General features: G+C 32.8%; 2 protein-coding genes across 9 annotated transcripts; one reads left to right on the top strand and one right to left on the bottom strand.

Annotated features, from left to right (window-relative positions):
• Nucleotides 1-22,270: 22,270 nt before the first annotated feature.
• Nucleotides 22,271-61,159, top strand: Msr-110. 8 transcript variants are annotated; one of them, XM_073987224.1, is made up of 8 exons: nucleotides 22,271-22,613; nucleotides 22,867-23,034; nucleotides 33,516-33,545; nucleotides 40,712-40,909; nucleotides 57,405-57,670; nucleotides 57,739-58,426; nucleotides 58,496-59,009; nucleotides 60,604-61,159. In XM_073987224.1, the coding sequence occupies exons 2-8, from the start codon at nucleotides 22,939-22,941 to the stop codon at nucleotides 60,624-60,626; spliced, it is 1,815 nt and encodes a 604-aa protein (XP_073843325.1). In that variant the 5' UTR covers nucleotides 22,271-22,613; nucleotides 22,867-22,938; the 3' UTR covers nucleotides 60,627-61,159. The 8 variants fall into 8 exon arrangements, with proteins under 8 accessions (XP_073843325.1, XP_073843327.1, XP_073843330.1 ...); XM_073987226.1 differs by having other exon boundaries at nucleotides 60,573-61,159; XM_073987225.1 differs by having other exon boundaries at nucleotides 22,282-22,446.
• Nucleotides 61,160-68,632: 7,473 nt separating this feature from the next.
• Nucleotides 68,633-71,857, bottom strand: bc10 (BLCAP apoptosis inducing factor bc10). Its single transcript, XM_073981514.1, has 2 exons — nucleotides 71,135-71,857; nucleotides 68,633-69,265 (listed from the first exon to the last, which is right to left on the bottom strand). The coding sequence occupies exon 1, from the start codon at nucleotides 71,511-71,513 to the stop codon at nucleotides 71,277-71,279; it is 237 nt and encodes a 78-aa protein (XP_073837615.1). The 5' UTR covers nucleotides 71,514-71,857; the 3' UTR covers nucleotides 68,633-69,265; nucleotides 71,135-71,276.
• Between the last annotated feature and the right edge of the window lie 232 nt (nucleotides 71,858-72,089).

The following is a 72,089-nucleotide window of genomic DNA, read 5'->3' as shown; positions in this document are numbered from 1 at the left end:
ATGAAAAAATGATGGACGGACTACAGGAAGACAGCCGACAAATATATGTATGTGTTAGTACATCAGAGTTGCATTTGAAGACAAACTGTCTGGTGTAAACGCCTAGTTACTTTGGAAATTGTTTTGTTTAAACAAATAATTTCATGTTGTTTGTATAAAATTCCCATTTGCATTTTTCAAATAATTTCGATATGTACAATATCAGCAGTTACACATCGAACGCAAACATAATAAAGAAATAAAGACGAAAAAGGTACACAACAGCAACCCCAAAAAATGTTTTTCCCAACTATCAATTAATTCGCTAATAATATTATTAACGATATTCGAAATCGAATGGTTTCCTGCCACAAACTGAGCGACGAATGAATCGTTTTCAATTCATTCGTTCGTTTTCAATTGTGTCTTGAACAAAATATCCTCAAAACTATCGAGAGACATTCGAAAACGATATCGTTTTTGATAGCAGTGGTATGGTGGGATATGCCAAACAATCGAATTCAATGATTATACCCTACACCACTATGTGGAAAGGGTATTATAAGTTTGTTTTGGTAAAAATTCATGTAACACCGCGAAATATTCGTCGGAGACCCCCAATGTGGTATACCAATCTTCATATCTCGGTGAGATAAAGCGATTTTGAGATGTGTGTCCGTCCGTCCGTGTGTCCGTCTGTCCATTATAAATTGTAATCAAACTCCAGGCCGCAATTATGGACCGATCGTCACGAAATTTGGTATGGATGTCGGTTTCACATCAGAATAGATCGCTATTTTAATTGGTGATGATCGTGAAATATTTAGCGGGTGAAATGGACCAAAAACATAATTTTTATCCGATTTTGTAGATGCTCTGTAGGTCGCAATAATAGTCAGATCACCTCGAAATTTTAAGTAAGATAAGAGCATATGACGAAGAAGTAGCTTGCAATTTGAGATGGCGATCAGATAATATTTAGAGGGTTAAATGGACCAAAACTTTTGTGTGAAAATTGTGAAAAATTTTAGTATACAGCTTATATCTTTATTCTTGGAAGAGACATCCCGGGCAAGTAAGCTATACTTGGAAGAGGAACGCTTGACCTTTCTATTGATGTCAATTGTATTGGTGTACATGATAAGATAACAGAGTTACAGCCTAATATACCCTGTTATTTGTTTGTAGTGTAATCATAAACACGCTAGAGGTCGCAATTATAGCCCAATAACCACGAAATTTTGCACGAGGTTGGGAGTTAGGTAGAGGAAGATGCCTATAATTTTGGATGATGATCTGATATTATTTAGTGGGTGAAATGGACCATTACTTTTGTATGAAAAATACAAAAAAAAAATATTTTTAGTCTATATTTTATTTCCTGGAGGGCATAAACCGGCAAATTAGACTACATATGAAAATAGAACTCTGATCTTCCCCCTGATGAAAATTGCAATAAAGCGAAACAATCATGGTATAAGTAAAGAGGTACATTTAAATGAAAAAAAATCTATAGAACCCTTGTTTTTCTTGAATTCCTAAAATTTCAAAATAAAAGCAACAAGTGAGTTTGTTTACAATGCATTTTTTGAACATTTTATAAAAAACGATAAAAATGAATGAAGAGTTATGTTTTCTCCACATAATCGAATTGTGAATATGATCTACTGATTGTTTCATTGCAAATCTCACCAATCTCTTCCATACAAATGGTCTAAAAACAATTTTAAAAATCATTGAATTCGATTGTTTGAAATATTATTCAAACACCACACACACATACACAGTTTGTTTATATTGTTTTGAAGTTTTAGGCATACTCGAATGAAAAAATTTAAATTGACATAAAGCTTTGGCTAACCTTTATTATTAAACCATGGAAACAATTATTATGTTGGAAATTTTGATCTGTGGAAAGCTAATTCTCAAAAGTAAAGGTGTAGGGTATTGCATGGTCGGCTCCGTCCGACTATAGCCTTGGCTTACTTGTTTTTAAAATAGTTTTTAGAACATTTTCTTTACTTTTGTGCCTATGGTACAATAATTTACAGGTAGAATTAAGTGCCAGCTGTTTTGATTCTCCTGTAATACTAGTGTTAGATTCCAAAATATATTTTGTATTCTTATTTCTATTTCCTATGTACATCAAGTATATATCCCTAATGTACATAGGAAATAGAGAGCAAAATAGGATTCAGAATAAAAACTATTTCCCAAGAATATCTCCGAAGATAAAACGGGAAGACCTCCCTGATATCAATGGAAGATTCTTCGAGTTCGAACGAACTGCCTCACATAATATGACACCACATATGGGAACGTTTCTTCAGAACAATTTCGTGAAGGATTTTAGCTAGCCAAAGCGAAGTGGCGCCCAAGACGGACTACACAACAATATACCCAATAACGATCTTCACACTGCGATCTTGCATTTTATGAACATATTTGTGTCTTTTTTTGTTATATGACGACTTAACAACTTTTGTGGACAAACAAACATGTTTTTACAGAACAGGGCTTCTCTCTGTAATTTGTCTGACAATATATCAATCCATAGGTCGCATTCATTGACTGACTTTGCTCTCGAATACATTTACATCGATGTTTGTGTATAATGCATTAATCAACCTAGTGTCAATTTAAGATAATGTTTGCAATATGTGATTCCGTTCAGAACAGACAAAACTTAAATAGGTTCGATGAGAAAACTTTTTCGCGATGGAGAGAGGTGGCACAAAATGTGTGTTATTTTGTACAATTCAAATTCATTTCAAAAATAAAAGTTTGAATCAGCCTTTCACTTTTTATTAAAATTCTAGCGATCCCAAACATTTTTGTAACAAATATTCTTCCTGCTTGCAATTATTCATTTAGAAGATTGGGTTGGAAACATTAGAATTGAACATAAATCGAATTTTCATTCGTGATTTTCAAAATTTATGTAATCAAATCTGCATTAGAGATTTTTGCTGGGTTAACCTTCTTTATGAGAATTTATTTGAGGTTTGAACTATGGAATTGGCATTTAAAACCCAGTGGGTTTATTAAATCGGGCATCCCTACAAGATATTATGGCTGTTAAGAGCTTGCGTGTGTTCATTCCTTTATTCGCTGATGTTTATTTTATTATGCATAACTTTGCAATCATAACAATTTTAATGAAATTATTACAAGTAATGTCAAAGGGCTAATTTGACTATGATTTATGTATATAAGTAAGATTTTTTTTTGAAGAAATAAGATGTTATTTCGTTAATGGATATTTCTTAATGTTTTTCATATTAGTTTGTGTTGAATTAAAACTCATTACGAAACTTTGTATAGAAACATGACCCTTAACAGGTTGCAGTTAATTCAAAATCGCAACCAAGGAATTTCAGATGAGTTTTCATTTGACGTATACACAAAGGAATTGACAGATGAAATCGAGTGGATTTCGTAAATGTAAACATAGTCTTATCTTGTTGTATTTATAGCTGTGTTCCAGAACTAAAAAGCTTTTACAATTTTTACGACTTTTACAAATGTTACTCGAAAAAGCGTTCCCGTACACAAAAAAGTTGTAAAATGTTTACTTCTCTTTAAACAAAAATGGCGCTGAATGACGCTCTCTTTAAAAACTTTTTACACGACAAATTTGGGCGAGTAAAAAATAGTAACATTTTTTCGTTCCCGAACTATTTCTAAAAACTTGTGTGTGAGAACAATTTTTTTGCAGTTCTCTCTTTTACGAGCTTATGTCTTTGCTCATTAATAATATAAATGTTATATTTGTATTTAACTGACAAAGACCACAAGTTTATCATTGGCAAACTCCTAAGATATGTCGCCATATACGATAAAAGGCCTACATAAGCTGCTGGCTTTCTTGCTTAAGGGGTTATGGCCACTTATTTTTTATGAATTTTTTACAAGAAATCTACAAATTTTTTAGAAGATTGTGTTTTCTTCTGATTTAAAGAAATTGTAAACCGTCAAAATCAAAATTTCGATTTTAACAAAATTAATGGATAGTTCTTTCGCCATAAATCTGTAAAGAAATTTTAAAAAAGAAGGCTCCCCTCAGGCATATCAGTGTGGGACGGCTTCGCTATTATCTAATTTTTACTCTTTCAAATGCAGTTTGGTTTTTTTACAGCGCTGAATGTTTTTTCCAGTCATTGTATGGCTTTCATGACAACAAGAAAACAAACTGCATTTGAAAGAGTAAAAGTTAGATGATAGCGAAGCCGTCCCACATCCGATATGTCTGAGGACCCTTCTTTACCAAAGGCGAAACATGTCATGTTGTTTGTTTTTACCCAGCAGACCATTTCCTAAAGTTTTACAAAAGTTCTCCAAATATGCGAAACAAATGTACTATCTACCATTGACTTTTTCAACACGATAAAGCAAAAATAAATTTAATTTATTCGCGATATTTTTGAGCCTTCTTTACCAAAGGCGAAATATGTCATGTCACATAGTGGTGGGTGTGTGGTTTCGAGTCGTCGGCTTTGCTTTTTCAGATGCATTATTGATCATTAAGCTCGATTTCCAACGAGAAATTAATTAAAAATTAATACTAAAAATTATCTTCGCCTAAAAAGGCAACATTTTCAAAGAAAGTTTATAGTTGGATGCTATGTACGAATAAAGAAGAAATGGTTCGTTTCTACGAACACATCCGAAAAGTTAATAAAAGTTTCGTTCCAGAACTAAAAAGTTTTTACACATTTAACACATTTTGAACATTTTTCCCCGAAATGCGTTCCCGTACACCAAAAAAGTTGCAAAATGTTCACTTCTCTTCGAACAAAAATGGCGCTGAATGGCTCTCTCTTTAGAAACTTTTTACACGACAAATTTGAGCGAGCAAAAATGTGCAACATGTTTGCCGCCTTCCGATTGGCTGACACGCCGACTTTGAAATTTGTTCCAGTTTTTTTGACGTTTCTACCATTTTCCCGTTCCCGTACATTTTGAAAAAATGTGTGCTTTGAACTCATTTTTGACGGTTCTCTCTTTTGCACATTTTTCCATTAAAAAAGTACTGGAACGGAGCTAGAATCTTCTCCAACTTCAATGATTATCGACGAGTCCGAATGAAACATAGAACCAATAATAGAGGAGTTTTCATGGCCGAAATACTCGAAAAATGCGGCTCTTATTGGGTATTGCAATTGTGCTATTCTCGCCAGGCATTAAACAACATACCTTCTATACACATCACGGTGACTCCCACCCAAACATTATTTCGATTTAATACCCTAGACAGACGGCAGAGTTAATTTGCATTAAAAATTCCTTAATTTGAATTAATTTTTCATTCCTGCATTTATGAAACAGCTGTTTGTGTTGTTTGTTTGTACCCAGCAGACCATTTCATAAAGTTTTACAAAAGTTCTCCAAAATATGCGAAACAAATGTACTATCTACCATTGACTTTTTCACCACGATAAAGCAAAAATAAATTTAATTTATTCGCGATATTTTTGAGTCTTTTTAATATTATAAAAATACTGCAAAACTTTAAAAAACATTTGAAGAAGATATAATTTTCAATAGAATTGGTATGGTTGGTAATGAAATGTTTGTGAAAAGAAAAATTTTAAAAATAGACTTGATAGAAGGCGCGAAAAACGATTAGCTGCTATGATATTGGGGAAAGACCTCTACTTATTTGGAAGAAACGCGAAAATTGCTGATTTGTTTTCCTTTTTATTTTCATAAACATGGAAATTTGACAAAAGGCCATTGATTTTCAACAGCATTGCCATATTGAAATTACTAAATTCAGTATAAATTCCGTTTGATTTTGTGCATTAAAATTGGGGATAATGTTTAATTAAATTAATTTGAATTAAGGCTGTTGATGCAAATTAAGACAGCGGTCTGCCTAGGCTATAATAATTGTTTTCATACCTTCAAGAGCTGTAAAATATCCAGATTGTCTTCTTAATCTGTGATGGGCAATGCATCGAAACGAATATATCCGTATCTCTATCATCTTAAAGCTAAGAAATGAAGATGCGCTTCACTGAACGTGCAAATCATGTTTGTTATTTTTATAAACAATTCACTTCACTCAAATATACAGATATACATATGTATGTGTGTATGTTTTCCTAGTGCAATATACAAGTATTCCCTATTACCCTGACACCCCCTCCACAAAATACACGTAATTGTTTGTAGCATCACTTGAATTGTCATCACCTAATATCGGAGAGTACCATCGGTACCAGTTTGAACATGGCACAAAATAACGAAATTTATTTGCAAAAAAAAAAATTTAAAAAAATGCAAAAACATGACCAATCGATTTATTGTGGTTGCAGTGGAAATTGGAAAGTGTAATAAATGAATAAAACAACAAAAACCCAGACAAGTCCTACGTCTTCAGTCAGACAATTATGTTGTTTTGAATGCATTGTTAGAAGCTACATTAGCGGATCCAAAAATAACCATTCCGTTCCAGATTTATAATTTTTCGAAATGGATACACATTTGTGCTTCCTCAGAATCCATCAACCCACCTTCCCATATTGCTCAACTATGTCTGTATGAATGCTAGTGAAGTACGTCGAACATGCTTATGTAAATCAAATTTTATTAAAAAGTACCTGTGGCGATAAAGTGGATGGGAACAATTTTTGTAATAACAAAAGTAATATGGCGATATTGGATCATGCAAACGAACAATTTAATATGGAAACAATGCAAATAGGCAGATGCTAAATGCTTAAGTAAATAATTTCATCAACAAATTCTAAGCTATTTGAAGAAGATTGAAATTTTAGCAGTAAAGTGCCAAAAACTTTTATATGCACATATGTATTTTATTTCAAGCGGGTGTTTTTGTTTTTTTGTCTTACTGAGATGAGGTGGACTACAGCAATCAAGTTTAAATGCCACACGCCGACCAAACAAACACCGACCGAAAAAAGGTAACCATTTTGTGAAGGTCATTTTAATTTTGATGTGAACTCAAGGGAATATACGTTTTTCCGTGGTGATGGGTGTTTGTTTGGCAACATCCCAAATGATAATGAGAAGACATCATGCCACAATGCGCTGGCAGCACTTAATATTCGTGATGTACTTGGTTACTTCCTTTTCCAAAGAGTAGTCAGTGTCGCATGCGTGTTGATTGCCATGTTAAGAAATTTTGTCTATCTACGCTGGACGACGAACGGCTTGAGATCCAACAACAGCCCTAATATGTGCAATTACATTGGAGTTACGGAACTGAAATGCACAAAGCAATAATCACCAGCGCCTCAATGTTGCTATTTCTTATACTGCTATGTATACATGTACATGCTACTCGTATAGAAAGACACGCAATGAATGATGTTTGTGTTTTGGCGTTATTAACACCTAAAGTTGGTATACTTTGAAATTTACAAATACTCTATGTGAAATTTAAGGAAGATGCTTAGAGGGGAAAGCCAAATGAAAATTCCAGGGAAAGTGATTCATGTAAGGTTGGAGGATAAAATATATAATAACAAAATAATTCTGAGAGAGAAGATCTAAACGGATGCTTAATTTTTAATAAACGTGTTTTAAACAAGTAAAAAGGTATCAGTCGGCTTTGCCGACAGAGATATACCCTCAGCCTGTGCAAAATGAAACACTTTTTTCACAAAAAACTTATGTATTTAGGAGGTTTCAAAATTTTGGTCGTATGAACCGACAAAAATGTTGATTAGGATTAAAGTTCAAAAAATTTGTGGAAAAGGTACTTAAAGGAATGGTCCGACATAGGGGGTTTTTACACCCTTCGGGCTGTTTTCTCAAGAAGTATGGACTTGCCCCTGAAACAACTTTTACCATTGTAATTGAGGAAGCGAATGTAAGTTGCTTCAACAAAAATCAAAGTGATTCAATAGCAGGTCTTAAAGTGAACTTATCCAAAATTTTGTGTGGGAGGTACGGGATGGAGTGGACAAATATAGTCTAGGAGTTTACCGATTGAGTCCATATTGGAAATTCATCTAAGTCTGGTAGAAATGTCATAATGTGCAAAGCATGGACCAAATCGGTTACTCTCTTCAAGAGTTATCGTACGCACAAATTTTCCGAACATTTTCGAACTTTTGTGGGGGAGGTACCGGAAGGAGTGGACCGATATAATCCATCTTTGAACTTGAACTAAGTTTGGACAAAATATTACGAAAGCCAAATTTTGGACCGAATCGGCATATCCGTTCCAGAGTTATCTTGCGCTCCAACCACTACACACGGTGTCATAGAATTTTTTGTAAATTTCAGGCTATTTTCTCAGGAAGTATGGACATGCCCCTAATGAAACTTATAGCGTCGTCTAGAGGACAGCGAAAACAACTTGCGTAAACAAAAATCAAAGCGATTCGAGACCTGTTCCTAAACTGAACTTTTCCGAAATTTTGTGTGGGAGGTACCCGAAGGAGTGGGCCGTTTGAGTCCATATTGGAACCTCATCTAAGTTTGGTAGAAATTACACGATGTGCAGAGTATTGACCAAATCGGTTATTCCCTACAAGAGTTATCGTGCGCACAAATTTTGCGAGAATTTTTGAACATTTGTGTAGGAGGTACCTGAAGGAGTGGACCTACAGTCAACCAAAAAAGTCTACATACACCCTATAAATCTCGGGTTTTAAGGGTAAGGAAGCATTTTTATGAAAATCCAAGTACATAGTTCTATCTCATATCCCTAATAAACAATATTACATACAACAGAAATATATTCCATAATACGAATAACGGTAAATTCTATAAAAATTAAAAAAATAATAGGGAAAAAGTGTACATACACCCAATGAAATATTAAGATTACCGTAAAATATATGGAATAAGCAATACAAATTTTACATTTTATTGCTTTATCGCATGTTTCTGGTTGTCTATGAGATATTTTAGACAAAATAGGAACATATTTGTGGATTAATTGCCGTTATTCAATGTCAAACTTCGCGTATAGCTCGTTAAGGCGGGCCTTTGCAGATTTCTTTGAGTTTTTCAGGCTAGTAGTTTATGAAACCCCAGTAAATACAGTGGGACTAACAATTTTGGTATCCAAGAGCGCTATGAAGTTTTTCTTGTGGGTAATATATGCTCCTGAGCTTCGAAAATATACTAATTCCTGAGGTTTCTCATAAATTTTATAGTTTTCACAACATTCCAAGGGGCAAATTACATGCAGAAGCCTTCGAATTACCTTGTAATAAGGTCTGGTACAATCCTCGAGCATCCATTGAATAAGCAATGTAAAAGTATCCGACATTTATAGCGCTTCAAGTGACCTAACGATCATAATACGAGAGCATACTAGTTAACAGTGTAAATTTCATACAAATTGCATGCATTCTTTGGTGGTGCTTTTATTTTGATACTTTGGGAACTTTAGGAGCGGGTTTGTATAATAATTTTGTACATTTCTGATTGAGTTAAGGTCCAAAAATGTATTACAAAGTAATTCCAAGGTTCTTGCTTGTAATTTGACCCTTGGAATGCTGTGAAAACTATAAAATTTATGAAAAACTCAGGAATTCGCATATTTAGCGAAGCTCAGGAGCATATATTATCCATAAGAACAACTTCAAAGCGTTCTAGGATCTCAAAATAATTAGTCCCACTGTATTTCCTGGGGTTTCATAAACTACCAGACTGAAAAACTCAAAGATATCTGCAAGGGTCCGCCTTAACGAGCTATACGCGAAGTCTGACCTTAAATAACGTCAATTAAAGCACAAATATGTTCCTATTTTTTCTAAAATATATCATAGACAATCAGAGACATTCGTTAAAGCAATAAAATGTAAAATTTCTATTGCTTATTCCATAAATTTTACGGTAATCTTAATATTTCATTGGGTGTATGTACACTTTTTCCCTATTAATTTTTTAATTTTTATAGAATTTACCGTTATTCGTATGATGGAATATATTTTTGTTGTATGTAATATTGTTTATTAGGGATATGAAATAGAACTATGTACCTGGATTTTCATAAAAATGCTTCCTTACCCTTAAAACTCGAGATTTATAGGGTGTATGTAGACTTTTTTGGTTGACTGTATATGGCCCATCTTCGAACTTAAATCGAATCTGGACAAAATATTTCGATACCCAAAATTTGAACCACATCGATTGATCCGTTCGAGAGTTATCGTGCGCACCAGCCAGCCAGACAGACAGACAGACGGACAGACAGACAGACAGACGGACGGACATTGCTAGATCTACTCAAAATTGTCTGAAACGGATATCGTACAAACATACTTGGGGTCTAAAACCATTATTTCGATGAGGCACATTTTTGGTCGTATCAAAGTGTAAATACCCTCTTTAGCCTAAAGGCTGAGGGTATAAAAATGGAATTATAAATGTGACATGTTTACTTAACTTTAAATAGAGAATAAGGCAGTTAGTTGCAGGAGCAGATTATCGTGTTAGGGACTAGAATAACATTCTCAATGCACCGATTTCTAACGCTCTACCTCACTTAACCTTACCAGTTTACGAAATGGTCTTATCACGGCACTACTATTAGGATATAAGTGTAAATCTGATATTCCTCATCCATACCATATTTAAGCTCGCTCAACAAAGATTGACTTTCACTTATTGTATAAATGGTTCAACATTCACACGCCTACATCACTATACCAAACAAAAAAGCCTTTTAGCTCAGTCAAAGTAGGCATGCGTATAAATTTCCACAAAGCTGAATTTTGGTGGAGAGCTAGGGTTTACCAGATAGATAGTTAGATAGATAGATAGATAGATAGATAGATAGATAGATAGATAGATAGATAGATAGATAGATAGATAGATAGATAGATAGATAGATCGATAGATAGATAGATAGATAGATAGATAGATAGATAGATAGATAGATAGAGGTAATTTTTGGAGGCATTATTCAGGTTTTTTGATTTGTCTCAAAAACGGTAAGACTTAGCAAAAACCGACTATAGTAAAAGTTGTAGATTTAACGATTGTCTACAAGAATGCCCTTTACTAGGCGTTTACACCAGACAGTTTGTCTTCAAATACAACTCTGATTTACTAACACATACATACATTTGTCGTTTGTCTCCCAGCTGTCCATCATTTTTTCACAGACAGTAAGGAAGACACATTTTTGGCATTTTTGTAAAAATAAGTGAGATAGTAATTGAAATGTGCTGAAAACAAAAGAAAATTAACAAAAACAAAATATGTGAACGGAAAACAAAAAGATATCGATGATTTTCATTCAAAATTTTACAACTGTTTTTGCAGTTGTCGGGATGCCTACGTCACACAGGCAAGTTGTGGGATTTTGACAATCAATACATGAAGTCAACTGTCCTGTCATTTGTAAACGCAGGGTTAAGGAATGTGTTAGATATTTTCATCAACTTTCAAACGATATCCACTTTGCAGTAATCGGTTCAGTAGGTACCGTTCTTAAAACTGGCCTTTCGGGTCGAATAACCGACGAACCGGATCCGCAGCCCATGAAAATTATACATTTTCGTAATCATCGAACAAAAATTAAAAAAAATAGATATTTCGTTGGTATTGTTCCCGTTGGGCTTACGATTAAACATGTGGCTTAAATGGGCTAATTCTGCATAAAATTAATCTAACATAGAATAACTCTACTAAAGTCTCTCCGATTTTATTGGGATTTTTTTAAAAGATAGGTATAATTGCGCTCTTCAGGGGAACATATATGTTTTGAGGGGACAGAACCGGTTACCTTAAATTATGTGTTTTTAGAACCGCCATACCTCAAGAATAGCTCTTTCTAGGAGAAAAATATAAAGACAAAACTTATAAATAATTTTTCTTTTTACAATATTTACTCTAGTCACTTTTTAGACCAACCGCTTTCAAAAAATAAATCCGAAAAACTAAAAATCTTTAAAATTTGACCTTTGACCCCAAATAACTTTTTTTGCACACATGTGATCGATGGGACTTTTAGAACGTTGCTCCTAATGGCAAACCCTGGTTCTCCACCAAAATTCAGCTTTGTGGGAATTTTTGCTATTTCAATGTCCATTTTGACTGGGCTATTTTTTATTTGGAATATTTCCAACTCTATACCTATCATTACTGAGGGAGTTTCCACCACTTATCCTTAAATCATACGCTATGGAGTCCACTCGCGGCCAACTTACATATTTGTACAATAAGGTTTTTCGGCGCCTAATGTCAATGCACATAATTTTCGATCCTTAAAGCTTTTTCTAGAAGGATGTTAAATAGACCATGTGATAAACTGTCACATTGTCTGAAACCTTGCTTAGAATTGAAAGGTATGCACAGGGTTTTTAGTATTTTAACTGTGGGACTTGTGTCAGTTGGGTTATCCTGCATTTAATCGTACAAATTTCCCATTTCTCAGTATTTTACATTGAGGGAAGATGTGCTATAGTGAATTTTTGGCTATTATTTTTTGACCATCGATTTTAGTCCTTGACACCAGCTATTAACACTCGGACATGGCTAAGTGTAAGAAATCCCAAGAAGAGGGAATGGTATTTCATTTGTAGAACAAAACTTCAAAATTATTTGAAGTTCTTAAGCCAATTTTTTATGTAAAACTTTATACAAAGACGAAAATTTTGCTGTCAACTTTGCTATACTTAAGATTAAGCTAAGATATTCGATATATTTTGCCTCCATATAAAGATATAATCAGACTTCAAGTATTACTTAGATTTATACTGTTTTTACATTATAACTAGACTGCGGAATCCTATGCAAATGCATATACGGTTAGGATGGTCGTAGAAAAAATCTGATTAGACAGAAACTCGTTTTATTACAAAATAAAACGAATTAGGCCCAGACATTTTTGCATATTTTGCATATTTAGCATATCGTGCATATTTTGACATATTTTGACATATCTGCATAAAATGAGCATATGCAAAACCATATGCAAAAATATATTCAAGGATTTGTGGCCTAAATATCCCACCGAAATGGCTGAAATTTGGTATTTAGTCTTCGTTAGGGGTGTGCAAATTTGCAACTGAAATCTGTCCGCATAGGTCCACGTCTTCATATAGCCCCCATAGAACGGTACCTACCGATATTCGGTATTTTGAAAGTTGTAGCCTCAATACCCCACCGAAATGATTGAAAATTGGTATTTAGTCTTCGCTGTGGGTATAAAACATTCCACCTGAATTTTGTCGGCATAGATCCACGTCTTAATATAGCCCCCATAGGGCGGTACCTCCCGATTTTCGGTATTTTGAAGGTTGTGGCCTCGATATCCCACCGAAAGGACTGTAATTTGGCATTTTGTCTTCTTTGTGGGTGTTAAACTTTCCACCTGAAATTTGTCGGTATAGGTCCACGTCTTCATATAGCCCCCATAGAACGGTAACTCCGGATTTCTGGTATTTTGAAGGTTGTGCCCTCAATATCCCACCGAAATAGCTGAAATTTGGTATTAATTATTCATTGGGGGTACGAAACTTTCCACCTGAAATTTATCGGTATAGGTCCCCGTCTTCATATAGCCCCCATAGAATGGTACCTCCCGATTTCGGTATTTTGAAGGTTGTGGCCTCAATATCTTCGCTGTGGGTATAAAACTTTCCACCTGAAATTTGTCGGTATAAGTCCACGTCTTTATATAGCCCCCATAGAACGGTACCTCCGGATTTCCGGTATTTTGAAGGTTGTTCCCTCAATATACTTCTGAAATGGCTGAAATTTGGTATTAAGTATTCCTTGAGGGTAAAAAACTTTCCACCTAAAATTTGTCGGTTTAGGTTCAGGCCTTCATATAGCCCCCATAGAACGATACCTCCCGATTTTCGGTATTTTGAAGGTTGTGGCTATGGTTATACATTTCTCTATTTTATTTCATGTCTGAAGAGAATTTTAAACAGAAAAATTGTAAACACAAATTTTTTTGTACCTATTATTGAAATATTTGTTGCATAAGAAAATATGTAAAATGCATAAATTTTGCATATGCAAAAATTTATGCATTTTGCATAATTTTGCATATGTCATATGTTTCGATTGCAATGTAATCAGAAGCCAAAAATATGCCAAGTCCCAAAATTTGACATGAATCGGACCAAAAATAGGGGTTGCATAAAATTCCGCTGTCTAATTATAACCAACGGCCTTTGTCCGCTTGGAATATATGTACAAAATTTATTAGACCAGGGGCTGGATTCTTGTTCTATGAAAATTTGAAATGAAAAATATTTCCTTTATAATTTTTTTCATTTGACAGTTTTTCCTTTATAAAAGTTTTCATTTAACATTTTCATAGAAACAGAATTGAGCCCCTGGTTACAAACCCCATAGATAACAAATATGCCTTATGACTTTAGAGTAGGGCGATTTATAAACAGCATAGTTTTGGATTCTTTTTTACGCTGCAGTGAATAAAAAATCATCATCCGAGCGTTGTTTATGCTCGTAGACATGACAGTGCTAAGATGAAATAGAAAATACATTTAGCGAGCGAGAGAAAAGAAAATTTTCGGTTGACGAGGAAATATTTTGTTGCCTTTTCTTTTCTATTTCGTTTCTTTGCAATTCACGTGTGCATTGTGCATGAATGTGAAAAGCGTGTTTTATATACGAAATTAACAGAAAAAAAAGAAAAGTTAATGGTTATTCGTTTCGCTTTGATGCTTTGAAGGTATTTCTGGCGATGTACATAAGTATTACAGTCATTGACCTCAAACTGCAGTCATTTTGTTGGATTGTTAACTAGGTATTCTGCAGTGATGTTAACAATTTTTGTAGGACAATAAAATATCTAAATTACATACATAACAACGGTGTACATATTGTAGTTTTTCAACATATTTATTGGAACACATTTGTTGGTTGTGAATGAGCCTGTTATATTTAGGTTTTGCCACCAACGTATAATTCGCAGTTTTAAATTGACTTTGTGATTTGGGATGGAAATCTATTTGAGTTCGCGTGGTTAAGAACTGTCAATCGCTGACTTTTAGATTGGTCCTCTCCACAGACTACATGATTGTAATATAACATAAATTGTGGGAGGACGAAAAAAACAAAATATATTTTTAAGTATTATCAATTATTTCAACCGAGATGGGTATTACAGCTTCTAAAATTAGTTTTTCCGTCCGTCTGCTTATGTAACCGCAAAAAATTGCATTAAGTGTGGTTTTAAGACGTTTTTATAGCACTAATGACGCCGTTGACCTTATGCCAAAGGCATTTATGGTTTTTTGGAGAGACAATAGCCAAATGTTATTTACTTGGTCATTCATTTCGTAACTTACTTGCAGCTGTGCTATGGAAAAACTCCATAAAGATTAAAATATATTAAGTATTAAATAGTAATTGGAAATTATAAGTAACTAAACAAAATATTTTCAATCTGAACTTCTTATAAAATTGATTATTTTTATGTACTCGTATGTGATCAGTAAATTTGGTTGACTTAACTTGGTATTTAGAACGAGCTTATTTTGCATATTAGGAACATGTACATACTTCGATTTTAGAGTTCAGTAGCTTTTGTGTTTCACCAACAAATCAGTATGTCTTATTCGCAGATCTTCAAAAATTTATTCATACATTTATTGATTAAGTTCTTAATTAGTGTTGTGCATACTCACACTATTGCACATAATTTCATATGTCCTCGAACAGCTGATCACTTCACATACACAATCGGCTGTTTGAACGCATCGGGAATCATTTGCAATCGTGTGAGTATGGTCAATAGAGTTGTTAAATCTAGTGAACTAGTTCAGTACCATAGAACGCTTGCGTATGAGTAATTTCATAAAAACAAAGTTATAATATTACTCGTACGCAGTTCGTTCATACAAAGCACCGGTGTCCACTGAACTATATAGTGAACTAGGTCGTTCAAACGAACTAAATGGTCAATGGTAGAGTTGTGCCAAATGAACTATATGGCACTGTCAAGCACACTACGTAGTTCCAGTGACCCACTTCATTTGTACGAACAAACTGCGCATACGTAATATCACACGTTAGGTTTTGTGACGTTACTCATACGTTTTGGAATTAGAACAGTGAACTAGGAACTAGATAACTCAACTCTAGTCAATGGTCAACACAGATTTAGAATTTGTTCAGCAGGATTTTTTTAGCTTGGCGTATAATTAATATTTTCACTTCTTGAAATCACCCATACGCCATGCTAACAGAACAAAAGTAAGGTTGACAAAACTTTAATACAATGGCGTTCTTTATATTACCGCGGGTTACGAAGTTTTTCGGCAATTCACACACAAATGACACGATTGAAAAGAAAGAGCGCGCAATGTTTTGATTTGTTTTTGTATTGAAGCTCGCGGGCATAAAACTTACTAACAGACTGTCATAAGTTGCCAAAATTTGGAATACATTCAGATTTTTTTCTTTATCGCAACTTGCCAATTTCGAAAAATCAAAAAAATGTATTAGCTTATTTTGAAGTAAAAGTAAATTTGTGTTACTTGTGGTAAAAATATAATTTGCATGGAAACTGTGGCTATATTTACGTTAAAAAATGGGTAAAAATGGGTTGAAGCCAACATGTCTTTTTTTGTTTTCTCTCGATTTGTGAGTAAACCATACTTCTCTCGATTTTCCTGTCAAAGTAAAAGGAGAAGCAAACTAAATAAGGATCATCGCACTAATGTATTACTTTTCAAAATTTGAACTGCTTCTACAATTAAATGATGCAGACATTTTGAAGCCAGATTTACAGTGTTTTTTGAAATTTTATTCTAATTTCATTCCGCAAACAGGTTTTTCAAAAAATTATATATAGAGGTGTAGTACTTGCTATTCTGAGTTATTTGATAGGTATATTGTTAATGTAGTCTGCACAGCTTTAAAGAAATCTGCATCCAAATGCGGAAATTTTGTGCGAACATTTTTCTAAAAATCATATTTTTCGGGTCTAATATTTGCAATTGTCTCTAGAATACCTCGTACTCCATCGCACATTTTAGTTTTTTACGTTCCGGATCCAATAAATCATTCCTCGTAAAAATCCATCTACTAAAACGCGAGTTACGGGAAATTCCAAAGTAGAAAAATGTTTTTGAAAATATCGTGTATTTTATCGCGTTTTCTGCGGGTCGTTTCCACTGCAATGAAAAAACTAGTGCAGCATCTTCGTTTTAGCTGAAACAGAGATTTGAAAACTTCATTGATAAGGAAGCTACATTCATTTAATCCTGAAATTGTATGCACTTTGCGCAAATTGGCGATATTTTATAGGATTTTTAATGCTAAGAAGCAGCCGATGCTACATCTTAGCGTCAAAATTATATTTCGAAAAATATATACAACTTAATAGATATGGTCTTGCAGCACATGAAAACCACATGCGGACAAAATGATGTTGATAATTACGCGATTTACACGTATTTTAAAATGCATATAAATTAAAATGGGTTATTTGACCTGTGTTTCCATTTCAGAAGCTTTGAGATATGTATATCCCCATCAACTCAATTACCTTCCCTAATGGGAAAGCTTTAATATGAATGTCAATAAAGCAAAATTCGTCTATTTTATTGGGAGATTTAAGCAAAATGAAGGAAGTATTCCTATAGATTTTTACAATATTTTTTACTACATAATGCATGTGGAAAAATATTTTTTTCAAACAAAAATTTATTTTTTGACCAAAATATGTGCTTATTTTGGTTGTAACATCGAAACTATAACACCAATCTATATGATTAAAGTCTCATTTGATTCGCCGTGAAGTTTTGATCACAAAATTTTGAAAAAAAAAGTTGACTTACATTCAGTAATTTATCAATTTTATGTACATTCCGCGATTTCTGTGTAACATTTTGCAGGTATTATGCAATCTACTCACTGAGGTCAATTCGAGAGAACTTTTTAGTAACAATTGTGCTCATTAAAATAATTAGCGTTTTTATAATATTTTCTATCTTAAAAAGCGAAATAAAACCGCCATAACTTTTGTCCGCAACAACCAAAAATTGGCTCGCGACCAGATTCGTAATGGGAATTTTTTTCTTAACCTACATATCAAAAATCGTTGATGTAGCGCGAAAAATTTATCTTTTTTTTTGAAATGGAATATGAAATAATTGACAATATTCCTGATATAAAGAAAAGATTGGGCAAATAATAACGAAAAATTTGATTTTTTTTACTAAGGGTATCCCCCTAATGACCAAATAAATTATAGATAGTACATATTTATTTGTTGTATACAAATTGTTTTGTTTGTGAGTTATGTGCAAATTGCTTTTACCAATAATATATTATTAAAATTATTTTGTATATACATATTTATTGGAATTTGATATAACTTTGTAACATGATATTAATTTTGTCGAAGTTTGCAAGTTCATGATCTGTATTAATAATAAATACATTATTGTAATATTACATACTCCCGTAATATTATCCATTTGGAACGAATTTATATGTATCTATATGCCATAATATCTATGCTTATTTTTAATGCTTATGAGAATATAATTTTTCAATCAGGTTTTTTTTTATATCAAAACAATGTTATCGGAGTTATAAAACAATTGATTTAATTTCGATTTAATATCAATTAGTGTATTGACAATTGATGTTCTAATAGCAAAACTCATTGATTTGGAACATTTTACATTAACTGGATTTAGTAAATCCAGTGGATTTCAATTGTAACATCCATTGAGTATATGCCAAATAAATCCTCATAAAGGAGATTAACCCGGCAAAAAAGCTCTAATGTAAACATGGTTTTATTTTTCATTTCATATTGATCCATATGTATATATTTATGTGTTACAATGCAATACCCGGATGAAATATTTGCAAACATTTCTTCTCTCGGTAACAACATACAGACATACATAGATAAATAATCATACAAACATTCAAAATATTAGACTGTCTGCAGCCCGACTCGATGATATTAAATTCAATTTTCCATCCAAATGGATTTTATCATTGCAATCGACGTCGTTGACGGCAGAGGCGATTAGTGAATTTTTCATTGAAAAGCATCAAATGTCATTTTCACCCTTTTATTGCCACGAACAACGACGACGCAGATAATAATGATGATCATGTGTCTTAAATGGCAAAACCCATTGACTTCATACGTAGCATTGGCTCATGGATGGATAGATGGAAACAAATAGCTTTAAAGCTTAATATTTTTATTGTTTGGTCAAAGCTTTAATTTTTATAATGAGTATATATGTATATCTATGTATGTATGTTGCGATGTAGGGTCTGACGTGGAGTTCACGATTTTTACACAATCAATCATTTACACCAAACTCTCTTTTTACGAAAGTGCAAGAGCTACATTAGATTATAATTCTCCCAAACTTAAAAGGTTAAAAATTATATATATTATCACAAGAAAGGCTATTGAAACCAATGAGACACAAAACCCAATATACTCTTTACATCGAATGAGTTTATAATGTTCAACCAGTCCAAACATTTAGTGCCATTTTAGAGCACTATATTTTGTTTTGGGATATTATTCAGAAAGAAGAGTGTATATTTTTTAACTTATTGCTTATTGTGCAATAACGATGATATCAAGAGTAAATTAAAGGCATATATCCTAAGGAGTATCTTCTAAATCATATGGAGTATCCTAATTAGAACCAATCCACCCCACAAAAAGAGAAGAAAATTTGTCCAGTTATGTGTATAATTGTCTGAAATAAAAGTGTAACCCTATTATAAATGGGTTTGTTTTAGGTTGCAGTACCTTCACTGATTTCAAACCCATCTCCTACTTTTGCGACCTCTTTATATGCAATTTTAAATATATGGTAGGGTGAAATGCGACAAACTTCATAAAGAGGTATTCCTTTTGTCAAATAATGTAGGAAAAAATCGAATTTAATGCAAAAATTCCGAAATTGTCAATAAAAAAATGGGTGGATCTGGACTGACTCATGTGTTACGAATGTGATATGTATGCCAAAAAATGCTTGTAGGTCCTTTGACATATTTTTTGTTATTAGAAAGGTATGAAAATTTCATGATGCTAGCAGGAATCTAAGGTCCATGGCCTTATCGTTACCCAATTTAAAATGCAAAATAAAATGAAAAAGTCCTGGCCAGACTCATGTGTCCAACGGAGGATTAAATGAGATAAAAACAAGTAAAAAAGTATCAGTCGGCTTTGCCGGCAGTGGTATACCCAGCCTGGGTGAATTGAAACAAAGTTTGGACCAATTTGGTTGCTCCGCTTATGAGATATTGCGCTTGCCCGTTTTAGCGAATATTTTCGAACTTTTGTGGGGGAGGTACCCGAAGGAGTGGACATACAAGCACCATCTTCGAATTTCAGCTAATATTTTAAGAAATATTACGATATACAAAGTGTGGACGAACACAGTATTCGGTTCGGGAGTTGTCGTGCGCACCAGCCACTACACACGCTGACCGTAGGGGTGTTTTTTTACAGTTTTCGGTTCATTTTCTCAAGAAGTATGGACATGCCACTGAAAAAACTTGTACCATGAATCGAGGAGATCCTAACCTGCACTTTTCCGAAATTTGGTGTGGGAGGTATCCGAAGGAGTTGACATATGTAGTCCATATTCTATCCTGATCCATGTCTCGTAGAAATATTACGATGTCCAAAGTATGGACCAAATCGGTTACTGCCTTCGAGAGTTATACTACGCACCATTTTAGCGAAAAGTTTTGAACTATTGTGGGGGAGGTACCCAAAGGAGTGGACCGTAGAGGCCTATCTTAAAACTTGATTTAACTTTAAGCAAAATATTACGATTGCAAAATTTTGGATCGAATCGGTTTATTCGTTCGAGAGTTACCGCGCGCTTCATCGACAACACATAGTGCCTTACAGTTTTCAGGCCATTTTCCAAAGAAGTATGGACTTGCCCCTAAAAAAACTTGCACCGTTGTAATGGGGCCAGTGAATACAAATTGTGGCTACAAAAATCAAAAGGATTCGAGAGGAGGTCTTAAACTGCACTTTTCCGAAATTTTGTGTGGGAGGTACCCGAAGGAGTGAGCCGCCCATATTCGAACCTGATCTATGTCTCGTGGAAATATTACGATGTCCAAAGTTATGACCAGCTCGGTTACTCCCTTCGAGAGTTATCGTGCGCACAATTTTATCGAAAAATTTTACACTTTTTGAACTTACAGCCTGTTTCACTATGTCGAACGAAAATGAAAACGAAAGAAAAACAACTGAACTAGTGTATGATTTTTAAATTTAGTAGTTGTTTTAAAGCAAACACTAAGTCAATATTGCCATGAAAACTAAGGTTTAGGTGTCTTTCGTTCGCAATCATTTTCTTTCGACATAGTGAAACAGGCCCTTAAACTAATTTTGGACAAAATATTACGAATTCCTAATTTTGGACCCGATCGGTTGCTTCCTTCGAGAGTTATCGTGCACACCAGCCAGCCAGACACAGACAGACAGACTGACGGACATGACTAAATAGACTCCAAACTGTCGGAAACACATTTTGTCCAAACATTCTTGAGGTGTAAAACCATTATTTCGATGAGGCACATATTGCCCGTATGAATCTGTATATACCCTCGTTAGCATAAATGCTGAGGGTATAACTAAGTAGCGCCTGCTTCTTTCTTATGGCGGCGATATTTTTGATAACTGGGAATAGTGGTCAAAAAATTCTCTACCAAAAATTGTGGCATGTGTCCATGTTTTGGAATAGCCTCTACATATAACGGTACAACCAGTGGTAATTGGTCCACGTTTTGAAAAACTCCCATATAACGATATCACCCGATTTCTGGTATTTCGGAGTTTTTATTTACATTTTCGGTCTAGAATGTTGCCAAATGATTTCAGGTATTTTGAGCAAGGCATTTGAAACCCTCTCTCTCTTTCGGGCATAGGTCTAAGTTTTCCAGTGGTCAAAATATTTCATTGTGGTGGAGAATATATCATAATTTAGGATGGGCAATCAAAAATTGTCCTTTTATTGATAAAAAAATGTAAAAAATTCTTACAAATATAGAGCTGGGTGTAAATCTGTTTGAGGTAGTATAGGGGTTGCATTAACACCACATTTAAATACAAATACACACTTACACACCAAATAACAACTTACTTTTATTTTTTTTACTTCGTGTTTGCTTTTTTTTAGTTGTTTGTTTTTATTTTATTTTACGGCTTTTGCTTCATTAACAATTTTCGTCTACTGTTTTTTCCTTCTCTTGCTGTTGATGGCTTTTGATGATCGGTACGACTGACAAACAAGTTTTATAATTGATGGGACAAGGGAGAGGTGCAACAAATGACAGACTACGGACTTGATTCTATTTTGTATTTCCACTTGGTTCGTTTGTACGCTGAGGTGTTTTCGTAATGGTGGTCGGTTGGTTGGCTTGTTCGTTGCCTGTTTGGATGAATTGTTTTTTAAAGTTGCTTACTTATTGCTGGCTCGATTGTGTTGTTTTTATTTTTCGGTCCACAACATACACAACAATACATACAAAAAAGTAATTTTAACAAATCTGTAGAAAAATCTGAAACTCAATGCCCGAACAATTGCAGACGTAGAGTGGCAGTCGTTGTATTAAGACGTGTTTTGCGGATCCAAAACCACAACCAATAAACAAACCAACCAACCGATTTCAATCCAAGTTTTTTTGTTTGTTCAATAATTGTAATTCTATCTCTTTAAAACAAAACTAGTTTTACATTGCGTTTTTGTTTTCTGCAAACAAGAAATTTAATTCGAGTTTAAACTGGCAAAAAATACAAAAAAAAAAAATCCTTTTACTTTTTCTTTGTATCCCCATTGGCAAAGAAAATCTGTTCAAACCAGAAGAAAGAACTTGTTTATTTTTTTGATTGAAACTGAAACCGAACCGGTGATATATTTGTGATTTTTTGTTATTTATTTTGTTTGTTTTTAGTTAAGAAAGAATAAAAACATTTTTAAAAGTGTTGCGAAAAATACCTGTGAAGCGGATATAAGTAAAATTTAAATGACCGAAAAGGATACCGCCTCAATGACAACTGTCCAGATGAAGGCCGACTACGCTGCTAGCGAGGTCTATAGCACGGCTAGCGAGCCACCACCGGTAAGAATTATTCATTATGTAAAACAAATAAAAACAAAACACAAAAATTGATCAAATTGGATTACAAACATTTTAAAAAGTCAAGAAAAACTTTTTAAAGCTGGACTTTGTTGGTGATATCACCGAAATTTGTAGCTATTTGGATTAACATCTACACAGAAAAAAAACAGTTGATTGATTACATGGTTTGGTATAAGCATGTTCGCCTTGGACTGTAAATCCCAAAGTTCGAGACAACAGCACATTTTTCAACGGTGGTTAAGTCCGTTAATGTTGGCTTGCTTATATTTCCTGAGAATGTCCCCAATGTAAAAGTGTTTCTCTTAAGTGATTTCCTACCATTTTCTAAATGCCGTTTGAGTAAGATCAGGCTGTACTCTTTGATATGAGAAAAGTTCTCCTTTCTTCCTTCAAGGATGATCTTTGGATGCAATGTTATAATAATTTACAAGTTGTTCGATATTAGTTGCTTAAAATTAAAAAGTAAATAAATGTTGTATGGTAACATGGGGCGCCTTCGCCACTGGGGCGGGTTTGCCAGCGCCGATTTTCTCGCAAAATATAAGTGCTAAAAAAAAACCGTTAAAAGCAAAATTGTGAGTTTAATGAAGATCTATCATCTCCCAAAAGTTGGCAGTTGTGTCATAGGTATAATAGCGGACGCACGCGGTTTTGTGTTTTCAGGGTATTGGGAAAAATAATTATGGTGGGTATTTTTTGTGATATCTTCTTTACCTTTTGTGATATCAAAAACACATTTTATACCTTTAGAAGGCAACTACTGAAGAATATAAATCCCAATAATTCGCATGAAAAAAGCAATTGCAAATGTCAATATATTAATATTATGAAATATGTAAGGGGTGGGGCGCCTACGCCATGATAGGGGCGTGGTGGGTTAAAGTTCCAAATATGTCATGTTTAACTTAAATTCTTTATAGCATAGATATACCACACTATAATATGAAGTTAAAATCAAATATTATCCTAAACGTATCTTGTTTTAGTTATATTATGATTTTTGTACCTAAATTCAAGGCACCTACTTCAATTAACCGCTAATATCGGTTACTTTTTGTGAATTTTAAAATAATTTTTGATTATTCAATAGAAAACATGTTCCTTTTTTGCATAATGTTGATATTTAAGGAATAAGTATGGTAAATTACAGTTTTAGAGTCCGTTTGAGAATGTTCAATATCGATGGCGAAGCTGCCCCATGGATGGGGAGGCTTCGCCACTTTTTTCACATTTTGTAAATTCTCAAAAATAATATTTTAAAAACAAAATTATAACCATTTATATATCAAAACTTATAGTCAAGATATGCTAATATTTGTACCAAAAATAATATTTGAAAAAACTTTAACGGTGTCGGTATGAGAACATTTTGAACAAAAACGTGGCGAAGGCGCCCCATGTTACCATATATGGTTCATGTTCAACATAGGGCCATTAGGGTCTTGTTGAGGGCTTCATATTCATTTTTAACACTTTTTATCCAAGACGTGCGTGGTCGTCCCGGTCTGCGGTGGCCTTAGCGTCAAGGTTTAAGCAGTGAAAACTGATAAAATTACATTCCACTATCTATGTAAGCAGTAGTAACGGTTTATGTTATGTTATGGAACGATTTAAATCAATTGTTTTCGGTAGAGATGTGCCAAAGGAGCTATATGGCCCACATTGTTTCTTTGAACAAACTGCCTATACTTAACAGCAAACGTTACATTTCATGATGTTACTCATTCGTTTTGGAACTAGTACAAGGAACTAGGAACTAGATTACCCAACTCTAGTTTTCGGCCCGCTGACAATTAATTAATGTAAAGTTCTATCTAAATAAATGAATTCATTTTTAATGGGACTGTTTCAGCAGGTGGATCAGTTTTCAGAAATGTGTATCATATTACATAAACAAAATATTTTGGATGAGTAAAAGAAGTTCCTTCACAATGACTTGGTTGGTTATATCACCCACAACAACTTACTCTACAACGGTTTTATTATTACAGTGATGTAAGATTCCCATTGTCAAATAATTATAGTAAGGTATCGCTTATAGACATCTTTTACATTACAGACATCTCGCTTCACCTCTACATGTGATGACATTCATCATAGGTTTTGAACCCATGATCTACTGTGAACAATGCAACCTATTACACAACGTAGTTAATTATTATAAATGAAATGTCGACTTTACCACTAAATATTGCATCGTAAAAGAGAGATGAATAAATGTTAAAAACAACGTTTCTTAACAATGCAGTCTTTCAACAGTTGTAAAAATACTGGAGGCGCTTATGTATGCTGTGACAATATACACATAGTTTTATTAATAGTATGGAGATGCTATATTTCTCCTATTTCCTTTATGGCACCTATTCTGCGACCTTAAACATCTACATACATATGTACATATTTTGTGACATCAAAATAACATTTTAATAAAATTTTAAAACGCTTCGATCGAAACGATAGTAGAAATATTTTCACATAATTGGTCTGTTTCAGAACTGCAAGAATGTACTAATTTTTATTATTTTTTCGATATCATAAAGGATAAATTACTATCCATATTTATCATAGTAAACATTTGCAGATTCTTGCAGATTCTGGAACATACATAACATGATCAGATCATAGATTGGACTAAATTACATTGGTTGTCCATTAATAAAATAAGGCTATTACTCTGCAAGAATCCACTATTTTTTAACCTTTTGACAAATTTATAAAGTAAAAAATTTTCAAAATTTAAAAACAGAGCATATATTTTCACTTTTAAATGCCATTTGAATAATGTAAAAGCTCCAATATTAGAAAACTAAGGTTTCCATTAATATAACTAAAGCCGCATTCACACCAAATAGATTTTAATAAAACACCTTATTTGTGTTGTCAATTCGATTGAATAACTTTCACATAAATGACGTAGTCGCCAAAAACACTTGTTTTAGTGTAAATAAGTTGTATACTCCTAGTCGGAAAACACCGAATAAAACTCAGGTAGGTCTTACTTACGAGGTTGGTTTTGTTTTGTGTAAGGAGGAGATAGAAGCAGTGATAAACCAGAAAAAGTTTTCAGTTACCAGTACGAACGAAAACATTCTTAAACATAATTCACAATGTGTACCATATTTAATTGTTGTACACATATTTTGAAACACAAGGTGATTGTAGAAACTTCGGAATATACATTATATCATTATGATAGGAATTTGTTGTTGTAATTTTAAAATTAGTAATTCAAATTCTTGCTATTATAAACACAACACCATATTTAATATATGTTATTAACATCAAACGGTGAACAATTTTTCAAATTAATTTCCATGCCCTCATGCACCACTAAATATCCAAACTGGCCTTTGAAACTAAGTTTTTACTTTCCGTTGTAAGAAAACCTTGAAAGTGGGTTACTGGTGATTTTATGTTTTTCTCTTCGTTTTGGTGCTTAATACGAACAACTCTTTTTTTATTTGTATGGCAGATTCTCTACTCAATCTTTGATTGCATACAATCTTACCAGTCAGTCATTTAGCCAAGCTAGGGTATAAAACGAATTGATGAATGTAGAAAAAAAACAGAATAATTTTCCATCTTCTCAACACCGCCATTGTGTTTTCATTTTCTTTTTACAATTTGTATGTTTGTGTGTTTAAAAGCTGCGTGCTAGTTTCAATTTTTCTTCATTTTTTTTTTTTTCAAAATGCCATGGCCGTTTTATGCAAGGAAATTGAGTTTGTTAATCTTTTTTTCATTTTCATTAAAGTTGTTGTTTTAAGAATTCTTGAAACTACTGAGGTAGGTGATTCAGTGAAACTAGTCACGTTTAGTAAAATTGTGCTACGAATGATCAGCATTTTTTGTAATGTAAAATATTTAAAAATTACATTTTGCAACACAATACGTTCTCATTTTTCTTAAATTTGACTAATTCATGCACATGTGAATGCCATAAATTACAATCGACCAATGTATGTATATATTCTTCTACATATTATTTGTTGATTTACAATTTTTCTTATGTTTAACAAAAAATGGATTTTTATAAATATAGATATCTGTTTTTGGCGGCATTCAATAAACTTTTTTCATTTTGATGTCCGGTCCATGTCAGAATATTTTTCAGCCATGAAACTTCTTTTCTTCCTCTATGTATATATTAAAGAAGTATATTTTCTATTGTTTTTATATCATCTGTATACTAAAACTTTATTTTTATTGGCACCTTTTGTACAAATATGTGATTTATTTGACAGATAATCTCAATGGAATTGACAACTTAAATGATGACCCATTTTATTATTACCAGTTTGCTGTGAATGCAGCTTAGTTAATTTACCATATTTAAACCTGATTTACCACTGAATACAATTTTAAGGAAAATATGTGCTTTATTTGTCGAATATTCAATGAAAAGTTCCAAATCGAATTATGGTTTATTTCTCTAAGGCACTCGACAGGGTAATTTCGCTTAATATTCGAAAGATATTCAGTTTGGGCTGGGGGAACTGCCATCTACTGAAATGGAGTCTAGAATCGACCGATATCTTTCAAGTTACTTAAGCATTTTTGATACAAATTGGGTTTCGGCAAACCATGTTTGCTCTGTTCGAGAACCTGCAAGAAGCTTCTATTTTTTACTACGATAACATTTTTTCCTTTATGTTATCGAAAAAAATAGTAAATATTAATAGATTCTTGCAGTACTGGAACAGAACATTTATTTGTATTAGAATGACTGTTAATGTATGAAGACAATTGTCAAATAAATCAATAAACTAATGATTGTCATGACAATAAGCGCTAGTCTGAAGAAAATTTTGGGAATGACAAACAATTAATTTACTTTTTATAATATGTGAATATTTGATATTCTACAACTATAACATTTCCTTACTTGAAAATATTAATAATAAATTCACGCTACAAAATGTGAGAACAGATACTTTTATATACATACAAACATATTTTCTAAGTAATTGTGTAGACAAACTTACTTTATTTACCACACATATTTTACTCTGACATTACAACGTAAATCTTGAAACTGCACATTAAATAAGATAAGTAACATTTTATTTGACAGATAAGTTCATTTCATGACAAATTAGTTGCAGTAACTTAATGTCAAGTAAGTGTCATCTTAATTAAAGATGCCCAAATGGAACTTAACCCTAAGTATGGATAGTATAAATTGTGTATGAATGTGGAAACTCTCTAGTTGTCTTTGTTGGCTGAGAAAGAAAAATACAATTAAAAAGAGGGATAGGCAAATAAAAAAGCGAGAAATATAAAAACATAAGTTTATGAAAAAACAATTTCGCACAAATATCCAGGAAGAGACGCGGCTCATAATAGAAGGGAACACCCGATATATAGTTATAAAATAGTAACTTATTCTTAAAGTTATGTCAAGTTGAATAAGTTTTAGAGGATTTCTTACAATTGTCATTGATCAAAGCAAATATTTATACATTTTTATTACCTCTATTTTTTGTTTATATCAACCACACAATACTGCTAAATAAATTTCAGATAAAATTAGTTTGTGACCAAAACTCCAAATGACAATACAGAATACGTGATATTTGGTTAAATTGAATTATAAAAATAACTATAAATAAGAAAACACAGAAGAGAAAGAATAAGACATTAGCTTGAAAGACAAATAACAAAGACGTATAATACGTAGGTTATCATACATTTTTACGCTTAGGGCTATCAAAAAACTACTTTTTGGTGCATAAGATCTGAGAGTGGCGAACGAAAACCTTAAAATCACTGGAGCTTGAACATGATTTGCATTTCAATGATATTTAATGAAACACTTTGTAAAGTACTCGTATATCTACATATGTTATGGCACATATGTATATAAAATTTAAAATGACTTTCGCGTTTTGATTAACAACCAAAAAATGTAACCTAAAGACAATCACACAGCTTGCAAAATGTGAATTTAGCAATCTCATCTTTCTAATGATAAAAACACGAACCATGAATGCGCCACATTATTCTCCCTCATACATACATATCGAGCCCTTCCCGCGAAAAAGGTGTAAGCGACAAAAAGCTAATTTTAAAGGAGACTGTTTTTATTGAATAACTTTAGACATAACCAAAAATTTTTATTCAAATTTGGTGTAGTTCTGTTATTAAATCCTACTTACTGAAAAAATAAAAAAATTGTGGAATATCTTCAATTTAACGGTAGTTTGTGTCGCTTACATATTTTTCGCTGTCACGCAATCAGGCTTTTACTTTGAGAAGTGGCGGTTACATCAAAAAAAATTATTTGAAACAAATCATTTTTAGAGTAATTCTTATCTACAATTTAAAAACAAAGCATATTAATTTTATAGCAAGTATTTATTCGAAGAATTATAAGATTAAAACGCATTTCTTGTAATGTAGTTGAGTAACGACATGGTATGTAAATGTGCAATTTGATGTAAACGACAATTCGCTGTCACAAACAAATGTACACAAAAAGCAAAAATGGCGCTTACATCAAAACTGTTTTTGCTCTAATTTCGTAACGGTACATGGCTGAGTGCTAAAAATTTGGGAGATGGTGTGTTGGAATATTCTTCATAGATTTCCGTAAAAAAACGAAAATCGAAAAAATGTCGCTTACATCATTTTCGCGGGAAGGGCTCGATATGTATATGGAAAACAACCACAATCGTCTAAAAGGTAATGATGATGACGATAAAACAATCACCTGTTTGGCAAAAATTATTATTTTTTTATTTTTAGTTTTAGACTCTATGGCCACAGGGAACCCATGCTGAACTGTGTATGTATGTACTACTAAGTAAAACCATTCACGTTGCAATAACTAAAATGTAAATTTTTGCTAAATTGCATTGGACGACGACGACGTCAATGACGCCGAAGACACCGACAATGGGCAATGCAAGTAAAGTTTTATGATTACTACGAGATAAGAGTACTTAAATATGCGCAACAAATGCTAAAGTCGTTTATTATCATCGTTTATTATCTGAAAAAAGCTCTTTGTAAATTTGCATGGACTTTGCATTCGCAATCCGTTTCGTTTTCAGTGACTGCAATCAGTTCGTCTCGGTAGCCAACGTCGTCGTCGTCTGAGAATCCGGTCATAATGTATGACGCATGTTTATTTGCGACTGTGTATCTGTGTTTAATGTTGCGACATCCATAAGTGTAGGCCTACTTCCACAATAGCTGCAGGCGGATGGTGGATACTAATTTATTTTCTTTAAAGGTGACTTATGTGGTTTTGCATTTTAAAAAGCGTTACTGCTTATGAATGTTTTGTTGTTTTTCTATTATAATACAGTGGTGTTATCATTGATTATAGGTACATAGGGTAAAAATGTTTAAGAGTTACGTTTACTTGCTATTCTAAATTATATACTAGTGAAATTTACTGTTTATAGGTAAATCAAGCTTAATCTCATATTTGTTGTTTTCAAATTTAAAAACAACAAGTTTAAAGTGGGATGTAGTTAAAATTGATTACTTTTGGGGATGGCATAGAAGACTAGTTTCGTCCAACGCCACTTGGGCTCATCAGTTCTCTTAGTTCTTTGTATTGACACAAAGAACCCTTTCTCAATTTTATGACGACTCGAGCTCAAGAATAAGTGTGACTGATGAATTCGTTTAAATCCGAATTCAACCGAAACACCTAAAAACTCTCGTAGCCGCATATGTAAACCTAATTAAATATTTAAAAAGTTCTTTGATCTATGTTTATTATATTGTATGTTCACAACTTGACGATTAAACATCATCATATTTTCGTACTGTTCTATGTGCTCCCGGACTGAAGATATCTCTGTTATACTGGTTGTGTTGCATTTTTTGCGAAAAGAAATAAGAATTCAGGGGTTAACGTTAACCGATCGCCATGAAATGTCATATTTAAGGTTCTTGGATAAAATGTAAAATATTTAGGGGGTGTCTTTCAAAAAAATCCCTTTTTTGGGTCAGACTAATCCGAATATTATTAATTAAAAAAATAAGATTTTCCATTTTTTTCAAAAATAAAATATTTAATGCATGAAATATTCATAACCATTTTTTGATTTTTTTTTTAAATAGAGGGGAAGTAACTTTTTTATCTATCATCTCCAAAATTCCTTATGAAATAACTATAGAAATATTTATCGCGTGCCAACTTAAAAATCTCTTACTATTTAATGACAACAAATTGCTCTAAGTGTAAGATAATTTAAATGCGTATGACGTGTAAAATAGCTACTGGTCATTATTTATGTATAAGTCGGCTTTGGTTTTGCTCTTTTTTGGTCACAAAGCGTGCTGTTTGTTTCACATTCCCGAAAAATTGGCATAACATTAAAAAATCAATCAGTTCCGGCAGTCGATAATAATTGTGAACTTAATGCGCCATTAGCATTTCAAAAAGTGGCTTTTGAACAGAAAATATAAATCAAGAATGAAACTCCATCCATTTGCAATTATAAATAATTAAAAAAAAAAAAACACTTGCAAAACAAAAACACGTCCGATTCAATTATAATTACCATGGGAAAGTCACGAAATTCGTCAAAAAGATGCAAAAATTCATTTATTTTCAAAATGAGTGTTCAACATTTTCGAACAATGTTTTTGCATTTTATCTGATGTACATATGCAAATTTATTTCAGTACTAAAAAAACGTTGAATTTGATTTAGAATTTTATTCCCAAAATGATTGAAAATACAGACGTATAAAAAGAATAATATATGTATATCTATGTATATTCTATCTACTAGGATATTGCATTAAAAATAATTAAAATGGCTCAAATTTAAATTGAGTTTTAATGGAAATGCTAATAAAATGCTTTAATGTTATATGGAGTTTCCATTATAGTCTTATTATTAATTATTCATTAATGTTACTATAATAAAATTTAGAAAATAAACACATAAAAATACACGAGTTTTGCCTAATGTATTTTTATTTGACATTTGTTCAAAAGAAATTTATCACATAAATGACGCGTTTTACTAAAACCCGTTTGATACAAATGCGATATCATTTATTTGTGCACTAGAGTAGCTTCACACTACCATCTTTATCAGTAGACATCGAACAAGTCTTTATTCAAATGTTCAAGATGGAAAAGAATATCGAAAATATTTGCAAATTTATGTACTTGATTTTCAACTGCATTTCAAAAATCGTCTTTAAAACTAATTTTCAATTCAATTCATTCAATTCAACTAATTTTCTCGAAATAAAAATAAAATTTCCTCCAGAAATTTAAAATTTACATTTTGGCAAGAAATGCATTTGAAAAATCAAACCTCGATGGCAAATCTTAATCTCTTAATTACAATATTGCAGTTACAGTATTACAATAACTTCAGCGTAGGTGTGAGTTTCGAACCATTTTTAGAAAATCCAAATGTTCTGGCCAAAATGCTTTAGAGTGTTAATAATTACATCTATCCTTCTTCTAGAAATAACAAAGAACTTTCACTCCTTTTTTTACGTATATTGCAGAAATCTCGTATTGTTGTTATTTCCACAGATATGATTTTTGTAATAATTTTTATAGAAAAAGGCTTGGCGTGTATTTTCTATGAATTTTAAGATTTTTTCATTTTTTAACCTGACAATAAATTTCTTTTACTCACTAGACTGAGAAGTTAAACAAAACACAAACGATATTAGTGATATAGTTTCTGTATTGTAATAGAATTTTGGTTGGCTAACATCCTGTGTGAGTCAACGCGGTGGAGCAGGTCAGCAGGTCATATGAAACTAAGCCCTTAGCAAATTGATAGCCACATTTTCAAAGTATTTCGACTATGACTGATGTCATGCTATGTTCGAGAACACTTTCGTGTGTGTTCATGGGAAGTAGTTTTGTAGATTTTGTAAGTCAATATATATGGGTATACAGCTCTGTTCCAGAACCTGTTTTATTTTTTTTTTCATTTCTAAACCAAGCCAAGTTTGAAAAATATTAGACTCTTGCAGGATCATGTCAACTATATACTCCACTAGTAAAGGAGTTGAGTTATTATATTTCACCTGAAGTTGCATCAATATTAATATTTTGCTTTATTCATGCCGCTATAAGTTATGTAAAAAATTACTTTTGCACACACTGATTTGTTAAGACATATTTTTGATTTTTTACGTTACAATAAAAATATAAATTTTTTGTTAATAAACAGCAATATTTTTAAATTTTACTTTTTTCTTTTTTTATATCTTTTTCTCAATTTCTATATGAAAAATATGTGTCTGTGTTTGTTGGCAAATAATTTGTTGTACCATCACCCACCCGTCTCTCATTAATCCATTTATCCACAAAAACTCCTATCCTACACACCAAACCAACAACCAATCAACCGCAATGTGATGGTATAATGGAATCTCCCTTCACCGACCATTGAACCAACCAACCAATCCAAACAACCAACATTTGAATTGCCCTCAAAAATCACAATCAAACAATTGCAGCTGGGATTTTTTAATTTTAATCCTCCACAGGTTTGTTGCTTAAGTCTTTCGTTTCGTTACTCGTTCAGCACTAACAAAAATTCATGTTCATTGTTGTTTTTGTGTTACTTCTTCTCTTCTGTCTATTACCATTTGACTTGTCATTTTTCTTGCACCAAACATACAAAACAAAAAGCAAAAAATAAAAGCAACTTTCGCAATTGCACCTTTGTTAATGTTTTTAGCCAGCACCAACCACTACACCATTAAAAAGTATTAAAAAGTACTATATGATTAAAATGTCATTTTCTGTCCTCTATTTTCCATCTTTCTTCTTTATTTTGAAAACTGTAATTCCACTTTAGATAGATATATGTGTGCATTACAGAAGCTTTAAACAATGCATGATTTATGCTTGTAGATGAAGACAATTCGTGTCTGTAGTAAAAAGAAAAAAAAAACATAATTCACTAATGAAGCCCTAGCCGCAGCATTCAGTGCTTAATTCAATATTATATTACAAAAAAAAAAAATAATAAACTTAATAATGAGAAAGGCGATAAAACAAATGATTATGAATATGACTTTAGACATTCACTTTTTTCAAAAGCATCCACTATGGCTATGGAGATGTCGTAAAAATATTCATAATTAATTACAGGTTACTTTATTAGTGTGGGTATGTGTAGATGTTAATTAATTTCAATATTGTAAGTACACAATAACAATGCAAGATGGCATGACTACGATGTCTTTGGGGTTTTTGCGTTGGCATCATATATACATACATACTTTACAATGTGTAGCTGTGTATAAATCATCTTTTTTTATATTTCACACCCTTATTTCTTTCTTTATAGCCGGCAATTTAATACAATTGTTTTGCTTTTATATGAATGCTGAAGTGTATAAGTTGGTAAATAACAACGAAAAGCAAACATTTTTACTTAGCTAAGCAAGCAATAATAATCTGTGGAATATGCTAATTTTTCTAACCTTAAATAGGAGTGCCACTAAACATTAAAAAAAAAACATTAGCAAACACAAACATATGTGTATACTAAGTTTATACAATATCTGCTAATACAATGTATCAATAATTCGTATAAACACATACATACATATTTTCAGTAGAAATGACTTTAAGAAATCAGGGATTGTAAAAGGTGTAAATGAGTACAATCCTTTATAAATAGACAGCGGAATCCTATACAAATGCATAGATGGTTAGGATGGTCGTAGAGAGAATGTGATTAGCCAGAAACTCGTTTTATCACAAAATAAAACGAATTAAGCCCAGAATTTTTTGCATATAGTGCACATTTTGACATATTTTTACATATTTGCATAAAATGAGCATATGCAAAACCATATGCCAGGATTTGTAGCCTGAATATCCGGCCGAAATGGCTGATATTAGATATTACGGGGTATGGAACTTTCCCACAGAAATTTGTCGGCATAGGTCTACGTCTTCATATAGCCCCCATAGAACGGTACCTTCCGATTTCTGATATTTTTAAAGTTGTGGCCTCAACATCACACTGAAATGGCTGAAATTTTGTATTAAGTGTTAATTGGGGTATAAAACTTTCCACCAGAAATTTGTCGGTATAGGTCCACGTCTTCATATAGCCACCATGGAACTGTAACTCCCGATTTTCTGTATTTTGAAAGTTGTGGACTCAATATCCCACGGAAATGACTGAACTTTGGTATTTTGTTTTCGTTGGGGGTATAAAACTTTCCACCTGAAATTTATCGGTATAGGTCCACTTCTTCATATAGCCCCCATTGAACGGTACCTCCGGATTTCTGGTATTTTGAAAGTTGTGGCCTCAATATCCCTCCGAAATGGCTGCAATTTGGTATTTTATCTTCGTTGAGGGTATACAACTTTCCAACTGAAATTTGTCGGTATAGGTCCACGTCTTCATATAGCCCCCATAGAACGGTACCTCCGGATTTCTAGGATTTTGAAGGTTGTGGCCTCAATATCACTCCGAAATGGCTGACATTTGGTATGAAGTCTTCCTAGGGGGTATACAACTTTCCACTTGAAATTTGTCGGCATAAGTCCACGTCTTCATATAGCCGCATAGAACGGTACTCTCCGATTTCTGCTATTTTGAAGGTTGTGGCCTCAATATCCCTCCGAAATGGCTGAAATTTGGTATTAAGTCTTCCTTGGGGGTAAACAACTTTCCACCTAAAATTTGTCGTTGTAGGTTCAGGCCTTAATATAGCCCCCATAGAACGATACCTCCCGATTGTCTGAAGAGAATTTTAAACTTGTACACACAATCATTTTTTACCTATTATTATACCCTACACCACTATGTGGGGAGGGTATTATAAGTTGGTTTTGGCCAAAAAGTTTGTAACGCATCAAAATAATTGTCGTAGACCCATACTTATATATATCAAAATGAATGTCTCGACGAGCTGAGTCGATCTGGCTATGTGTGTCCGTCCGTCCGTCCGTCTGTCCGTCCGTCTGTCCATCTAAACCTTGTAATCACGCTACAGGCCGCAATTTTGATCGGATCGTCACGAAATTTTAGATGTTGATGGGGGTCCCGGAGGGGAAGAAGCCTATTGATTTTGGTGATGGTCGGATAATATTTAGGGGTCGGAAAGGGCAAAAAACTTAGGTGGATAAAAAGACAACGTTTTTTTCCAAAGCCAATATCTCAGCTTCTATATGGGGTATACCAAAAGCAAAACCTGACAATGAAAGGAAAAAATATCACCTTTCTAATGATGTAAAGTAGGTGCTCGTAGGTGATCAAACAACGAAGATATGGCAATAGTAGCAAATAAAACCCCAATTTTCATTTTTGCGATTTTAATTATATTGACAAATATCACAGCTTTGGTTGAAAATTTTCCAAAAGTAGAAAGTATGAAAGTAGAAGATCTCGTCTTTACAATGATGCAAACTAGGTCGGCGTAGGTAACCAAATAACGGAGATATCGCAATAGTCGGTAATACATCCCATTTTTCTATTTTTTTGGAAATCACGCTACAGGTCGCAATATTGATCGGATCGTCACGAAAATTTCAGGTTTAATGGGGGTCTCACAGATGAAGAAGCATATTGATTTTGGTGATGATCGGATAATATTCGGAATGGGCAAACACTTATTTGGAGAAAAGTCAACATTTTATTTCAAAGCCAATATCTCTGTTTCTTTAAGAGGTATATCAAAAGCAAAACCTGGAAAGGAAAGTAGAAAATATCACCTTTACAACGGTGTAAAGCAGGTTGTCGTAGGTGGTCAAATAGCAAAGATATGGCAATAGCCGATAATGCATCCCATTTTCCGATTTTTTTGTAATCATGCTACGGGTCGCAATTTTGATCGGATTGTCACGAAATTTTGGGGGTTAATGGGAGTCCCAAAAAGAAAGAAGCCTATTGATTTTGATGATGGTCGGATAATATTCAGGGGTCGGAAAGGGCAAACACTTATTTGGAGAAAGGTCAACGTTTTATTTCAAAGCCAATATCTCTGTTTCTTTAAGAGGTATATCAAAAGCAAAACCTGACAAGGAAAGTAGAAAATATCACCTTTACAACGATGTAAAGTAGGTTGTCGTAGCTGCTCAAACAACAGAGATATCGCAATAGTCGGTAATGTATCCCATTTTCCGATTTGTTTGTAATCACGCTACAGGTCGCAATTTTAATCGGATCGTCACGAATTTTTTGGGAGTTGATGCGGGTCCCACATAGGAAGAAGCCTATTGATTTTAGTGATAGCCGGATAATATTTAGGGGTCGGAATAGGGAAAAACTCATTTGGAGACAAATTCAAAGTTTTATTCTTTGTGAATATATTGGCTTCTAGTAGGGGTATTCCAACGACATAGCCTGTCAATGGAAGAAGAAAATATTACCTTTACATTGGTTTAAAGCAGGTTGGCGAAGGTGGTCAAACAAGGGAGATACCACAATAGTCGGTAATGCATCCAATTCTTCCATTTTTTTCGGGTCGTAATTTTGATCGGATGGTCACGAAATTTTGGTTGCTTATGGGGGTCCCAGAGACAAAGAGGCATATTATTTTTTTGTGGTAGTCGGTTTATATTCCCTAAAAGAAATGTTTACCAGTGAAAAGCTTATGCACAGGGGTAGTGGTGTAGGGTATCACATGGTCGGTCCCGTCCCGACTATAGCCTTTGCTCACTTGTTGAAATATTAGTTGCATAAGAAAATATGTAATGTGCATAAATTTTGCATATGCACACATTATTTTTTGCATATACAAAATGTATGCATTTTGCATATGTCATATGTTTCGATTGCAATTTAATCAGAAGCCAAAAATATACCCAGTCCAAAAATTTGACATGAATCGGGCCAAAAATAGGGGTTGCATAAAATTCCGCTGTCTATTTATAAATCAAGGCTAATTGTTCGGATGAAGAAATGAACTGTATTTCACAGCTTTTGATGAAAATTGTGTCGGATTATTATATATGAATAAGCATATATGTATACATATATATGTTTGTCTAATGCATTATCGGATATTCTCCATCACCACATATTGGACCAATGAACTTACGAATTATAGTTCTCTAAAACACTACAAGACAGTACCTCGACTGGATTATACTTTTTCATGTTGCTTTTTTTTATTAAGTGCGCTTCCAGGACTACAGTTGAATGATTACCAAATATTTCATGAAACAGAGTGAAACAAAGTGCATTTTTGCACAACAAATCCTTTATTCTTCCCATATTAGTAACTTCGTAAATAAAAAAGCAATTAAAAACGGCTGATAACAAAAACTTTTTAATTTAAAGTGTTGAAATCAATTCTTAATTGCTTTTCGTAACATTAATTTGTTTATGTTAATTGAATTCGCGAGAAATAAACACAATAAAAAAATCTCAATGCTTTACTTTTTCACTTCGCAAGCTAAAATCTTCCAACAGCATTTGCTTGGAATAAATATTTAATTGTGAACTTGAAATTGGAGTGCACAACACCGACGAGGCCATCATAATATTTATGGCATGGTAAACAAATGTTCCAATTTCACAATGACTCAAATTTGTATTTAAATTGTGAAAAAATGAAATCCATACAGAAAGTTGCAGTCCAAAGAAAAAAATGCAGCAACATAAAGTGGGAGAAAGTCGAAATAAAAGAAATGCAACGTTATTGGTAAATGATTAGTGTTGATGGTAGGGTCCATTAAACTTGGATGAAAACGTTTGTATTTTGGACCGCCATCGACGAAATTATTATTTACAGTTAACCAAATATGCATATATTTGTAAAACGAAAAATTGTACACAATTTTAAATGAAATACCGTATTATTGTTAATAACAATAAAAACAATAGGGGCCCAGTCATTCATATGGGAGAAGTCTGCCTTGTCCCTTCGGGGCTATTTATGGGAACATATTAATGTATTAACAAAGATTTCTTTAGGCTGGCGCCTTAATTATTTATAAAATATCCAAATAAACCTCTTTTGGCATTGCTTCTTCTATAATCCCAAATTTTATTAACATCTCTAGTTGATATACTATCTCATACCATATGTGACACTTTTCGAATTTTACGGTATGTATTACATTTTTCTTATTCAGGGTATTCATTATCCGTCTCATAAGAAAATATAAGCTTCGTTCCAGAACTAAAAAGTTTTTACACATTTAACACATTTTGCACATTTTTTCCCGATATGCGTTCCCGTACACCAAAAAAGTTGCAAAATGATCACTTCTCTTTGAACAAAAATGGCGCTGAATGGCTCTCTCTTTAGAAACTTTTTACTCGACAAATTTGAGCGAGCAAAAATGTGCAACATGTTTGCCGGCTTCTGATTCGCTGACACGCCGACTTTGACATTTGTTCCAGATTTTTTGACGTTTCTGCCATTTTTTCGTTCCCGTACATTTTAGAAAAATGTGTGTGTTTGACTCATTTTCGACCGTTTGCTCTTTTGACACTTTTATCATAAAAAAAGAACTGGAACGAAGCTATAACTTCATCCCGTGAAATGGGAGTGAAATGTTCTCCATAGCAAATCTAAATCGTTTCTCTGAGTTTTGCTGGCGAGCAATGTTTCTTCTAAACACTTGTGACGAATACTTGAAATCGTATAGCATTCTGACTTTTTAATGTGACATTGGACTCTTTTTTTAACTCAAAGGGAAAAATCGTTAAAAATTAAGATTGCCAAAGTTTGAGCTCAATCGGAATATGTTAACACGTGCCGCTGGGGCCTCAAAGTGTCCATGGGCCCTTTATATAGCTAATATTAAAATCTGACCCGATTTTCAAAATTTTTGTAGGATTACTCGTACTTGTTTAGCCACTACAAAGAACTGGTAAACTGTTTTCATCGATAGGACAATAAATGTGGTCTGATATTGAAGTCATAAACATTTCATTTCGATGTGTTATCTGGATGTATTTTTGTCACACAACTGTACATTTCAGTTATGCAGAATCAAGTTTATTTACAATATGTGGTAATGGGAAAAGTGTCTTATATGGTTCCCAAATTCTGGGGAAGCTTTTAATGACTGAAATACCTCCGAAATATAGCCTAAATTAGCTGAGTAAAATGTAATGTAGTCTTTTTTGAAGATCTAAGGCCATGCGTGGAATGATTTTTTCTTTGTCCTCAAGATTTTAAAAGAGACACAAAGGAAACAACAAAATAAATTTAAAATTTCACCTCTTGATTAAGACAATTTATGAACCCAATTCTTATCTGATTGTACAAAAAACTGTAAATTTGCATAATCTACGTGATGTCCCAAGTATACAAATACATAAAAAAGCAGTATAAGTACATGTCAAGTGAATGGACAAATGTGTGTGGGTAGAGAGACAGAAGACCTAAGAAATGTGCTCTTGTACACCCATCATTTGCCAACAATGACAACACAATGGAGAAAGCCGCCTAAAATTTGAAACAAGCAAAAAACCATAAATGAGGATGAGGGTAAAGTTGTGGGATTTACAAGTGGAAAACATTTTTTATTTGAAGTACAAGGAGTGTAGAATGTAAAACAATTGTATTCGTTGAAAAAATAAATAAATGTAGATTCTGTCACTGTAATCTAATATAGCCATATTGTATTTTGTAAACTATGTACCAGCATCTTTAATGTTTTTGTTTGTCTATTCATATATATATTCCATAATAAATTCTAATTTGCTTTCCGTTTTCTTTTTTAGGCTTACAAACGCCAATCGAATTCAGTGAAAATTGCCAAAATCACTGCATTCACAATTATTGTGTCTTCCTTCATTTTGGGCTCATTCATTTTGGCTTCATCTTATTTGCAAGCCAAGGCATCATGTGATCAAGTACAGGCTCTTGATTCTGTTTTGGAGAAGGAATTAATGTTGGAAACATTACAACAAGTCAATAAGGTAAGTCGGAATTATTCAATTTCCCTTTTATTTCTAGAGGAATTCCCTTCGTTGCCAAATTAATTGCATTTCACATGCTAATACAAAATAACAATTACACCGTTAATTAATTCATTAATTCTTAGTAATGTGACTTTTGAACTTCATATTCAGGTTTTATTGTCTGGAGGCAACAAAGTAACATAATAATAATTTTAGGCATTTGTGATTTGATTAATAGGAAAATAATAAATTAAATTTGATTTTTAAATAGCTTTGGGGAATTTATTTAAGAAATTGTGGAAACAATAATTAAATCTCGAATTACACATTTTTTATACAAACGGGAATATCCCAACGAAACGTCGGATATAAAAATGAAATAAGTAATTTTTATTTATTTTTCATTGACAAAAAGGACCTTATAGCGCAATAAGACAGAAGTCTTAAAAACAATAAAAAATATCTAAAGGTCGATAAAACTATAGAAAAAAGGAATATATTTCATTAGGTTCGAAGTAGTTGTATTAAATAAATGTTTCCCCTCTTTTCCCCTTACACATATCTTTATAAAGAGGTTTTATATTGTGTTCATCATTAATAGAAGAGGTAATAGCATTTCTCCATAGATTTTTATACTCCCCACCATAATATGGAGGGTATATTAAGTTTGTCATTCCGTTTGTAACTCATCGAAATAATCATTTGCGATCCTATAAGGTATATATGTAAATTCTTGATCAGCGTAAAATTCTAAGTCGATTTAGCCATGTCTGTCCGTCCGTCTGTTGTAATAACGCTATCTTCCGAATGAAATTTTGTACACATGTGTTTTTGGTCTGAACTTAGATCAAGTTCGAAGATGGGCTATATCGGTCCACGTTTTCAAATAGCCCTCATATAACGGTACCGCCCCATTTCAAATATTTTGACGTTTTCAGGCACGTTTTCGGACGGAATTACATTTGACATTTAGGGTTCCAAGTGATCAAAAAATTTTCTACAAAAATTATGGACATAGGTCCACGTTTTATATAATGGTACCGCCCAATTTACAGTATTTTGACATGCAGCTAGTTCTGGCAAAATTAGTTATAATTTGGCATTTAGTGTTCTCGGTGATCAAGAAACTTCTCCACCAAAGATTATAGTCATAGGTCTACGTTTTGATACCGCCCGATTTCAGCTAATTTTTTTAGCTACATTTTCAGAACGAATTAATTTGACATTTAGGTCTGACGTTTAGGGCTGACATTTAGGGATGACAGTAAACTTATCCACCAGAAATTATGCTTATGACGGTACCGCCCGATTTCAGTTATTTTCATGGTTTTAGCTACATTTTCTGGCCGAATTAGCTATAATTAGGCATTTAGGGTTTCTAGTGGTTAAGTAATTTCTCCAGCTAAAATAATGGGCATAAGTACTTTCGCAACAGAAAGAAAACTAATAATTTGAGTATTTCATGGTGGAGGGCATAAAAAGTTCGTCCCGGCCGTACTTAACCCTTTTTAAACTGTTTTGTTTGCAATCACAAATAATAGAGGTCAAGGCAAATTTAGCCAGGTGACACAAAAGGGGAATTCACACTATGTTTACTCTCAATCAATCAATGCTTTGATTGATTGATTATTTTTATTGTTGTCCTAAGAATATTTATACAGTGAAACAATTTATCATTATACTATTTGAAATTGTATTTTCTAAAACAACAAAATGTTGTTTTTGTAAATTTGTTATTTAATTGACAATCCAAAAGGCGAAGGCCGTAGTCTTCATTTACTGTCAAATTTTTTTGCGCGAAATATCCTCAAAAGATAGAAGAAAACGGTAAAATATTCTTCGCGAAGCTTAAATAAAGATGTTGTACACATACATATATTCTTTATAGAAGCGAAATATTTGCTATATATGTATTTTTGATTACAAATATGTTTTGACGGCAAATGAAGACATCACTTGGTGTTATTGTATCACCTTCTTTCTTGCACCATGATGAGATATCATGAATATAAAATTTGAAAATAATGTCATTAAAAATTCAGGCAATATAAATTACCATAATGAACAATTAAATTGTAATATAAACCACAAACATTTTTGGAAGATAACATTAAAATTATTGCAGAGACTACTTAAATTGCAATTAGTTTCACAATAGATGAATTGCAAAGACAAACATTTAGCCATCAACTTCAATTGTCCGCACGTTTCATCGGTCCGGTTTGGTCCGGTCGGTACCATGGCACTGATTAGTGTTGTTGACGTTGTTGTGGTTGTTGTTGTGGTTATTGTATTGTATTTCAGTCATTTATTATCGTCAAGGTTCATCATAACTGAAAATTGCCAAGTATTTTTGCATCTCCATGGAAACAATGGATTTTCCGCATGTAAATGCTTCTGCCTGACACACAGCCAATACTTTCATAGCACTCCGTCGCGGCATTTGCTTGATAAATTGCAAAATAATGATGAAAAATCTTTTGAAGCTATTTAAGTATTGTTGAAGTTTTTCGCATTTCCTTCTATTCAACAGCTATTGGACACGCGAAATGTGTTTTTTTGTTTATATTTTTAGTATTACGACAACAACTACAACATCATTATCAAGATTGTGAAAATGATCAGCGGATCAAATGTCTGTAATTACCTCATAATATTGGTCTATTGTTTTTTTTTAAGTTTTTTTATTTGTCATAAATGAAGGGGTATCAAACAAAATTAATTTCATGCTTTATTAGTTTCTATTTTTCAAAACAAAACAAAAAAATGGAAAAGCCACATAAAATCAACTCTGCTAAATGATCTGTACACTATAATTATTGTGACAGTAAGAGAGATTACCTATCTGTATGTTCATAGGGGCAGGAATGGAATAAAATGTCTATTAAAAACCAGATCTCCTCAGGCCATTAAGCGAAAGTTAAACGTCGAATAATGTAAATGAACTTTAGCTCACAGATTAGAACATGTAGTGATTATTGAGTAGTGGGGGAATGGGACAAAGGTTTACCTTACCAGTAAATATATAGTATTGCAATACATCATGTGATATTTTTCAGTTAAGCTTCAATAATGATGTCAGTTAGCGTGACAATATTATAGCATTTCCAATGAAGTTATCGCTCCATCCACCAAGAGAAATCACAGCAACAAGTTGTAAAATTATATAAAATGTTAAACGAATAGAGATGCATATTGATTATCCACAATGTAGGTATATAATAAAGTATAATTTTATTTGATATATAATATGAACTTTTAGGGTCCTTAATAACGTTAGGCATACTTTCGAGACAGAAGAAATTCATGGTAGTTAGAAAAACCACATTCAGCATCTCGATATACAGATCAAGTTGTGAGGAACCTGATTAAAACATTGTAGAATATGAAAGGCTCTCTTCAGTTGTGTTGGACGTACTCCTTTTCTTGATAATATATCAGATCAATGGTATTGTATTATTCACTGATAGTATTGAATGTATACTGCATATACAGAGATAGTCGAGATAGCAATATACCAACTGATTCGATTTCGATATAATTTGGCGATTTTTTTCTAGACCAAAATGCGTCCCTTTTTCCAAATTTTATCAACATATGTGTCCAATTTACACATCTGAACCGATTTCAATATACATAATTCGGCAAACTTTTTCAAGACAAAATTCTGTCACACATTTCAAATTTCATCAAAACTCGACATATGTACATTACGAGGTTAGTGCCCCAAATATCTATATCGGGCGAACGTGTATAGGGGGGCTTTAGTCGATAGCCATAGAAGCTAGTGATATAATAAAATGCTTTTAAAAAATATTATTGTAATTTTTTATTATAAAAAATATTTTAAATAAATAAAAATATATACGGATGCTATATCCAAATCTGTACCGATTTAAATATAATTTTGCAAACATTTTCTGTCAAATATTTAATAAAAATTTAATATACATAGCGAGGATGGTGCACCAAATACCTAAAATCGGGCGAAAATATACATATATGAGAGCTATATCCATCCATATCCAAACCGATTTCAATATAATTTGGCAAACTTATTTCTCGTCCGAATACGGTGACATTTTTTAAATTTCATCAAAATTGAACATAATTTGCGTATTTAGGGCAACAAATACATGAAATCGGCCGAACGTATATTTGGGAGTTATAACCAAATCTGAACCGATTCCAATATAATTTGGCATTTTTATTTCTAGACCAAATTCCGTCACACATTCCAAATTATATTGCAATTTGACATGGATAGTATGTTTGGTGCATCAAATACATGAAATCGGCTGCACCAAAAGCAAAAGCGTTCTTCATGTGGCAAAAAAAAATTATCTTGCCCAATTTGTAACTGAATCGAGCAATAAATGCGACCTATACGTTGTGAACGGACGGAAATACATAAACCGACTCAGAAAGTGCATATCACTAAAAGGAACTATTGGTCTATCTCGATTCCTTTTACAAATGCACAAAGACATAACACCCCTTACCAAAGCATCTAATAGCCAGCATATGTTAGGCTATTAGATGCTTTGGACTGAGTAATCTGTTCAAAAATAAAACAACATATCGCCAGATCAAAGTCACTCTATATCAGAGACGCGCTTTTTTGCAAAGACAGTATAGTGAGGGCGCCCACTGAGTTGTTTTTGCATTTGCTTCTCTCTCTCACGCACAGTGTACGTGTACGTAAACAATCGATGAACATCATGTGTTGTTGTTTTTTCACCCATGCATACACACATGATTTAGTATTGATGGAAATATTATGGGCGACGCTGCTCTACATAAAACCAATGCAATCAGCCGTTATGTGGCATGAGGCATGAATATTAGGGTGGGGCGATGTGAACATCTTAAGGTGCGCTTCGCTTCTGATTCCTGGAATTGTACTGAGCAAAACAGTCCACTAGACCATATGTTTACCATATCGAGCCTCCAGATTTGGACTTGATGTTTTTTTTATCACACTTTTGTTACTTTTTTGGATATTTTGACATATAACAACCAAACAATTAAGATTTCGATCCAACACTAAGACAAAAATTGTAGCCAAAACTATAATTAACCCAATCCCTGTGGAAGATTTTAGAAAAAAAAAATTAAACTCGAATGACTGAAACATAAGAACAATACTATTATTAATACTAATACTAATATTAATATAAAAATGTTCAATTTGTGAATTTGTTATGGAGTAAACGACTATAAGCTTTCAAGTGGTACCTTATGGTACCACAACTCTTTAGTACATCGCAAAAGCATTTTGGAACATTGTTCCTACATCCTAAAGTTCTAGAATTTTATCCCCACCGGCGTATGATTTATAAAAAATTTTATGGTATGGTAGTTATACGCTACGATGGTATAACTATAATTAATTCATTTTTTTATTTTTAAAGTAAGCCCGCTTAATCACATTTTTGTTGTTTTCAAATGTTAAAAACAACAAGTTTTTAAAGTGGGTGTAGTTAAAATTGATTTACTTTACGTTTATTCTTGAGCTCCGGTCGTCATAAAATTGGGGAAGAGTTCTTTGCTTCAATGCAAAGAACTAAGAGAACTGATGTGTCCAAGTGGCGTTGGACGAAACTAGTATTCTCTGCCCTTCCCTAAAGTAAATCAATTTTAACTACACCCACTTTAAAAACTTGTTGTTTTTAACATTTGAAAACAACAAATATGTGATTAAGCGGGCTTACTTTAAAAATAAAAAGTAAACACACATCACAACAAAACTGCCAAAGTGAATATAATTAATTCACATTATTTCAGAAGCACTTTCAATGATTTGCTCCTAACTTGAATAAGTTTTCATCGATTTTATTCATCCAAAGACCATTGTGATCTTAACTTTGTAAACTTGAAAAACACATAAAGGACATATCAAATCCGTATATAGTAATATTGTATTTAGGCCGACGAAAAGAGATCCTGTTCTTCAAGTCAAAATCGGGAAGCTCGATTTTCACCGTAGACATATCGCTCATTTACTCAAAGAGTGACACATTTCAAAAAATCCACTTTCGAGAAAAACGCGTTTTAAGTTGGCGAATGAAATTTGACTTTCCCAACTAAAAAGATTGTAGCACAAAAACTAAAATAACTACTTGGACCATATTTTGCAAATAGCTAGCCAGATATCAGTGTTAAATTTCTGTGCAAGATCAAGCGTGATTTGAAATGTTTCAGTGCTTCATAAACTCAAAAAACTTTTGTGTTGAATTATGCGAAACTTGTAGTAAATGAGCTGCAACTCGTTGAGTTTTAAAGATATCAGTATGCAAATTTGACACAAGATATATTAGAAGTTGTAGAAAAAATAGAAATTGCTAACTCAGAAAACGCATTTTTCGAGTTATGTCACTCTTTGAGTAAATGAGCGATATGGTTTAGTGGACGTTTTTGCTCAGTACAATCCCAAAAATCAGAAACGCTAAGCCTCCATTAAAATTTGTTCCTTCCATACAAATCGACCCACCCTAATGAGTAAACATGGAGTTTTTGAAAAAAAACAAAATTTCAAAAAAAAATCTTTGGACCAACTAAAATGATATGAATAATACGCTGTCCATAACATTCTAAGTTAAACGTACCTAATTACAAAAACAACCCTAGCTTAGGTGCGCTGTACATCTAAAAAGTTGTTTGAATAAAATCCCTTTGACATTCCACATATAATGGAATTCAAGATTCAAGATATTCTGTAGTAACCATAGTCAACAGAAATAAAATTTCAATTTATTCTACGGAAATTATTTCCCAATGCCAATTGGAGTAAAAGGATTCTCCTATTTCCCAAAAACATCCCAGAACAGATACAAGAAGAGACTTCCACATATCAAAGAGTGCTGCCCAAATCTATTCTTGCCTTTTTTAATTATTGCTTCCACATATCAAAGAGTGCTGCCCATATCTATTCTTACCTGTGCTATTGCGGTGCAATTGTTTGAAATTGCGCACAGAACGGCATGGTTTCAAAATTCCAAACTGACAATATTACATTTTCAGTGGTGGTTAGGCGCTTCATTATAGTATACATAGGTCATATAAAACTACCTTTTAAGTAAAATATACTATCGACAAGTGAGTCGATCTCGGCAATAAAAAGGAGGTTTCATAACGTCGAACTAAAATAGAATCGAGCCGTAAACTCTCTAAAGACTCTAAAATTGTTATCGTAGTAAACATTTTTAGGTTCTGGAACAAAGCCAATTCCCAAGAAAAAATATTCCATAAAACATTACACATGGAAAATAGTAGAGTTGTGTCAAATGAACTATATGGAGCTTCTAGTTCACTACGCAGTTCTAATGGTCCACATCATTTGCATAAACGAACGGCGTATACATAATATCAGACGTTACATTTTATGATGTTAATCATACGTTTCGGAACCAGTACAGTGAACTAGGAACTAGATTACCCAACTCTAGAGAATAGTTTTCTTTATATAAGTTGTCTGTAAAAACAATTGATAGCAAACTAGAACTGATACAGAAACATTCCTTTTATTTCTTCTCATTCCAAACATTTTCTCATATTCATTTACCCTTTTACGACGAATCGCCAAGATCAAATATTTCAATGAAGGGAAATATGTTGCACAACTATTGTTGATACTTTTTTTGTTTTTGTTTTTTTTTTTTTTTTTTGCCAAGAGGAAGATGTCTGGCATCATCATAAAATATGGACGCCTACAGAAATTCACAAATACATAGGAAGGCATAAACAACCACAATAATATTTATTGATGTGATACGGTTCATGACAATTGGTAAAAGAGCAACGAGAAACGCTTTTCAAAAAATGAACTAGCCATACAAAATTCATAGGTAAATACGAGTACATACATACGTACATTTATACAAATCTAGAGCCATAAATTAAATGATCAAACATACTCTTATACATACCGACAGAAATGCATGGTTGAGATTAGTATCCGTTTGTATGTTTTGTTGTTTGTGTTTTTGTTTTCTGGCTTTGCAATGAAATGTAACTGAAGGTAACTTAACTAGCTACAATTGCATGCAAAAAACTTTAGCCATAATGAAATCAATGAAGCAAATTTCCATAAAACATGCAACAATTGATTTAAACAATAACAACAACAATAAACCCAATTACAATAACGAGAAAAAAAGGTGATGGTGATGGCGGCAGAGATATACACAGTCCTCATTGTCTATTGGCAATGCCCACAGTCTATTAAATTTTGAAATTTACATTTGGTGGCATGAACAATATTATTACTTATTTATTTCTTGTCACTTCTCTCTGTCTTTCCACCTCAAAGTCTATTAATCGTGCCATGTCTTACAAAGAAAAGTTCATTTAAATATGAAAGATTGTGCCATGAACTGTCAGGTCCAGTGATAATGATGACGGCGATAAAGTGAAAGCATCCACAGACTTTGGTTACAACAATTTCCAAAGAAATAACAAAACAAAACTCAAACTAAACCACATTATTACAAATGCCAAAGTTTATGGTGTAGGAAAATTACAGCTTTAACCACAACAAGTCGTCGTCGTCAAGCTGCATTTGGTCCAAACTGCAACTCATCTTTCTATATAAGGTGAGAAATGTTGCCTGTTCAAGCTGGTTGTCTGCAAACAGCTGTATTTCTACAAAATAAACTGAAAAAAAACTACAGAAAAACGCAAGAAATCCCACAAGAAAAAATTAAAATTGTTTATGTGTTCGATACCTTGGTGCATGGTACCATTTGCACATTTCTGTTTCTTATCGGTTTCATTGTGTGCGAATTCAGGGGGCTACAAGACATTTGTGTGTCGTTGGATGATGTATGCGCTTAATAGTGATTGTTAAGTTGCTCCTTCCACCATGTGAAGTCTGTTTGGTATTCATAAAACAATACCAGTAACAGTGGCCACACTTATTGCATAGTGATTCGAAATTCGGTTCGAATTCATTGCTTGGGATAAATTGTTAATTAAAATTGATAAGCATAAAAAATTAAAAGATTGCAATTTTTTGGTTCTCCTAGAACCAGGAATTTCTTTGATATTTAGTTTAATATTCATTTGGGATATTGTACAATTTGAACCCACTGTACTTTGTAACAATCAAAATTCAATTGTGCTGCTGTGTATATTTTTAACAATCGAGCTTGTGTCTTAAGTCTTTCGATTTCTTTGCAAACACCACAAACCACTCTCACACATACATATACACAACTTGTGCATAATCGCATTCGTAAGTGTTTGTATGAGCGAATGTTTGTTTTGTTAAGTATTTGTTTGTTTTAGCTTGTTGGATGGTATTTGTTGTTTCTAATTTATCAAATATAGTCTTGTCTTCTGTTTGTGTTATTATGATATACATACATACATACACACATATCTGAGTAGTTATGTATTTGTGTGCACGATGGTTGTTTTGCAAGTATGGATATACTATTTCGAAAAGGTATTTTTTGTTTCCATGAGATTATGTAATAAACCATTTTTGTCGCCATCATCTATCATCTTAATTGCCAGCACTCACAAACACACACGAGCATGTGTGTCGATGTTAAAATCTTGTTGTCGTTTCTGTTTTTATATTTTGTATTTTGTCTATATTCTATTCTTCTTCTTCTGCCGTATACTGATTAGCAATTTTTAATTTTATAACAAAATAGTTGAGAGATTTGATGACTCCGTTTAGAATTTGCTAGAGAATATTTGCGTGTTGGTTTATTTTAAAGATAACACAAGTTTGGAAATTCCCTGACATGTATACTTGTATTTATAGTATAAATTAATTAGTATAACTTAGAATGTTTCGATTTAATAGTTTTTGTTTTTGCAGTTTTGTAGCTTAGTTTTATTTAGTGTTACTTTCAACCAGTTTTTTTTTCTGTATACAGCACAAGTGTGTCTTAATGGAAGATTTGTAGGATTGTTCAGCTCCATCTCTCCATATACACAACAATATAACTGCAATACAAATCTTCTCAGGTTGTAATTAAAATCTCAGCAAAAACGTCAATTATTTTTAATGACTTTAATGGCAATTAAAAAATATACGACTTGATGATAATTAAAAGTTCTCGGTTCCACGCCACCACTTATCGTACTCTGTCATGCATAGAAATGTGTCATTATGTTTCGATAAAAAATAGTTTGTAATTATGCTTTTAAGTTTTCCACATACAGAAAATAGAAAATGAAAATATCACAATAATGTTTGCATGTAAATATTGGGTGATTGAAATGATTAATTCAAAACAGGGAGCTAAAATGAAGCATTCATCTAAAATTGTTGTCTATTGAACTAAGGTTATTTTTCACACTGGGAGACCCTCCAATTTTTTTTTTTTTTGTGTCAACTGTATCTCGATTTTGTGTAGAAATTTTAAACAATTAAATGCTCTGTTCCAGTACCTGCAATAATCTACTATAAATTTTTCAACATTTATTTAAGAAAAAAATTTTTCAACAAATTATTTTGAAGACCATTTATAAAGTCCTTTGGCATTTTGAAAGTCCTTTGGTGGATATGAACGTGAAAATTAATAGTAGTATACTTTAGAGACGTATGCAGGGAGTTTTCAAGGCGGCCCTCTAAACGAAAATTGTTCAAGAAGTTTGTCAAATTTCGTCTAAAATCATAAACGTTTTTTTATTAATTTGTAAATCTGTTGCCTGAAAAATGAAAAATAGTACGCAATAACTTGAAGAAAGTTTACTGTTAAATTTCAGTGTTTTCAAGGTGTTAATTGAAACTGACAATCTACCACCACATAAGGTATACACCAAGGCACAACATGTTATTTAGAACAATTTCTAATTTCTTTTTTGTGTGATTTTTTTTTTTCATTTCTATTATTAACAGCGTGCTAATATGTTCCATTTTTATTTACTGGATGTTGTTTACTTACTTCTTTGTTGTGTGTTAGCAAACCACAAAAAACGGGTAATAGTAATTAGTAACGACAAAGTACCGTGACCAGTTAGATCACACAAGTTTTAGTCAGCGTATTTTGAGTTTTGCCTTCTTTTAAATTTATTCAAGAAGCCAGTTTTGACGACCGGGAAGATTGACGACTAATGTTTTAATTTTACTTTTACATTTATTGTGACTATATAATTAATGTTTTGTGGAAATATTGCCAAATACCCAATGTTGTAATTAATTCAATTTAGCAAATAATTTGTCCAGAATTAACATTCATAATTAACATGTTTTATAAAACATTCATCAATTAAATTGTCTGTTTTAAGTGCAAGTGTAAAATGCGTTTTAGGGTAAATTAAATTGGGAACACAAATGTGGTCTAGACAACTTTATCATATGAATCACAGACGAACACATTATAAATATAAACAAATTCCGAAATATTTAAATTTTTGTATATTTCATTTTGATAAATTTATTTTCCCTTTGGGTCTGACCATAACCTACTTTTGGACCAAATGCTTACCACATTTTGTTGTTGTTGGTGGTTTTTAATACATTATATTGGTGTTAGAAATACACCAACCAACTATGGCTTAGTAAATTTATGTTTTAATTTTTCTCATGCCTTGCAAATGCCAGAGAGTAGCCAACAACAAAAAAAACTTTATTTATTTATGCCCCTATAATAAAACAACAACAACCACCCAAAACAATAATTAATCGTGATATATATTTTTTGCTTTCAAATTTCAACCAAACACTATGTGTGCAGAGTAGTGTTGCCATTTTCTGATTTTAAAAAATTAATTTTTTGCATTAGTTCTTCTTTTTGTTTTTAATGATCGAAGAATGTACTTCAATACACCATAATCTTTCACTGATGGATATGCACCCTGTCAGGCACATCACATGCGAGGATTAAGCAAAGTTCGAGGTCATTCTATAAATACATAATAATTGTTCCACAAACATCCCTAAAGGGAAAAGGGAGAATTCTCTCATATCAATGAGTGCACCCCGATTCATATTAGTTCAATGATATGGGACCTACTGTTTATCGCCGAGTCCGAATGGCGTGTCTTAAGACACCACTTTGTAGAGAAGTTTTAGATGGCAGAAATACTCAGGAAATGTCACCAACATCACTGATGGGTATTTTGCCACCGCTGAAAAATGTTTGATGTTGCCTGGCCGGGGAATCGAACCCACGACCTTCAGCGTGCAAGGCGGGCGTGCACACCATGGCACCACTGTGACATCCATAAATACAGTGCCGGTAAAATTAATAGCACCGTCATGCATATTTTCAATAACATTTTTATATTTCCCTTATTTTTATAAAATTATTTTATTGATACCTCGTTGCAACTTCGTGGTGGGGGTATGCTCTTTGAGGAAAATAATATATCCTGTATATTAGCACTAATATAAAAATAATAGCACCGATCTTAGTTTCCATAGTTAAGTTGCATTTTTGAAGCGTTCACCATTAAAACTTTTTTATTTACAAACTTATATTGATAAAATGTTTTCAAAAATTAATTTTATAACAAAAAAAATTGACCAAGCATGAGATGTGCCAAAGAAACCACGCCACCTTAGAAGTAAGGCATTTTTATTTGGAAATGTAAGGGAATGGTGAGTGTTATAGATCAGAGTAGGTTCTCAAATCAACCGCGGAAGACCTTTAAACTTTGGTTATTACTTATATTTCACTTTTGAAACAAGTCAGGCTTGAGGGATTTAGGATACAACTCTGATTACTCACATCCATTTTGATATGGATGTACAAGTTCAATATAAAACATCTGTGGATCACACTTTTGTTGTAAAATTCATATATACAGGCATGTCACAGAAACCAATTCCGATCGAAAGTGGAATTGATTCCGTATTTAGCTTCTTCAGAAACCGAAAAACGAAAAATTTGTTCGGAATGAAACCACTTTTGGTTTCTCAAGTGGAATTGTATTTTTTTGGAAACTTGTCTCTTTAAAACACTCCAAAAACTCTTAAAAATAATAAAAATATTGTTTTATTAACAAAATCACATTTAATTTTATATTTGTTTATCATTTTATTTAAAAAATTCGCACATTTCCATTATTTCTCAATCAACGAAACCAATTATTAACAACGTATTGCCACATAATTTTTTCGTTGTAAATTTGTAAGAACTAAACAATATGGCATTGCGAATGTAAAAGAGAGAAGAAGCAAAAGAAGAAAGAACTCAAACAAGGTATTATTCATTGTTATGGTTATTACTTTGTGTCTCGATTACAGTAACAGTAGAAAAATTGAAATTCCAATAAAAATTAACTTTAATTTCGCACAATCAAACTTTCTTTCAACAGAATATTTTCACAATTCCCACTTCCACACTGTTTTCTAATCATATTTTTTTGTTTGGTTTCTTTTAATTCCTCTAATGTTGCCATATTTATACTTAATAATACGATTTTCGAAATTCATCAAATCGATCGGAATCTGAAGAAGCTAAAACAAAAACGATCGAAATGAAATTACGGAATTGAAACCATTCCGATCGGAATCTGTGACATGCCTGATAATAGTGATTAGAATTTAGAACAGAAGACCAAGCGTAATTTTTATAAAGTTTCAGGATAATGCGACCGAGAATAGTGTGTAAGAATAAGAGGCATTTTGAGTTGGAAAATGATTAAAGGACTACGAAGTTAGGGTAATATCGTATCCTACGCAATTTCTATGTTACAGCCCAACAGAAAAGCATCAGAAATTATATATCCGATTAAGAACCCATAAATAAAGAACTGGTCTAGTATTTTCACAACATTTTTGGAAAATATATCCTAAACACTATGTCAGTTATTTGAATCGATAACACGAATAATGTATTGTTAGACGAATCCCTGATCAAGATTCTAAGATCTGGCGATACTGTTATATGGTACTGATATATGATTTCGTCAAATAATGCATTGAAAAGTTTTAGTAAAAAATATTTCTAACCCCTGAAAATCAGCAGCCTATTTATCCCCAGGATTTGGAGCTTGTCCACTTGTGTTACGTAGCGACTCTTTGGTTTGGTCGCTTTAAAATTATTGGTAGGAATATTAAATTCAAAACGGCAACAAGTAATAATATGTATGTACTTATGTACCTATTATTGTTACAATCCCATGTTTTTTTATTTTCCACTGATTAACATCAGTACTAACAACATTGTTGTGTTACTATTGGATAGAAAAACAACAGAGCATAAACTGTGAAATCGTAATCGGCATGTAATTAGACCAAAAAATGTAGTAACATGTGTAAAATATTTTTATAATATCACAGGTAAAATATTCTCTAGGTAAATACATACTGCCTCAGATTAAGACTTACCCTAAAATTACATACACAACTACTCGGAAACTTGTACAATTATAATTTGCATCAAATGACTGTTAGTAAAACATGTCATTGTTTGTTGCCGTACATTTAGACTATGCTGAATTTATACATATATGTAAATATGTCAAATAAATCGAGATAATGTTCTTTATCATCGTATAAGTGTATAGTGTAAAAGACGTTTTAATTCCATTAAATGTCTGTCAAATGATGCGATTTTTAGGTACCAGTGTAAATTACGTTAAAATTTATTTTTCTAATTAATTAATGAGATTTCTAGACACAATAAAGAAAGTTTCACAACTTCCATTTGATTTTCACACCTTTCATCATCTGGCGTAAATGGGTGGTTAAGAAGAGACACAATTTTGCAAAAAAAAAAACCGCAATCTTGTTTGTGCGTCATCCTCGACAGATAATGAAATAGCCATAATAAAAAAACTGAAATATTATTTCATAATAAATGCCTATAAACAACCTTTTGGTTTGAAAGCTCCATAAAAATGTTTCCTAATCCAATGAGAAAAAATGGCACAAATTTATTATTAAAATAATATTTCAAATCCCAATTTTGTATGAATGTGACCAAAAAAGATTTACAATGGAATAGTAGTATCAAGTTTGCAAAATGGCCATTAAATAAACAAACAACCATATTTATTTATCTATTCGGTAAATATTTTTATTCGGGTTAAATAACACTAACAAATCAGGCACTTTAAAGTCAATAAACTTTTGTAACTAAACCCAAATAAACAAACAAAAAGTGAATGTGATGAGGAGTGCGAATACCAAAGACAAAACGACAATGATATCTCCACTTAGACTTTGGTATTACAGAAGACACTGCTTAACTGCGATTCGCTTAAGGGAATTCACAAAAATTTTAATGACAAAACAAAATACATATCAAAATTTTCTTATTCTGATATTGAAGTTCATTTGAATTTATTATAACTGTAATATTTGTAAAAATTTTGTTTAAATTATTGTAATAAATCAACTAATAAACTATTTCATTTTGACTGTAAAACCAGCAGCCGTTGCACACTGTGTTTCAAATTTTAATTCGCAAGTTGCGAAAACATGTAGCCATCTTTTTTGCTTTTGTTGTTAACCAAGAAAAACTTGTTTTTCTTCTAACCAAACATGGCTAAAATTGTTACTAATGAAACAGAAATGAAATATGAACGACCGGTGTTCGTTCGTTCGGTCATCTGCAATTGGCTACAAAGATGATGTTTATATTTTTGCTCAGCTATGGGAACTAACCCTATAATGATGAAAAAAGTAAATGCATTCCCCGCCACATACCTTCACTTAGAGCAGCACTGCATTTGTGATTAGCTGTGGTTACGTAGTCGTAACAACAACAATCTACCTATTTTACTTACATAATAACTTTGTGGTTCATGACGTTCACCCGAGTGTTTGCTGCCTCGTTGCTAATACAATGTTTTTTTTCTTTTTGTCGGAGAATTAACATTAACCAACTTATTTAAGCGTAGCTTTAACATAAAACTGACATAAGGTAGATAAAAGTTGATGTTGAAAAAGCTCTCCTCCACCACCCACACCATTATATGCTCGGCTGATGATTTTAATAAATTATTTCCGCATAGTTTGCGGTGCCTTTCTTGTATTCCAATAACTGCTGTGTTAGATTTCAATATGACTTTTCATGCGTCCAATTTAGATATCTTGTACGAATGAAAAGATCAATATCAATGTAATGAGCTTTTTATTTCCTTGTTACTACAATTTCATTTCGGGATTGAATACGATTTCACGGTTTTGTATACATGTTTCACAGATTTACAATAGGGATGTCTTTTTACTTTCTAAATGTTGCTGAAACATTTTTTTCGGCAACTTTTCCTTTATAAAACTAGGGGTGTCTTTTTATACAACTGTCAAAATCTGCAACATTCGTAATAATTATTACTAATTATCACGTAAAAAGACACAGCTACTGTCAAAATCTACAACAGTAATAATTATTACTATACTAATTATCAGGTAAAAAGACACAGCTATTGTCATGGAAGAATTACTAATAGTTTTAACTCTTTACACTATTGCCTTAAACTGTACCGAACGCCAAAATCAAGTCAAAAAAGATGATAACAATTATATATTTTATTAATAAAATATATGTACCTATGTATATTAAATAATAACTCCCTCATTTGTTGTTATCCATTTTAGGAACTTCCACGTGCTGAAGCTTTATTGGGTCGTGAAAATGACAATGATGATGATTTGCAAAGCCTCAATAAGATTGAAACCGGTAAGCAGGTTGAAAGCAAACCTGAGAAACCCTCCGCCCCCGCCCCATCTGAAGAAGAATTCAATATGAACAAAGTCAACAGCGACAGTGAAGAGGCTGAACTTGAGCAAAAATACCCTGGTAAAATTCCTTTGGAATTGGACTTGAGTGATTTAGCTGCTGCTTTATTGCAAAACAACAAGAAGTACGTAACAATCGAAGTAATTTTTTTAGCTAATCATTTTCATTTCAAACGTACGTATTTTCCTATAGATCCCGCATGAATTGTGTTGTTGAACGTAAGCATGCCGAAGAACTTGTTGATACACCCGCCAAAACAGTTGCACTCCCATTCGGCATGAATTTGACCACTGAACCTAAAAAGGCTCGCATTACCGGCGAACGCATTTCAATTTTCTGTGAAGGTGGCAACGAAAACAAAGATCAAGATTCCTCAAAGAGCTCTCGCAGTGAAGATGACGATGACAACACCGAAGAAGAAGTTGAATCAATTCGCCCTATGTTCTTCCCCTACCAACGTGTTCCAATTCCATTTGGACCCATTCCCAATCGCTTCCCCTTAACTCATATGCCACAACGTATGGAACCCATGATGCCACGTCATCAACCCGAACAATTGCCTGGTTTCTTGCGTCAAATGCCCCCACCACCACCACCATTCCAACAATTGCCTATGCGCCCACCTATGCCACCACAGGTGATGCAAGCTCCCCACCCAGAACCCCAACGTATTTTGCGCATTCAAGTTCATCAAATTCCCTTGAGAGAATTGATTCATGTTGCTGATGATGTGCCTCAACAAATCCAACACCAACAATTACCACACCAAGCTCCTATGCCACAACAACCTCAACAACAGCAACCTCAACCACAACAAATGCAACCTCAGCCAATGCAACAACAGCCACAAGCTCAACGCCCCGAAATGCCATTCTTCCAAGTAATTGATTCAAAAAAAGTTCCAAAAAAGCAACAGTAATCCTAAAATTGTATATTTTGTTCTACTTAGATCCAACGTATGCCTTTAGATTTGGCCTTGGAACGTGCTGGTATTACTGCTGAAGATTTGGCCAATATCCAACGTATGACCGAAGACCGCATTAACGAAGAATTCCGTCGTTTGGCCGGAGATTCCGAAGAGGAAGACAATAGCAACAGCTCTGAAGATGATGATGAACCTCAAATGCCTATGTCGGCCAATAGCAACAGCGAACATGAAAAATCACAACAACAAGAAAGCCAACAATCCGAACAAGATTCGGAACAACAACAGCGTCAACCTCGTATGCAAGCTATGCCTATCCAAAGACTCATTTTACAGCCTTTGCCCGAGCAGCCACGTGATACTATGACACCACCTATGCCTGATCGTCGCATGCCAATCGGTCATCCCGGTTGGGGACGTAGCTTAGCTCAACCCGTTAGTATTCCCGTGCCAATGATGGATGCTCAAAACGATATGTCCGGTCAGGATGATCAATCGTCTTCATCGTCGGCAGCCGATGAATCGGAAAGACCACACTGTAAGTATTACAATGGTGTATTTATTCCAACGGTCTGTTCCTATATGTCGATTCGAATATGAATGCAATAGAAAAATTACAAAACTTCTTTGTGTTTGCGAGAAGTAAAGTTTGTGTATTTTCTTATCAAAATAGTGAAAGAGGCTGTAGGGACGAATTGGAAATTTATGAAATTGGGCTTGAAAATTAAGATTAATTTCTTTTTTTTTAATTTTTTTTTAATCTATTTCCATTTTATAATGCCCAGTCTTTCATCCTTAGGACTGTATACTACATTTGAGCTTAAAATAACAAATTGCATAACTTAATATAGTAGCTTAAAATTATTTAGGAAAGGCTGTTAAACTACTCCAATCAAAACAGAATACTCATCATAATAAAGGGTAAAAAAAACATATAAATTTGCATCTCCTTACAGAATACTTTTGATTTAAATGCATGAATTGAAACTACTCCAGCAAGGAGTGGGAGGGATGTTCAACTACTCCAAACAAAACATACAAGGTTTAAGAATTGATTGTATTAAAATAGTAAAATATATAAGTTATATAAAAAAAATCATATTAAAAAAAAAAAAAAACTTTTGATTGAGTTGTGACTACTCCAGAACAATATTCAATATAAAAAAGGAAAACAGTTAATGGAATTTGAACTACTCCAATAAAAAATACGTTTTGATATATGAATGTATAAGTTTATCATTGCAATGCAAATATGAGCAATAAAAGGGCAATAACAATATATATAATGGGGCAAAAAAATATATATAATTGGGCAAAACTAAGAAATACTCTGAAATAAAATACTCTAGCGTCTTTTCCCGAAATAAAATAGATGAAAGATTAAAAGTTTTTAAGGGCTGCGGCAATGAATTATAAACCCGAGCAACACGTACATGAAAAGATCGTTCTAGAGAAGATGATAGCATTGGGATACGAATTTGATGATTTCGCGAAGACCTCATGAAATTAAACATTTTGACATCCTTTTTTTCACATCCCTCTTCATATTTTGTCAAAGGAAATGATTAATAAATTAATGGAATAAGGATTCACAATTTCTTTATCTCGAGATGTAAGAAACTTTTAAAAACTTCAAACGCATTTTCTACAAAATCCATTGTTTGTTTTTATGTAAATAAGCTATGTGTAAAAATAACAGTAACATTGATTGAGAATACATACTTATATTATGTAATGTATAAATTTTTCCTTTATTTCCCTTTCTTAAATATACAGACCCATTATAAATGCTCACTCGTGGGGAATTTCTCACCATATTATAAATGAACAGATAGAAACCAAAATAAGAATTAAAACTTTGCATTTCTGAAAGTATACTATCGAACAATAATTCATGTATTTATTTATGTACATATGTATTCTTTCATATTATGCATATTATTTAATATTTTAATTACGGAAATAACACTTAATCACCGGTTTTTCATGGGTGAGAAATTTCTTACAAGTGGACACTTACAATTGGGCTGATATGTATGTCTAAACCATTTTCATAAAATGTAATTTGTAATATTATTAAACATTTTAATTTATTTTTTAGAAACTATCGTTTCTTGTTTTTCTCTCTACAGTTGTCCATCCACGTTCCGTCTAAGTATCCGATTGTAATAAATCATCTGTGATGTTTCGCTGCTAAATTTTACACAAAAACTGAGTCCACAAAAATTCCACCTCGAAGATGCACAAACGCGGACACAACGGCAGCTGCTTTTTTATTATTTTTTTTTTTCAACATTTGTAAAATTAAATATTTTTTCGGCTAAATGTATAAAGAATATTATAAATAATAATAATAATTGGTCCATTCCAACAAATAAATAAATATTACCCACTATATAAAAACCCTATTACAAATGTAAAATTTTTATTATTTATGTTTTTGTTCCCTACTCTGATGTCAAGACATCTTTCTACTTGTATTAAATATGTATGTATGTCTGTTATTATATATTTTTTCTTTTATATAGTTTTTGTTCTCTTTCTTTCAAATCTGTAATAATTGTTAATTTTTAGAATTTTTTAAACAAAAAATTTATACATATTTTGAAAAATGTGAAAACAAAACAGCGTTTTGTAAGAAAATTATAAATAAAAATCTTTGTATTTGTAAATAAGAAAACCCAAAAATCAAGATATGGAAGTTTTATTTCTATTCTTATTCTTTGCAGTGCCTAGGGATTTGGTAAACTTTTTCCAATTGGACCTATTCTGAGCCACAGCAAGGACTGTTGTTTGCTTTGTATTACACTATGCAACACTGAAAATGCAAACAACTTCTAGTAAGCATTTTTCGAAAGTACATATTAGGTCTGCAAAAACCCTAGTAGGGCTTTTGTCCTGTCAGATACAGTTCGGATTTTATGGCCACATCTAAACCGGGCTAAAACTACAGTTTTTTTTTTACATTTTTCGGGCTTTTATCTCAAAAAAGATTAGGAATTTGGCCTTGCTGTCTTTGGCAGTATTGTAGCCCTAAACTAGTAGAACATATCTTTTGAACAGACCACATAAGAAAAACTCCACCTATTGGGAGTTGAACCAAGTTACCTTTTGCAAAAATCTTCCAAATAAAGTTCTCAGCAATTCTTCAGAACAATCTGAAACTCTAAAATGTTTACTTCATGTTGTTTTCGCGGTATTTTGCATCATATCAAACACAGTTCACACCAACAGTTTATTCTCGCATTTGGGATTTCACCACATTATTGACATATTTATTAAATCGTCGTTGAAAAATATACTGAAAACAACGTGATAGAGGCGTTCTACAACAATAGCATGTTCTGAAGAGTTGTGTATTACATTCTAGCAAATATTTTTCCAAATGAAAACATTAAGAAAAAATTAACGGTTTTGGAGATATGGTGAAAAATGTATACAAATTATGGAAATTTTCAATATTTTATAAAATTTGAGGTAATAAATGTAGTTTTTTTCAGTTCGTTATTTCTCCAAATATTTTATTCTTGCCCTTATCTACAAATTTGCTTCAGAGAAGATTCACATAGGTTTCAGAGATATAGCCCAGAATTGCTTCAAAAGGTCAATATTTAACCATGTTTAGATGGGGCCATAAAATCCTGGTGGATCTGACACAACAAAAACAAGAAAGCACAGCACTATCTCAACATGTAAAAGAGTGTGGACATAATGCTAATTTCTCTAATGTGAAAATACTTGGCAGAGAAAAAAGAGAAAATAAAAGATATACTCTCGAAAGTTTGCGAATAACACCAAAGAGGATAAAGACAATACCAAATTGCAATATTCAGTTGCAATCATTTAAGTTTATACAGTTCTGTGATTTAGGTTAAGGATTTGCTGCAATATTTTTTTATACATTACTAGTAATTATTTTTCTAAATTATACAAATCTGTGTTGTGAAGTCCCGTTTTTTACATATTCAGCCCAATTATGAACGGCATCTCACCGTGAGTTTTCTCTTTCTCGCCTCCTCCCCTATTATAAACATCATATCGCCGTGAGTGCTGTTATGTTCTCACTCTTCCCTTATTATAAACAACAAGAGGGTAAGCAAAACTCACGTTCGTGAAAAAATTAGCTATTACAAATGTAAAAAAAGTGAGAAAAAGAGGCAAATTTGTGCTGAAATTTCTCACTACCGAAATCAAAGTGAGTTGAACAAAAAAATTTAAGTGTGGTCATTTATTTTAAAAAATACGAATATTTTGTATCTGTAATGATAATTAATTGTATTTTAGGTTGAAAGCAACAAAAAATAATTAGAAATTTTTTATGTTTTGAGGTTATTGTTGACCTTTGGACGCTTTTTTCTTTGGTTTTAATTTTGGCTTGAGGTCAACTTAAGAATTAAATTTTTTTTGTTTTTATTCTTATAGAAAGAAAGAAATATCATTGTTATTATAAATTTCTACCATGTTGTTTATAGTTGCATAAAACAAATGTTCTTGTTTTTGAAAGCCAATCCCTGAGGATGACCATCAAAGATGGTTGAAATATTGGAAATGGAATAGATTCTACCTTATTGTGATAAGAGTTTCTTTATATTTTGAATCGCAATATGTTTTCGACAAAAACAAATATTAGGACATTTACCGCTAACATTTTTTCAGAGTTCTTTACGAATTCGGTCTGAATCTCTGAATTCTTTCAGAATTTGGTACAAAATTGGGTCTAACTTCAGTTCCAAGAATGGGATGTAACTATCCACTGAAGTTAAATGACTAGGTTTGGCATCGCACCTTTAAAAGACGAAGAGTGCTATGCATGGTGTTATCAACATTTGCCCTATAAGAATTTAGACGACTGCAATATCCCGAGTATAGTTGAGCAAAAACTACTCTGGTTTGTGGTGGACTTTATTCACACTATATTTGTTTACATTAGAAACTGCGACTATGTGAAAGCTATACAAACCTACTTGAAATGCTTGTTGAGCAAGGGGTTCTCTCCTGTATCGTCGGGCTTTCCTCTCTAGAAAGTGAAGATCATTCTTGATGGACCTAGTGTGTCGGGCCAACCTACTAGATGGTGATTGGGATGGCTCTCACGGTAACGCCCAAGCAAGTACTGTAACTAAAGCGTTCCCCGTTTTCAGGTATGGACAGATCAAAAAGGTGCATACTGTATAAAGCGGTTCACAAATATACAAGGACCCAATCTGGAGCAACCCATGTCTGCGATTGTTGTTCCTAGAGAGAGTAATGTACACGATTTGGAACTTTTGGGGTCGCAGTCTTGGAAAAAATGGGTGCTGGTGCTAAAAAGATGACATGTCCAATCACTTGCCCTCAAGCTTGAATATAATCAAATATTTTGATGGAATATAAGTCCAGACCGTTGCCCCAAAAAGATCCAAACCATTTTGAGATCTTAATCACGTCATCGTCGATAACCCAGTGGAATGGTATCTACACCAAGCAATTTCCTAGAATAGTATTTTAAGTACCGGTTGTTATATGCCATGAACAAAAAAAAATTGGAATTACAATTGAAATTTATTGAAATTGTATTTAAAATTCATTAAATTGGTTTAAGTGTTGAAGAAAGCATTAGGAATTATACTTAGCATTCATAGAATTGGTTCTTATACTGGAGAAAATATCGGATGTTTCACGAATTGTATTTACAATTCTTGGAATTGGCTAAATGCTGAACCTCATTTGAACCAATCATTGATCTCCTGTGATGTCCTAACATCGCTGGTACAGCTTCCACTCCATTTCCTTGGTATTCCTCAGAACTTGCCATTTCTGTTATCACCCAAAATGCAACATTAAACATTTACTTATTGTAGCCATTTAATGACGTTTTTAAACGACATTTGTTCACTTTTTTAAGATTTTCCAATAAATTTCACGAATTCTTCAGTGTAAATAAACAATTTTCAAATATCTGTCAAAGCAAAAGAACAGCTGTTACTAGGCGTTTACACACAGTTTGTCTTCAAATACAACTCTGATTTACTAACACATACATACATTTGTCGTTTGTCTCCCAGCTGTCCATCATTTTTTCAGAGACAGTAGGCTTAACAAATTTTTGACGTTTTTGTAAAAAAGAAATGAAACGATAATTGAAATGTGTTGAAAATAAAATAATATGAACAAAAACAAAATATGTGAACGGAAAACAAAAAGAAATCGGTGATTTTCATTCATAATTTTACAACTGTTTTCGCAGTTGTCTGGACGCCTACGTCACACAGGCAAGTTGTGGGATTTTGACAATCAATACATGAAGTCAACTGTCCTGTCATTTGTAAACGCAGGGTTACAGATGTTGCCATGTTGTTTCAATGTTGTATTTTCTTTTACCAATATTCATGTTCTTTTACAGTGGATTTTTAATAACCGACATTTTTCTTGCTAGAAATGTTTATTAAGTTGAAAATTTATTTACTTTTTATGCAAAAAATAAGAATTTAATAATCCCAAAGTTATTTGTGCAAAAAATGACGGTATGGTAACACAAATTATTATTTCAAGGGTTCACAAGTCGCGCCATTATTTTCCATTTTCCGACTTGTCAACCCTTGTTCACTTTTTGTGCTCCTCCCTGCCCAATCGTAATAGCTCGAGCAGGTGAAAGTGAACTGCAACTCACTTGTGAGTAGCTCCCTACGTGAAGATTCATAATCGCTATGATTAAGAATAATACTTATTGGAAATGCGATAGAAAACTAATTGTAAGTAAACATAAACGAAGAATCAAAAAGCTGTATAACACAAATATTAAGTCTGTCTGTTACCCCAAAATTTTTACCAACTTGCACCAATTGTTGCTGGAAGTCGTCTGTTAACGCAAAAAGTCAGCAAAAGAGAGCGATTCGAGAGAGACATTTTGACAGTTCTTTCACTGAGAGCTTGCAAATTCTTGCTGGACAAATTTCTTCTACATAAGCTCTGTTCCTTTACGTTCAAGAATCTTCAAGTTTTACAACTTTTTACTCGAAAAGCGTTCCTTTACGTCTGACACCATACAATTCATATGAGAGCAGTTTACAACTTTTACTATTTTTGCCGGTTTTACCATTTTCAAAAGTAAAGGAACAGACCAATAGCAAGCACTTGCACTCTTCTTCTTCCTGAAAACAATCAATCATCTGTTTTAAATTTTTCGTTGATTTATGTTTGTGAAAATTAAAAACATTTTTATTGTGGAAATAGCAAGCCTAATTGTATTGCTTTTTTTGGAGAACAAAGTTGCAAAGTGGAAAAATCCTTTTTTGGGTCATTTTCTTTTTTATTTTTAATAAAATACAACATTTTTGCTTCCTTTGGTTCCTTTATTGGCGGACAAATTGTTCTATTTTGGCAAGTCAGCTGATTGCTTGCTGGTTTCTGCTGGGAAGTTGTCTGTTTACTTTTTACAATTTTCTAGCAAAAGAGAATAAAAACTCCTTACTCTCCGAGAAAGTTCTTGCTGGACAATTCTTGCTGGGAAAGTAACCAGACAGACTTATTGTATTTTTGTCGTCAGAATTTTCAAATAAAAACTCCTGAAGAAGTTGGAAAGTCGCCAACGAAACGTTGAGTTGAACATGAAATAAATTAATTTTATTTATTTCATCACCACTTTGACCCAATCAGCCCGGTGAAAACCACTTTTTAGTAACAAACTAGGTTTTTGTCGTTTGGGTCTGTACATTCACAAAATTCTCAGCTCAAATTGTTTGCACAAGATTACCTTAAAAATGTTGCACAGTGTTAAGATCCTTTGATTTTACATCTTTTGGAGTATGTCCAACTATTATAACAAAGGTATAATGGACAACCAGATAGATACATTGGCTAAAACAAACAATAAAATGTTCGTTGCTTATTCCATAAATTTTACGGTAATATCAATATTTCCTTGGGGTGTATGTACACTTTTTTTCCTATCCTTTTTAATTTTTATAGAACTCGACGTTATTTGCATTATGGAATGTACTTTTGGTGTATTTAATTTTGTTTATTAAGAATATGAAATAGAACTAGGGGTTCTTAGATCGAGTTCAATACTAGAGTAATTTAATAAAATTTCAGTAGTGGGGAACTCGATCTAATAACCCCTAGATTCATGCACGACTACAAAGCAACTGACGTTTCGGAAGTCAGCCTTATTTATGTATCATTGGAATATGTGGGGGGAGATTATGTTTGTAAATTATTTATCAAAGTTTTTAACATTAATCAAGTCAAAAAGTGGTAAAGTAAGGAAAATGCTGATTCCATACAAAGTCACTGGTCCACGTCAAAATAGATCTCCTTAAAAATGCAATTGCATCAATCTTACCAGTGTATCTGTTAAGTTGACTGAAATAAGGAACATTGGTAGATAATTTTCCAAAAGTTGTTGATGCTACCGAAACATGGCTTAAGCCACAAACTTCTTCCAGTAAGATTAAGTTGTTGTACTACTCTTGTACTAGAAATTATCGTATTTCTCAGCGTGGTGGTAGGGTGGTATATTATGGAGTCACTAACTTATAACGTTGTTTTCAAAAGCAGTGGTGATGCCACATATGGTGAGGTAAGATCATGTTGAGGCTGATGAAGTAAAGACGAAGAGGTAATGATGATGAGGTAATAAGATGTTGGAAATCCCAACGAAGCGTCGGATGAAAAATTAGTCTTTATTTTTATTAATAACTCAAATGCCATATAGCTCGATTGCTCGATGAATTGAAGATGAAGAAGGAGATGAGGTAATGATGATGAAGTTGTAGACTTTAGAGTTGTAGTTCATTTGAAAGATCTAGTTCATATAGTTCAGATCTTTTATCGGAACTATTTTAGTAATCTTGTTTATAATTCACTATCTAGTTCAATCATTCGGATCAGAATCGTTCATCAGTTCTTAAAAAAACATAAACTTAGCCATTATATTACGAAGACATCACTTAACGCAGAAGACGGCCTCACCTTAATCATTTGGAAATTTGAACAACAAGTACCGGTTAAAAATAACATTGTTTTTTGATACGACAAATCGGTATTACGTATCGCGTTGGAATACGATAAAAGAGTCAATACGGTTTTTGTTAACGACAGCATATAAAAATAAAAACAACTCAATTTCAAACGAATTTTTTGGCAATGATTATTAAATTATATTGGGCAAATAACTACATATAATACAAATTTTACTGCATTAGCTGTGTTCCAGAACTAAAAAGTTTTTACAATTTTTACGACTTTTACACATTTTACTCGAAAAAGCGTTCCCGTACACAAAAAAGTTCTAAAATGTTCACTTCTCTTTAAACAAAAATGGCGCTGAATGACGCTCTCTTTAAAAACTTTTTACACGACAAATTTGGGCGAGTAAAAAAATAGTAACATGGTTGCCGGCGTCTGATTGGCTGATACGCCGACTTTGACATTTGTTCCAGTGTTTTTGACGTATTTTCAATTTTTCCGTTCCCGAACTATTTCAAAAAACTTGTGTGTGAGAAAAAATTTGTTGCAGTTCTCTCTTTTACGAGTTTTCCTATTAAAAAGTACGGGAACGAAGCTATTGTTTCGTAAAATTTCGTATTTTTATCAGATGACAAGCTTTCTATTGAAAATCTGTTAGATTCCTTCTATAGAGATTCATACAATGGAATTTTTTCTTCGAATTACGAATTGTTATACAAATAAAAAAATATATGTATATATCGTCACCTGAAATGCCCAAAGCATTTCAGGTGACAATATATATTTTTTTAATTTTGTGTAAGAACAAAATTGTCTTAAACTTTACATGGTAACAAAAATAACACTACGCCACACGATTTTTTTAATGTAAAAAACGGTTGGGTTGGTTTTTCTTCTGGATTAAAAGTCTAAATATTATCTACAAACAAGTCTATAAATTTTCGTTACTTTAAAAAAAATATTTTTCCTTCTTAATACAATTACATTCTGATACCAATTAGTTGTTACGACACGTAAACTTGGAATTTTGATACCTCAACGCCAACCGTAAAAAAGTGATAAATTGAATAATAAAGTGATGAAATTGGTAAATAAAGCTAGAAACTCAGTGGAAGTGATACCTTAAGTATCAGAATAAACAAAACATTTTGCAACCAATTAATTAAATTACGGATCCTTTGTGTCATTCGAAATAAATACTCATTTTGAAAATTTATTGTGATGTTCTTTATTTCGTTTTTTTTTTTTTAATTTGTTTGACTATTGTTTACATAATACAAAAGAAAAATTACCTACACATAAATTTAAAAAATACATATTTATAATAACTAGTATGTATTTACACATGGTGAACGTTTACAAATTAACACAGAAACATAAAGTCATATGGGCCTCATTTCGTTAATTTTTGTTGTGGTTTATTTTTAGTTTTTTTTTTTAATTTCGTTACAGTTAAACAATCACTCTTATTTTTTATTCGTTTGTTTCATTTCAAAAATATTTTCGTAAGAATCTATGTTCATGTTCATAACCAGGCAATTTCCATTTGGGCTGTATTTTGTTATTAATACTAGTTTATGTTTATATTTGCATTGTTTATATAAAATATATGGTCTGTTCCAGTACTGCAAGAATCTACTAATTTTTACTATTTTTTTCGATAACATAAAGAAAAAAATGTTATCGTAGTAAAAAGTAGTAGCTTCTTGCAGGTTCTGGAACAGAGCAATAGATAAGAAAGCAGCTATAGATTTAAAAATGATACGAATTCAAATCAAATGTATGTCTTGAAAAAAAAAACTGCAGATGTTTGGTGACCGGCTGGTGAAGGTAAAAAGTTCTTATCTGAAACAAAAAGAAACCGCGTTATTGATTAAAAATGAGGCATCGGTATATTCAATAATCATTATTCCGTTCTTGCAAAAATGTCAAGTGATTAGGTGTTAAAATATCATTTGGAACAAAGACACCACAGGAATCAGGATGCTTTTGCATTAAAAACTGAAATCGTTTTTCATCAAAAACGTGTCGGTTAACCTTTTTTAAATTTTCTTTGTGTTCTTTAAAGAAAACTAATCTTTACTAACATAATGCGGCCCATACACTGTGGGCTTTCACGACAGTCGTTTTTGACTCGTTTTGCGCTCGAAACCGATTTCCATCATATACCTGATTATTGCAACTATATTTCAGCCCTTATATTACTGTCCCCACTTCGAGGTTAAATATGAAATATCATTCCTTGAAGTGCCTTGGTTTAATTCTCGATTCTCAACTTAATTTTATAATTGTTCCACAAACATCTCATACGGGACAAGGACTCATATTAATAAGTGCACCCTGATTCATATTACCTCGATGATATGGGGCCTACTGTTTATTGCGGAGTTCGAACGGCGTGTCTTAAGACACCACTTGTAGAGAAGTTTTACATGGCTGAAATACTCAGGAAATGTAGCCAACACTACTGAGAGGTATTTTGCCAACGTTGAAATTGTTGATGTTGCCTGGCCTGAGAATTGACCTTCAGCGTGCAAGGCGGGTGTGCATACCATTGCACCACTTTGAGAAGACTCTATAGGCTCAGAGCTTTTACACCCTTAAATGTTAGAATTCATTTGGCTAACTCATTGTTAATGTCTGTATTAAATTATGGTGTTGAAGTCTATTCGGGAACGTGATCTTATAAGATTGATAGAATTGAGAAATTAGTGCGTAAATTTTTCAGTTGATCATGTACATGTTTTCCAATTAACATCAGTTTTTCTTGGTTGCAATTTTCGGGATTACATTAATCTGCGTACAGTACTTAATTTTTACAAGATAATGAGAACTCAACAACCTCAAGCTTTGGTTCGAGAGTTGTCATTTATTAATTCTACACGCAACATACAAATTGATGTTCCATTAATACGGACATCTATTTATGAACACTCTTTACTGGAACTGTTTGCCGAGTTCACTAAGAAAGTTTTGCTATTCTTACCTTACCTATAAGAAGTTATTAAAATCACATTTCAATGGAAAATTGTATACATTAGATTTACTCGTTGCTATGGGATCATTTAATTAATTTTTAATCTTACAATATTAATATAGCTGGGGGCCATTCTTATCACTGTTAGTTTTAAATCTGTCTTCTCTATCATGATTTAGCACTATTTTTATGTTAATCTTCCAATACTGAATATTGAATGTAAATAAATTTAAATTGAAACCCGTTTTGCTAAGAAAAAACTTTTTTTTACCCTTTTCCCATTACAAAGTAATATGACGAATTGTATTCGGCACTATCAATATGTTCCAAAATAATAATGCCCACGACATAATTAAATCTGGAAGTATGGCTTTCCCCAACAAAAAATGTATGTGTGGAAAAAGAGCTATAAGTAGCAAAAGTATCAACATGTCTGCGTGTACAAAAAATACATTTATCTATCCATACGAAAATTTCAAAAATAAACGGCAGAATGCCAGTCATTTTCAATAATTTTTTCAGATGCTGCACTTAAACTAAGCATAGCCTATACAGCTGGGGAAAATTTAAGTAGGTCCCTTTTATACGTATCAACCTCAAATTTGTAATTGAATGCTTATTTAAAAGGGAGTATAGTATGCATGGCTTGCTTTGAACCAAACAATCTGTAGTTGTACCATATCTTGACATTTTTATTTGGAATAGTATACAATGAAACAATGAATGATGAAACTTACCCTAGGTCATTTTTATGAATGTGGACCGAGTTATTATACTTATTCTTAATGTCTGTTAAACTTTGGTAACAAAGCAAAGTATTTGTCAATCGCCTTCACCAATTACGTTTTTCACCAACACTTTGGCCACATCCCCAGAGCTTTAACCATTTTCACACTGATTGTCATCACAGCTTCCCCAGAATATGCAATTGCCGACACCACTGTAACATATCAGGAACACAGCAGTCAAAAATACAAGGCTACAAATAGTGCAAGGTTTTCTTTCCAGAAAGAAGCCAATCAAATATAGAACAATAAACATCACATGTGTTTCGATAAGAGCATTGTTTGGTTTTGGAAGTAAAAGAACAGGCAATAGACATTGTAGGCAATACATGCCTCCGTTTTCTTTTTATCCACCTACACGGTTGTTGATGTAATTAAGGGAAATGTGCTCTCATCAAATACCCATCAACGTAGTCACCTTCCAAATCAACGTAGTCACCTTCTATTGCAAGAAACAACCAACCCCTTTCACAATTCTTCCAACAATATCTATGTGAATAGTTAAAACTCCACCATATGCACACCCACTATAGAATGTCAAACATTTTAAATTCCTTATTTGGAGCAATTGGTATTGTTTTTTTGTTTTCTTTTTTACACTTCTACTTATTCTGCTTAATAGTCGGGAAAAATCTGAAAATCTTTTTTAGGGGTTTTTAGGTTGAAAACGGAGCCCCTTAAAAGGTCGTTATAGGTTGAAAACAGAAAGGACCCCCTTAAGGGCTTTACAGGTGGAAAAGATGATGCACAGCTGACTGCTTTTTGGGATTCGTTGATAGGAGCAACCATGGCAGAACTACCAGTAGTGTGATTCTCTCTAATACATTTTTTGAGATACCGACAAAAATCGGTAAAATTAAAATGCTTTATATTTCGGTAATTTACGATATTTTTCGGTAAGTTAGCG

This window comes from Musca autumnalis, unplaced genomic scaffold (assembly GCF_047663935.1).
Source record: "Musca autumnalis isolate F117 unplaced genomic scaffold, ASM4766393v1 scaffold_4, whole genome shotgun sequence".
Lineage (NCBI taxonomy): Eukaryota > Metazoa > Arthropoda > Insecta > Diptera > Muscidae > Musca > Musca autumnalis.
The sequence above is the reverse complement of the archived record's forward strand: the minus strand, read 5'-3'. Positions and strand labels throughout refer to the sequence as shown.

Bases quoted from the DNA above. Each gene is read 5' to 3' on its own strand.
- Msr-110 (XM_073987224.1), top strand. From the start codon at position 22,939: ATGACCGAAAAGGATACCGCCTCAATGACAACTGTCCAGATGAAGGCC. The intron at 58,427-58,495 runs GTAATTGATTCA...TGTTCTACTTAG, and splicing joins CCGAAATGCCATTCTTCCAA to ATCCAACGTATGCCTTTAGA. The intron at 59,010-60,603 runs GTAAGTATTACA...TTCTCTCTACAG, and splicing joins TGAATCGGAAAGACCACACT to TTGTCCATCCACGTTCCGTC.
- bc10 (XM_073981514.1), bottom strand. From the start codon at position 71,513: ATGTATTGCCTACAATGTCTATTGCCTGTTCTTTTACTTCCAAAACCA.